General features: G+C 37.2%; 3 protein-coding genes and 1 long non-coding RNA gene across 5 annotated transcripts; 2 read left to right on the forward strand and 2 right to left on the reverse strand.

Annotated features, from left to right (window-relative positions):
- Positions 1-3,840: 3,840 nt before the first annotated feature.
- Positions 3,841-17,723, reverse strand: LOC139970382 (adenosine receptor A2b-like). The gene is made up of 2 exons (XM_071976024.1): positions 17,160-17,723; positions 3,841-8,836 (listed from the first exon to the last, which is right to left on the reverse strand). Exons 1-2 carry the CDS (start codon positions 17,531-17,533, stop codon positions 8,113-8,115), a joined length of 1,098 nt encoding a protein of 365 aa, XP_071832125.1. The 5' UTR covers positions 17,534-17,723; the 3' UTR covers positions 3,841-8,112.
- Positions 17,724-20,649: 2,926 nt separating this feature from the next.
- On the forward strand, positions 20,650-26,817 carry LOC139970383 (putative methyltransferase DDB_G0268948). 2 transcript variants are annotated; one of them, XM_071976025.1, is made up of 6 exons: positions 20,663-20,933; positions 21,425-21,585; positions 22,510-22,735; positions 23,051-23,145; positions 24,765-24,899; positions 25,503-26,817. In XM_071976025.1, exons 1-6 carry the CDS (start codon positions 20,805-20,807, stop codon positions 25,606-25,608), a joined length of 852 nt encoding a protein of 283 aa, XP_071832126.1. In that variant the 5' UTR covers positions 20,663-20,804; the 3' UTR covers positions 25,609-26,817. The 2 variants fall into 2 exon arrangements, 1 of the variants encoding a protein (XP_071832126.1); XR_011794134.1 differs by lacking the exon at positions 25,503-26,817 and having other exon boundaries at positions 20,650-20,933; positions 23,051-23,417; positions 24,765-24,892.
- A 6,052-nt stretch (positions 26,818-32,869) lies between these two features.
- Positions 32,870-37,439, forward strand: LOC139971529 (uncharacterized). The gene is made up of 2 exons (XR_011794414.1): positions 32,870-34,377; positions 34,968-37,439. It is a non-coding gene; the product is annotated as an uncharacterized lncRNA (long non-coding RNA).
- A 1,520-nt stretch (positions 37,440-38,959) lies between these two features.
- Positions 38,960-54,439, reverse strand: LOC139970384 (adenosine receptor A2b-like). Its single transcript, XM_071976026.1, has 2 exons — positions 53,676-54,439; positions 38,960-43,349 (listed from the first exon to the last, which is right to left on the reverse strand). Exons 1-2 carry the CDS (start codon positions 54,047-54,049, stop codon positions 42,641-42,643), a joined length of 1,083 nt encoding a protein of 360 aa, XP_071832127.1. The 5' UTR covers positions 54,050-54,439; the 3' UTR covers positions 38,960-42,640.
- Between the last annotated feature and the right edge of the window lie 2,945 nt (positions 54,440-57,384).

Here is a 57,384-nt window from a genome sequence, read left to right on the forward strand (position 1 = left end):
AATTCTTCCTTCTATGAAAAAGGGAAAGTAATTACTCCACAATAGGGAAAGAAGACACTAGACTTTATTGCCCTAGAAAATATTCATGGCCAGGAAAATGACACCCAGAAAGTACTGCAGATTTGCGCGGTGGCAATTGGTCCTTTACAATGGCGACACTTTATCTGCTCCTCTTCAAGCCAAAGTTTAATCTCTTCTTTGTAACTCGTGATATGCCAGGCTGCATATTCAAAATTTTGCTAATGAAGAACTTTGACACACTGAAAAGGAAAACCACCTTTGTCCCAGAGAGGTTCTAGGGTCCACAGCCTCTCGAAACAATAATTATTCGCATAGTTGTATTTCTCTTCTGTGGGGAGGATACACCCAGACTCCCTTACATGGGGCGTCAGCTGCAACGACCCCAGAGCCGCATTTATCCGTTTATTAATCATGGATCCGCCCTGATGATCACTGACGTGCCCAAGGTGGTCGGGACCATGCCCCCCACACCCCCATCGTCGGTCGGGGGAAATGGTTCACTCGTGGCATTTAAAAAGCAAATATTCAGCCAGGGAAGAATTAGACCACAACCAGGCGCGGCGGAACGGGAAAATTATTGGGGGGGGGGGGCTAATGTGTGGAGACTATCTAAGCGGAGCGCCACCATCGGTTTTTGGGTTTTTCAAACCCCCAGATGGCCGGAAACGGCACTTCCCGAGTGTTTTATGCTGCGAATACCTAGCCCTAAAATATGGGTCTCAAGCCTGCAATTTCTTAGATTTGTATATTCGATGGTGTTTTAAGAGAGTAGCTATTACTCGTAGTGTACTCGCAAAGACGTTTTTGAGTGTAGTAAATTACTACTTGCAATTAAATGCAATAATTAAATAAATGTCATAAGAAAAAACGGAAAGCATTTCTTAATGTCAACAAATGGGTGTGAAACCATTTGCAGTTGCCAACAAATTTCTATGAACCAAGCACTGTCACGAATGCATGTACCCCCAGCATTTACTAAAATTATTACACCTATATATAGTGTACACGTGTGCATCGGACAGATCGACAAGTATGCATTGAAAAATGGCAGATGCACGTTTCGGAGCCTTGGTAGATATTGGGGGGGGGGGGGGCTTATCATGCATTTGCCCCCTCAACTTTTTCATTTCAACATTTTCCCCCGTTCCGCCGCCACTGTCCACAACTACGCGTCAGAATTTTCCTATTAGACGTTTATATTGGTAGTCGCATTGAAATGTTTCCAGGACAACACCCATCCTTTACAAAATCCTTGATTCGCTCGCCTCTGGTCCTTCTATTCCATAACGGTTCAGGCCGCTTCCTAAATCAGTCGCAAGGAATTTTGAATTCGAAATCTGCGCACGCCATTGTTGCTTAAAATGAAAGGCTTAGCGCTTAGCAAGTGTTGGTGCGTTAGTTTATATTTTCAAGAAGCAAGATGATTGATAATACGAAAAGGGCCAAATTACTTACTGCAGTGTTTCCTTCTCTCCCCCCCCTTCCCCTTATATTAGAATATACAGTGCGGCATCAGAATTTTCAGAGTGGGGTGAGGGTGGGAAGCAAAGTGAGGGCAAACAATGAGTTAACTCATCCCAATTGGGATGGAGGAGGTTATGGAAGTGCAAACACGCACCTGTAGATAAAGTGCACATCGCATGCAAATTTAGGGGCACATGTCATTTCCCCTCCTATCGAATGCGCCATCGGTGAACCAACTTTTTACTTCTTAAGATTATAATTTTTGCATGAAATTCAGATGTGTGACAAAACTTTAATGTCATATAATCAGGGGGCGTACACTGACCATTTACAAGAGGGATGCTGATCGATATCGAGACTGACCAGCTCTTTTGCGATAGAATGCAATGACTAAGCTGAGTAAAGATTCGTAAAAATAAAGCAACAAACGGTAACTTTCTTTAAAATTATAGCAGACTGTATGTACTGTTATTAATAAGTCAGTGCTGAGGGTCCTCTAGAAACTGTATAATTTTAGATAGTTCTTGTTTGTCTCCTTGGCGGATTTTGGAGCCCAAATATATATCAGAAAGCCGAGCAATCATCTTACATTTCTCTAGAATGTATCCCAGGGCCCCTAGATGGATCCAGGGGCGAAACCCCGGAGGTCAAGCGTTTCCAGATATTTCTTACTCTCTCGTAGAGAGTTTGAAGCGCCATTAGAAACGTGATAGAGATCAGTTCAACTATAGAAGGTATTCTATGCTCTGGCGGGGGGTCCGCAGTCCTTTCAGATAGTTCTCTTGCAGCTATTTTAAATTAAGCGCTGGTCCATCTAAGGAGCTTCGAAGTTGGAGCAATTTGTTAGCCTGTAACCTTTACCCAAATCTGGGAAATGTAGACGTAATGGAGAATGTTTCAGTTTTATTTAACCTCTCGATGTGAGTTGGGAGGGGGGGGGGGGTACTTTGGGGAACAAGCATCTTCATGGGGGAAGCCCCCCCCCCTCATCATGAGCGCAAATATGGATATACTGGTTTGACTGTGTATGCGTTCAGTGTAATTCTTGAGGTACACTGACGCTGCTGTTAATAGGTTGACCAACTTTAAATGATGCATTGAATGTTATATATTCGCTATCCCTTTAAGAGTACACCGGAAAAATAGGAAAAAAGGTGATAATTTTCCTTTCTCCTCATATGTGTATGTGTCGTTTTGGAATAACATGCCATTATTGCCTTCTCAAATATCTTTAAGAGAATGTACCAAGTATTTTATGATTTCTTAAAAAACATAAGTCATGTTTCTCACTTCTCTGAAATGTTTACTTCCACGACGTGGGTATGTATCTCCTTTGAAATACGATCATACTGTATAATTGATATAAGTGATTCATTTGAAGCAAGACGAATTGTTGTATAAAATTTTAGATGCTAATGAATAAACAAAATTGTACATTAAATTCAAAGTTTGAATAAAAGATGGCAAAAAAAAATTGAAGTCTCTTACTATTCTAATGAATTAAAAGTGATGAATTATTAGTTTCCGTCTGACCGCGCTAATGTATGATTTCGAAATAACTTTACCACGATAAACTGCCGACACACTCGCATGTGCATATGAAACGTAAAAAAAATATATATATATAAAAAAAAGCGAACAATAACAGAGTGGAATTAGTCATGGAAATTAATTACGGCGCTGTGTGTTCAAGCAAAAATATATGTCTCCGATCATGTAATGAATAGACTTGCATAATCCTCCTACCGGAAACAATGATGTCTTCCAAAATGAAAAGCCGTCTGAGAAGAGATTCATCACAAACTTATCTATCAACCCCGTGAAGGATTAGTTAAATTAGTATATAGTTGAACAAAAGAAGAAATAGTATAGATATTAATTTTCTCCAACTAAGGCAATTTTCTAGTGTCGATGTTATTTGCAGGTGATATTCGTTGGTTCATACATTTTTCTGAAGTAACCTACATCACACACAATACTATAGAATAATACAGGTATTGCAGATTCATTAAATCCATATATATACATCTGTAAAGTTAAATTTAAGCAACGTCTTTCTGGCGACATCATTCATACTAACCTCATATAAATATGGCCACAAGAAAGAAAGAAAGAAAAAGGCAAGCTAAATTAACTTTTCGAAATTGTGTTATAGGTTTCAGATGGAAGTGACCTCTTGTAATTTCAACAGGTTGTACTTGCGATGGTCATCTGTATTAAATATAATATACCTGCACCTCTACTACTTTTTAAGACGCGTCCTTTCAAACAATGCGTGTAACGTATCAATAACAATATCCAATATCCTACACAATTTATATCTAAACGATCTTCAGTTTTTTCCTCAAACAGCGAATTATATCAGGTAGGACTTTTGATTAACCTCTCAGCCTGCCAGGCAGTGATAGTGGGAAACATACATGGATACAAGTATGGTCCCTTTGTAGATGAAATTGAGGGAAGGGGGGGGGGGCTGGAGGGGGATCATGGAGGAGAAATGATTTCCGACAACTGCAGTGCAAGAATGGATCCGCATTGCAAAGGAAGATGAACACCTTACATCAATGAAAAGAATTTCGCCCTAAGGGGTTGTGAGTAGGGTTGTCAGTAGGGTTGTAATTGGGTCTTGAGTATGGTTGTGAGTAGGGTTGCGAGGAGGGTTGTGAGGAGGGTTTCTGGATCGGTCATTATAGAGAATAGTAGAAAGGATCCATGCAAATTATGACGCAATCCCCGAAATGGATAAACTTCCCTCAGCGTTTCACTTTGCGTTATAGTGCGAAACAATGGCCGGGTGCTGTGTGTTGTATGTTTTTCCACACCCTGCAGTGTGTAGTGGCCTATATATTGATCAACATCTGATGGGAAACTATCAGAGCAATAATCTGCAGTGACTGGTCGCTAATTAGTGCTTAATTTACAATTTTATTCGATTCTGATGTAAAGGTGTCTCTCAAATGCATACGGTACTAACGACGTAATGTTAGTATAATAAAGTGGCTGTTTTCAGTTAACTGGTCTCCAATTTCCGGTGAGATTTCCAAACATAATATACCAAATATGTCTCACACTAACATTGGCTTTGGTGAAGAGAAAAGGATATCGTCCTAAATATTTTCACCAATTAAGTGAATGTTTACTGGCGCGTAAGTTACCAATTTTGTCGTTCGTTCAAAGACGCTTTTATGGGAAATATATACAATATTTGGTTTACGAAATGATCTTTGTTACTTGAGATTGACAAGGTGATTGAATGATTCAACTTAATGTGTTCACGCTGATAAAAGTGCACTTAATGAATGGAATTTGATAACGAATGGTCTATAAAACAAGAGACCACAAATCAACGATAAACTTGCCGTTTAATCATATATAGTCCAATCGACCCTTTGACCAAATATTTGCCCTAAATGAATGTAAAGTTAACGAACTGCTAATATCTATATCGAAATTATCCTCATGAAAGATAGTTAACAGAGAGTGTTTGATTAAAAGCTTCAGTTCTTGATTCAGACCAGAGATGTTACAGAACTATGATGAAGAATACCTTCAAGGAAAAAATTCAGACACGTATTTGCCAAGACCTTAATAATGCATTTATTGGAAATTTACAAACTGCGAATAGAGCCTGATGTGCAGGATTCATTTAAAAAAAAAACTTAATTGTATGCTAATGATAAGCGGAACACTGATGTTTATACTAAGAATGAAGAAGAAGAAAAACAACTTGTCTATAGTCTGTTTGAAGGGAAGTTTGAATCTTTGTGCATTCTCCCTTAGTTGAGTTTGAAACGCAATTACTGTCAACTGTTATAGGCTATAAACAAACTAACTGATAATTAATTGATGAAGTGTCAAAACAGGTATAGCACACAATGCATGTAGAAAAAAAAGGTTAAAAAACACATTTAACGTAGTTTTGGCCACATATTATAAAGTAGGAATATTGTGTCGTGAACAGAAGAATCACAATAGTCGTTAAAGCAAACAATATAGTTCGGCTTGCTGTGACCGAATTTATACTTTTTTTTTCCATTTTGAAAGCATAATTATATCTATGACAAGCCAAATGCTCAATAGCCTGAGTGAGATATTCCAGGTTTATAGGTCGAAGAATAAGGATTATCAACCAAAAAATCCATACTTTTCAACGTTACGATAAAGGAAAAAAAACCAGGAATATCGCCAATAAACTTTGATTATCAATAGAAAATATTGGATTATGAATAAAAGATCTTGGATTATGAATAGAAGATCTTGGATTATCGGTCGATATATTTGAATTTTCGACAAAAACCTGGAATATCAATAGATTTTCGAGGTATATCTATACCGAGGCACCCGGATTATTGGCGAAAAACCTGCCTTAACGGTGGGTATTCCAAGATATTCTCGAGAAAATCCAGGTTCATCGGCGATAATCGTAGATTATTGGTCGGATATCCATGTTTATCAGTCGAAAATCCAGATTTACCGAACGATAATCCATGTTAATTGATCGAAAATCCAGGTTTATCATCGATAGAAGATCCAGGTTTATCAGACGAAAATCAACGGTTTGAACCGATAATCCAGGTTTTCCAAGTGATAATCTAGGTTTATCTGTGAAAAACCTGGATTTTCCGTCGATAATCGTGGTTTTTCAAACGATAATCCAAGTTTTTCATCGATAATCCAACTTAAACGGTGATAGTCCAGGTTTTCGAGTGAGGTTCCAGGTTTATCGTTCAAAAACCTGGACTTTACGTTGATAAACCTGGATTATTGGTCAATATTCCAGGTTTATCGGTCCACATTAAGTTCCTTCGAAAACCCTGGAATCTCTATCTATTGGGCAATCAGATTGCATATGTATCTGACCCTTTGTGGGTCAATTTAAATGCGTAATCGATGACGTATAATGTCCAAGAAACGGCTACGTAATCCCATCTTAAACTCTCTTCAAAAACACTTAAGAGGACAGTGGATATATAGTCCAGAAGTGGAGTCTATATTACCATGAAAGAACTATGCTGGTATTTCAAACAGTACACACAATAGCATTACGATTCTCTGACTGATATCGTGTGCTCTACCTAACCAGCGTTATAGATTCTGTAATGATAATTATAAATCTCGGGATTGGCATGGCAACCTACAGTGCACTCAAACCATGGAACTATTCCCCTGTCGAGAGAACTATCACAAGGCTCCTTTGGAGACAAAATGTACAGCATAATAACACCAATGGATTGGACTCATACATCTTGATAATTACACAACATGAAGTTGAGAATTCAATTATACCCATGTTTACGAAAATATACAGCATAATAACACCAAAGGATTGGACTCGGGCACCTTGCTAATTACATACCACGAAGTTGAGACAGCAGTTATACCCTTGTATTACGTCGGATACATGGAAATACACGCCATTTAGTATCATGTGGAGCAGATCTGGATCTCAGTGTAAGCTGGGGTCATTTGATATCCCAAGTCTTTGCTGCTGATTGGTTAAGCAATTAAAATAAGAACAAGTTGGTAAGTTTAATATGAACACGGCTATGCATGACCAACACAGGCACAATGTTTCTTGCTGAAAAACCTGCCAGAAAGTAAACCACAAATTTTATTACTAGCTGCCCCGTTCTGTTCCAAAATGGCGGTCATCCCTACACGTGTGTTATGGTAATGGGGTGGGGGAGGTGACACTTGAAAACATAGCTTTTTAAGTTTTGGTTTGTAACTTCTTTGTTTTATTTTTCAAATTTATTTGAGCATTCCATCACCTTGGCTAAATCTGAGTCTTGAAGGAAAATATTGTTCAAATTGTCAATTCGAGGCCAATTAATTTCAAGAAATACAATGAGAAATGTTTAGCGTATTTGTCACGACATATGGAACATATTAGAATGAGAATATAATTCACACATATATACATATAATATACACATAATATAGTTCGACATATTTCTACTGATTGTGATCAGCCGTTATAAACGAATAATATACGAAATCAGTCAATCATTCTCTTAAGACCCTTACCATCACTTGTACACCATCTCAACAGAATCATCAAGCATGCCGAACTGCAGGTATATTGCAAATGTTAACCAGAATCACGTCCCAAAAATATGATAGAACTCAATAGTTGAAGTCACTCCTATATCAAACCATCATCATGCAACTACCACCTGAAATTATTTTTCACCAAATAGCCATATATATATTTATCTAACGGAAAGTAGCAAGTTTTTCGTAGCTTTACCAAGCCAACATGCATGGAGAAATGTTCAAAATAATGAGATACATATGGTGTCCTTGATCAGCGACCCCAACACAATGAAAAAAAGTTAAAAGTAATTATTAACACAACATTGAGTGTATAGCTGCTTAATGACATATCTTTTATAAAATAAGATGTTTAAAGATTTTTTCTTTCTATGCCTTATTATCATTATTTTCAGTAAAAATTATCAGCATATGAAATTCACATGTTGATGATAAAAATTCATTTAGGATTAGATCTGTGAATACAACAATACTACGGACGTAATGTGGAATGAAGTTAAAGTTGGTGCGGTGTCTTACTGCCAGAGTTGACCATATATAGGCTAACTGTACAATATATATATTATTGTCCTCTTATGTCAGCATTGGAGATGAAATATGCGACACCTTCGATACAGTCGTCCCACCAGTTCCCATATCTACCATCAGGGTACTGATTTCTTTATTCTTATTCAATGCCCCGCTTTGTCTTCTAACCTTTTTACTCCGTGTCAAGCATCTCATGGCATCCATCATACCACGGTGAAAGTCCTTGTTTCGTCTTGCGTAAATGATTGGGTTTACCAGAGAATTGACGAAAGCTATATATTCGCAAACAGTTTGCACTATTATCAAAACGACGGCACTATAAGTAAAATAAATTTCGAAAAAGAATTGAAAACTGGTCGGAAGCCAGCAAATACCAAATGCGCCTACGACGATCGTCATGGTAACCAGACCCCTAGCACGTGATCTTGCATCACTGTTATCATTGTCGCTATTAACTTTGTTCTGCGATGTCAATTGACTATGATTGCGTATATGTTGCATGGCACGCCGAAGTAAAATGGCGTACAAGAAAAGGATACCAATAAAGTACACAGGAATGAAAATCGCTATAACTAGTAGGACCGTAGCTATGTCGTTGTCGCCACCATGATCGCCATCACAAACCCATTGGTCCCCCTCACCACCGGGAACCAAGAAGGGTACAACTCCAAGTAAGATATTGTAGATCCATATGATGAAGATTGCAATCTTTGCTCGTAGAGGTGTAACAATAGTTACATAGCGAAGAGGGCAATACACCGAAATTAATCTGTAAAGAAAAGACAAAGAAATAAGAAAAAGACATCTGGCTACAAGGGTCAAGGAGCACTTATCTGACAAATCTGCAATCTATGAGCATATCACTCACTGTATAGACTGCCGAACAGCTAACATCACCAACTTTAGTGTCATAGACAGCGGCTATACAGACTTTGAAATTAAAATTAAGGAGGCACTGTACATCAAGAAACTCAAACCCGTTTTAAACAATCAACTATTTCAACATGGATCGTCATTTATACTCAACTTATTTTAGAACCTCCCATATCTTTGAACACGCATAGTCATCATTAATACTACTACAATTTTCGTATGCACTATACATAAGCGATTTTCTTATCTATTTCCTGACGAGGAAGATGTGAAATCTTCGAAAACGTTTGAATATACATTACTATGACTTTCATCAACTGTGTCGTTTTATTTGTTCGTTTATATGGTTCTACAAATGTAAAACTCTTCCTAAATTTTACTACCAATTGAGCAAGAAGAGAAGCATTCCTGTGAAGGAGTTCCGCGAATTTGAACGCACAGCCAACGGTTACGCAAAACTTCAACTAGACATACAATATTTTGAAGACTGTGAATACCTTGGATTGTTTCCGAAGTTCTTACGTGTGAAAGCTCCCAAACTGAAAATCTATGAAAATGTCAACGATACCATACGGTCATCAGTATTGCGTAAACAGGTGTCACTACTCAAGAAAGATTCATACTCCAAACGTAATGTATATGAGACACTGAAACGGACATTTGAGCAGCACCTAACATTTTTTGAGGTTCACACCCTTATCGCGAAATTGAATGCCAGCGTTAAACAAGTAACATTGAATATCAGCAGAAAACATCAGCGGAAATGATTGACACTATGGAGATCTCAACGACACCCAACACCAGACTGTCTGATCAACTGCAGCCACAGGACCCTAACTATAAAAGAGGAAGAAGCACTCCGTTATGGCCTGAAGCACCACATCCTGCCCCGTTCATTAAACGAGATCGATGTGAAAACGGCAGTGGAGAAGCAGGTATACCACCTAAAGAAGGAGACTGGAGTTCTACCCGCCCAATTCCTGGAAGTAGTCAGACACTCGACACTGAAATTTTTGAACTCTGCAAAGCAAATATGCCGCAAGAAACAAAACAGAGAGTTGCATAGGACGTTACAGTCTTTAAGCAAGGATGACAGCATCAAACTATGCAAATTTGATAAAGGAAATGTTTTGCTTATAATTAATAACCAGGAGTATTATGCTAAACTTGACACTCTGGTTTCGGATCAAGCAAAATTTAAAGAAATTAAAGTAGACGAAGGTAAAGTACACCCAATTATATCTAAAGAAAATTCGATAGTGAGATATTTGAACAGAAATGTGAAGAATTTCCTGCCTGATATTATTTTTTAAAATCTTATCACTTCTGGCAGTCAACCTGGGAAAATTTATGTGCTGGCTAAGGTTCACAAAGAAAATACGCCACTCAGACCTGTTGTCTCAATGATCAGTACTGCTGAATACAAACTTGCAAAATATCTTGTAAACATCATAAAAGTCAGTATGCCAACTACCTATATGTTGGATTCAACTGCTTCTTTCATAGAACGACTAAATTCTTTTAATTTCAAACCATCCCACCAACTTGTGAGTTATGATGTGGTTTCATTGTTCACTAATATCCCTCTAAATGAAACTATTGATATTGCTTGTGAATATGTCTACAGGCAAGATTCAAGGCCTTCTTATCCTAAAGAGGTTTTCAAAAAGTTACTACAGATTGCAACAGGTGGTTATTTCCTCCATAAAGGGAAATTATACTGTCAAATTGATGGGGTAACAATGGGTAGCCCTCTGGGTCCAGTTTTGGCTAATTTTTTCCTTGCTCATTTAGAAAACATTTTCATGACTCATAGTACTGATTATGGCCCTGTGTTGTACCTCAGGTATGTGGATGACATTTTCTGTGTGTTTAATTCTTTGGATCATGTTCACAGTTTCCTTGGTTTTCTTTCGTTTCGTTTCGTTTATTTCACTTTTTTTCTTTTTTACAATTACATTCACAATAATGTATAATACCAATGTCAAAGAAAGAAAAAAAGCATGGAAAATCTGAAAAAGCTACGCTTGTACACTCATAAAGTGCAGATTCACCATGAACAAATTAAATACAATACGCTAACTACACCCCCCCCCCTCCCCCACTTCCCAAACGGGAAGCACAAGTAGCATTATTAAATGTGATAACTTGAACGCATATATTACAAATCATTGTTTAACAAATATAGCTTCAGTTGCTTTATGAATATTGATAAGGTTGGTGATTTTTTAAGTTTGGGTTCGAGAGTATTCCAAAATGTGGCACCAGTAAATCTTACAGACTTAGTATTTAAAACTAATCGTGGGTAATCCAAATGAATGGCAGTTGAGTGTCTAGTGTTATAACTATGGAATTGATTATTTAAATTAAAAAAATACTTAAACGGAGGTGGAAATAAATCATGAAGATATTTGAAAACAAAGCTTCCAAGTTGGAGTTGATATATGTCAAAAACTGTTAAGATACTTAAGTTCTTAAAAATAGGAGTAGTATAACTAAGATAATCTGATTTGCTAATCAGTCGTATCAACTTCTTTTAAAACTAATCGTGGGTAATCCAAATGAATGGCAGTTGAGTGTCTAGTGTTATAACCATGGAATTGATTATTTAAATTAAAAAAAGACTTAAACGGAGGTGGAAATAAATCATGAAGATATTTGAAAACAAAGCTTCCAAGTTGGAGTTGATATATGTCAAAAACTGTTAAGATGCTTAAATTCTTAAAAATAGGAGTAATATGACTAAGATAATCTGATTTGCTAATCAGTCGTATCAACTTCTTTTGGAGCACAAATAATCTATTCAGGTGAACAGTATGCGCATTGCCCCAGAGAATATTACAGTACGAAAGATGAGGATAAACCAATGTATAATAAAGGGATAATAATATCTGATGAGGAACCTGAAACCTAATTTTATAAAGAATGCCAATCGTCTTAGACACTTTAGTACAAATATAATCAATGTGAGTTTTCCAGCTTAAGAGTGGGTCAAGTTGAACTCCAAGGAACTTAACGTTTTCTGTTTCATGTATAATTGTATTGTTCAAGATAAGTTTTAGTTTGGGTTTGGTGGAATGGTAAGTGTGAAAAACTATGAAGTTAGTTTTATTGACATTAAGAGACAACTTATTAGCACAAAACCAATCTGCAATAGCAGAAAGTTCATTATTTAAAATACGATTATATGCATTCAAATCATTATTCTTAAATAGTATGCTAGTGTCATCAGCAAAAAGACAAAATTTAAGAATACTTGAACAATTAGGGAGATCATTGATATAAATGAGAAAAAGGAGCGGTCCTAGAATAGATCCCTGAGGAACACCACAAGTTATATTACAATAAGCTGAAACGTGTTCACCAATAATAACACTCTGTTTACGATCTGATAGGTAATTTCGAAACAACTGTAACGCAAGTCCCCTAATCCCATAATGACTTAGTTTGTTTAATAATATATCATGATTGACCGTATCAAAAGCTTTTGATAGGTCTATAAATATTCCAAGGGTAGACTGCTTATTATTAAAACCAGTAGTAATAAAATCAATGACGTCAAGGCCAGCCATACTAGTTGAACGATTTTGACGAAAACCATACTGATTATCGGAAATTATGTTGTTGCTATTTAGAAAAGTTATAGTTCTGGAGTAAATAATTTTCTCAATTATTTTAGATAGAGAAGTGATCACTGAAATTGGTCTATAATTTGACAATTCATCAGTTTTACCTGTCTTAAATATAGGTGTTACTCTAGCAAGTTTGGCAGAATTTGGGAATATACCAGTTGATAGTGAAATATTAAAAATATGAGATAATGGCCGGGCAATAACATGTGAAATAGATTGTAGAATGCGTACTGATATACCGTCAAACCCAGATGCAGAATTCCTCATAAGTTTACTGATAATATTGATAATTTCTGAAGGATTACTAGGAGACAAAAATAAAGAATTTGTACAAGAGCCTCTTAGGAAATCATTAAACACCGCATTACAAGTAGGAATTTTCTCAGCCAGGGAAGGACCGATTAGTGTAAAGAAATCGTTAAATGCGTTTGCAATATCATTCTCATTAGTCAAAACGCTTCCATTGTGATTAATCTTTGAAATTTTGTGTAACTTAGAATTGTTTGTAATTAGTTTATTAATTATTTTCCATGTTTTATTCAAATTGTTTTTATTATTCTCAAACATATTAAGGTAATATAATTCTTTAGCCTTCCTGGTAACACTGGTTATTTAATCTCTGTAAACTGAATATTTGACTTTATTTTCAGGAGTAGGATTTTTTATATAATTCTTAAATAAATTATTCTTATGTCGAATAGATTTCAAAACACCTCTCCTTAACCAATAACATCCAAATTTGAAATTTACCCATGAAATTGGACCGAAACAGCTTGCTTTTCTTGACACAGAGGTGTGTTTACCCTCTGAAACTAACTCATCATACAGTTCAATGGTCTATCGTAAGCCAACTAATACAAATGTAATTCTCAATTTCCATGCCATTTGTCCATGGGTTTGGAAGATCGGCTTAATTAATTGTTTCCTTAATAGGGCATTTGTTGTGTGCAGCAATTGGTCCTTATTCCATACAGAGGTCTCCAAATTAAAAGAGATTTTATACCATAATGGTTATCCCAGCAGGATTTTGGATGAGTGTGTATACAAATTCCTCAATAAGAAACTTAGTTCTGAAGTGGATAATCAGGATAAGGATGATGACAGTAAGTACATGATTACCATTCCATTCATAGGTCACCCTTCACTAAATTTCAAGAGATCCTTAACTAAACATTTTAGAGGCGTTAACAAGAAGTGTATTATAGTTTTCAAAACGTTTAAAGTCAGTAATTACTTTTCCTTGAAAGATAAGACCCCCATGGCCCTTAAAGCCAATGTCATCTATTCATTTGAAGGTTCCTGTGATAAGAACCAAACTTACATCGGTAAGACTAAAAGACATCTGGCTTCAAGGGTCAAGGAGCACTTATCTGACAAATCTGCAATCTAAGAGCATATCACTCACTGTATAGACTGCCGAACAGCTAACATCACCAACTTTAGTGTCATAGACAGCGGCTATACAGACTTTGAAATTAAAATTAAGGAGGCACTGTACATCAAGAAACTCAAACCCGTTTTAAACAATCAACTATTTCAACATGGATCGTCATTTATACTCAACTTATTTTAGAACCTCCCATATCTTTGAACATGCATAGTCATCATTAATACTACTAAAATTTTCGTATGCACTATACATAAGCGATTTTCTTATCTATTTCCTGACGAGGAAGATGTGAAATCTTCGAAAACGTTTGAATATACATTACTATGACTTTCATCAACTGTGTCGTTTTATTTTGTTCGTTTATATGGTTCTACAAACTACGAAAGATTTCGTCCTACTTGTAAAACTTGTCTTTGAAAGATAATTGGGTAGCTATGTATTAACTCGCAATCATTGTAAATACTTATAATTATGACTAATTATGGCGTTATTGAAATGAAAGAAAATTGTTATTACTTTGGATCATAATAAAGCAGAATAATTGTTTTCGCTGTGATGTTTGTTCATTTGTTTGAATATTCTTGCTATTTTTGAGAGGGAGACAGATAAACATAACTTTAGTAATCTACAGATCGAGTTTAAATGGATTTACTGATATGCTTCTATAAGGATAAATTGATGATGCCGCCGGTTCCTCAGGACAGACCTTAAATGGTAATGACAATCCATTGTGAAACAAATTGAAATGTATTATGAACATGCAATTTGGAGCCACACACACACACACCCATATATATATATATATATATATATATATATATATATATATATATATAGCTATTTTATTGCTAATGTTTATACACTTGTATCCTGTTTATGCAGAGTGTACCGTACAATACAAGAAATCCGCCCCTGTAGCCCCTATAAGACGTAACGTAATATCACAGTGCCAGGAATATTTGATTCGCAGGACATGCAGTGGTACGTAAGAAAAGGGTGAATATATTAATAAACCAGAAATATTGGTTAAAGCTTACGTAACAAAGCTCAAATGAAACTTACCATGCAGTACCACTCTGAAAGCACTTTATCTCTGAATATTTGAATAATATATATCTGAATATTTGACTTTATTTTCAGGAGTAGGATTTTTTATATAATTCTTAAATAAATTATTCTTATGTCGAATAGATTTCAAAACACCTCTCCTTAACCAATTACATCCAAATTTGAAATTTACCCATGAAATTGGACCGAAACAGCTTGCTTTTCTTGACACAGAGGTGTGTTTACCCTCTGAAACTAACTCATCATACAGTTCAATGGTCTATCGTAAGCCAACTAATACAAATGTAATTCTCAATTTCCATGCCATTTGTCCATGGGTTTGGAAGATCGGCTTAATTAATTGTTTCCTTAATAGGGCATTTGTTGTGTGCAGCAATTGGTCCTTATTCCATACAGAGGTCTCCAAATTAAAAGAGATTTTATACCATAATGGTTATCCCAGCAGGATTTTGGATGAGTGTGTATACAAATTCCTCAATAAGAAACTTAGTTCTGAAGTGGATAATCAGGATAAGGATGATGACAGTAAGTACATGATTACCATTCCATTCATAGGTCACCCTTCACTAAATTTCAAGAGATCCTTAACTAAACATTTTAGAGGCGTTAACAAGAAGTGTATTATAGTTTTCAAAACGTTTAAAGTCAGTAATTACTTTTCCTTGAAAGATAAGACCCCCATGGCCCTTAAAGCCAATGTCATCTATTCATTTGAAGGTTCCTGTGATAAGAACCAAACTTACATCGGTAAGACTAAAAGACATCTGGCTACAAGGGTCAAGGAGCACTTATCTGACAAATCTGCAATCTATGAGCATATCACTCACTGTATAGACTGCCGAACAGCTAACATCACCAACTTTAGTGTCATAGACAGCGGCTATACAGACTTTGAAATTAAAATTAAGGAGGCACTGTACATCAAGAAACTCAAACCCGTTTTAAACAATCAACTATTTCAACATGGATCGTCATTTATACTCAACTTATTTTAGAACCTCCCATATCTTTGAACACGCATAGTCATCATTAATACTACTAAAATTTTCGTATGCACTATACATAAGCGATTTTCTTATCTATTTCCTGACGAGGAAGATGTGAAATCTTCGAAAACGTTTGAATATACATTACTATGACTTTCATCAACTGTGTCGTTTTATTTTGTTCGTTTATATGGTTCTACAAACTACGAAAGATTTCGTCCTACTTGTAAAACTTGTCTTTGAAAGATAATTGGGTAGCTATGTATTAACTCGCAATCATTGTAAATACTTATAATTATGACTAATTATGGCGTTATTGAAATGAAAGAAAATTGTTATTACTTTGGATCATAATAAAGCAGAATAATTGTTTTCGCTGTGATGTTTGTTCATTTGTTTGAATATTCTTGCTATTTTTGAGAGGGAGACAGATAAACATAACTTTAGTAATCTACAGATCGAGTTTAAATGGATTTACTGATATGCTTCTATAAGGATAAATTGATGATGCCGCCGGTTCCTCAGGACAGACCTTAAATGGTAATGACAATCCATTGTGAAACAAATTGAAATGTATTATGAACATGCAATTTGGAGCCACACACACACACACCCATATATATATATATATATATATATATATATATATATATATATATATATATATATATATATATATATATATATATATATATAGCTATTTTATTGCTAATGTTTATACACTTGTATCCTGTTTATGCAGAGTGTACCGTACAATACAAGAAATCCGCCCCTGTAGCCCCTATAAGACGTAACGTAATATCACAGTGCCAGGAATATTTGATTCGCAGGACATGCAGTGGTACGTAAGAAAAGGGTGAATATATTAATAAACCAGAAATATTGGTTAAAGCTTACGTAACAAAGCTCAAATGAAACTTACCATGCAGTACCACTCTGAAAGCACTTTATCTCACTGAACTAAACATATCGATGTAAGTTAATTACCTTTCTGTAAAGTCTGAACACGTTAGAAGGATCAGCACATCCATAACAATATACTTTTGGGAACTTTTAGCAACTCTTCGCAGCCTGTTAATATTTGGTAATGATTCTGATGAGCCGTCTATATAATATCTTACAATTATATACTGTTGTACTTACCTGTCCACAGCTATGGCACTAATATGATAAATGGATGACCCACTGAATACAAAACCAGGTAAAAAGAAGTTAAATCTCGTCGTCTCGAAACAGGTTGCTGGACTAATAATTAACCGTGGAGTTAGGTGTAATGGCAACGCAATTAAACCGGTGAAAAAGTCAGTCACTGCAAGGCTCAATAAGAAATAATTGGACACTTTCCGTAATCTAGCATTCCTAATAAATGCTAAGATAACCAACAGATTCCCTACTACAGTTCCAATAAATACTGGTAAATACACCAGAAGGTAGCTTACAGTGAGGAATGGGCTAAGAGCCAAACTAATCAGATTACGATCAGAAACATTGTATTCGAGAAACGAATCATTCATCATGGTCGAAGAACACTCACAAAATACAATCGGCGGAAAACTTCTTAGTTCTGCCAGACGAAAAATCTTCAAATTGATCGAGTATATGCCAGTCCGTCAGATACACTCCATAGGCCTGTGTTGTTGTATCGCTTGTACTCTGCGAACAAGGTTGCAGCTGATTCTATTCCAAGGGTCGCCGAGTTGTACTTAACAGGCCCTCAAAAATGAACATGTAGAAACCCGATATATATATATATGCGCAGTCGTGCTGCAAGGCTGTGAAGCCTGTGATCTGTCACGCATCTGGTGGGAGTGAACCTAATATGCAAAATAATATAAACCTCCATTGGTTATGGATGAATTCTTATTATTAGGAGGGCGATAGGGTAGAAGTATAGTAAACCAAGCTCCACTTTATATGAAACCATATTTGTAGATCACTTGATGAAACTTACGTTGTTTTGTAAATGGTAACATGATACACGACATATATACCGTGACAATTCCGGAAAATAAATTTGAATAAGTAATAACTTAGCAGACAATAAAATCTGTGTGACGTCAACGGAAATTGTCTGACGGAAAAAGGCAAGGGAGTATTATAGAACTTGGACGTTTAGGAATATGCGACTGCATTATCTCTGTAAGATGCCAACTGTATAATAAGTCACCAACGTGGGTCACGGTCATAGAGATAAATATAGATAATCCATATCCAAATCTATATCATATATATACATATACATATCTATATCATATATATACATATATATATACATATATATATATATATATATATATATATATATATATATATATATATATATATATATATATATATATATATATATATATATATATATATATATATATATATTTATTCAATATATATTCAATCTGAAAGCTAATTGGTTTGTTCAGAGGAGAAAATGAAATATTTAAGCTTGTTTGTCGAAACTCTCCCCACGAGGGAATTTTAGTGCATTTTCTCGGATATCGAAAGATATAAGATATATAACCGTGAACCAATGTTTAGTAATAATTGTGTTCTGAAAGCTGCCTGCCAAGTCAGATTAATAACTGCAGGCGAAGAACTATCAAAAACAAGCGAACAGAAAATTGAACCTCGTCATATAGGATGTTGTAAACCTTAACGACCATATTTGAATGTAGTGACGCAAACCGTTTCGATTAAGTGCTTTAAGTTCTTGTATATTATGTATATATGTGTGTATGTAACATGTGTGTGCGCGTATATGTATGTATGTTTATATAGACAATGTATTCATGGTCGAAAATTATGGAAGGGTGATGGGGAGTTCACCCTAAAATCGGAACCAAAGTCAGTATGATATTTTTACCCATGCATGTGTTAGTGCTAGAAATAAAGAATCAACTCGAAAGCACTTTAGTCCTACACTTATGAACATGCAGCACACAGGGATATTTTATGCTTCCCCCACTCCACTTTTTCCATCTTCGCTTTTCAAAACTTTCATTGGCCTCTCAACAATATATATTCTATAAATCTATATTCTTCGACATGTAGGTATATATATAAACGACGTTTGATTTGCATCCACACTGATCGATCTTCTTGACAAAGAGATGCCTATGTGAAAATTGGCAATGGTCAGATTATTTTTCCAATTCCATTTTTAACTCTCTGAATGTCAACTGGTTGTGCGATAACATGAAAGGCAGTATTTGAGAAAAGTAATACATCAGTGAAATCTTTGAAAATCTGTAAGGCGTATCAGGCCGACGCCCCCCCATGCATGTGTTAGTGCTAGAAATAAAGAATCAACTCGAAAGCACTTTAGTCCTACACTTATGAACATGCAGCACACAGGGATATTTTATGCTTCCCCCACTCCACTTTTTCCATCTTCGCTTTTCAAAACTTTCATTGGCCTCTCAACAATATATATTCTATAAATCTATATTCTTCGACATGTAGGTATATATATAAACGACGTTTGATTTGCATCCACACTGATCGATCTTCTTGACAAAGAGATGCCTATGTGAAAATTGGCAATGGTCAGATTATTTTTCCAATTCCATTTTTAACTCTCTGAATGTCAACTGGTTGTGCGATAACATGAAAGGCAGTATTTGAGAAAAGTAATACATCAGTGAAATCTTTGAAAATCTGTAAGGCGTATCAGGCCGACGCCCCCCCATGCATGTGTTAGTGCTAGAAATAAAGAATCAACTCGAAAGCACTTTAGTCCTACACTTATGAACATGCAGCACACAGGGATATTTTATGCTTCCCCCACTCCACTTTTTCCATCTTCGCTTTTCAAAACTTTCATTGGCCTCTCAACAATATATATTCTATAAATCTATATTCTTCGACATGTAGGTATATATATAAACGACGTTTGATTTGCATCCACACTGATCGATCTTCTTGACAAAGAGATGCCTATGTGAAAATTGGCAATGGTCAGATTATTTTTCCAATTCCATTTTTAACTCTCTGAATGTCAACTGGTTGTGCGATAACATGAAAGGCAGTATTTGAGAAAAGTAATACATCAGTGAAATCTTTGAAAATCTGTAAGGCGTATCAGGCCGACGCCCCCCCATGCATGTGTTAGTGCTAGAAATAAAGAATCAACTCGAAAGCACTTTAGTCCTACACTTATGAACATGCAGCACACAGGGATATTTTATGCTTCCCCCACTCCACTTTTTCCATCTTCGCTTTTCAAAACTTTCATTGGCCTCTCAACAATATATATTCTATAAATCTATATTCTTCGACATGTAGGTATATATATAAACGACGTTTGATTTGCATCCACACTGATCGATCTTCTTGACAAAGAGATGCCTATGTGAAAATTGGCAATGGTCAGATTATTTTTCCAATTCCATTTTTAACTCTCTGAATGTCAACTGGTTGTGCGATAACATGAAAGGCAGTATTTGAGAAAAGTAATACATCAGTGAAATCTTTGAAAATCTGTAAGGCGTATCAGGCCGACGCCCCAGGACTGCTTGCCGGCACAGCGGACGTGTATTACTCCTGCACCGGTTAACTGTATCAGTAATACCACCATTAGAATATGGTACATATCCACACCTGCTACGAAGGTTAAGGGGACTGCCTGAGACCAAGTGACCAAGAAAAACAGGAGGAGGAAATCTTTAAAATTTTGCGGGAAAATGGTTCACTTAGCTATTTTATTGCTAATGTTTATACACTTGTATCCTGTTTAAGCAGAGTTGTAGGTCAGCCTGCATCTAACACACTACAAGGACCTATCACAGTGAGGAAATGTCATCTCATCAGGAAGACACCAGATTGTTCCAAGGAAAAGACCATTCAGTTACATACCAAAGATACAGACCAAAGTATGAGGGCTACAATATTGTTGAAAAATTTATGACATTTCTACAAGAGCAGGTAAAGATAGTTGTGAATATTATATTGATTGGTGTTGTCATAGGCCTATCTTAGTCTAAAAAGTAAAAGTAAACAAAAATAATGCCTAATTATCAATCGTAATTGAGGAGGATGAAACTGCTCAGAAGGTGCATGACACTTGACAGAAGGAGATTTGCAATGTACAGGAGAATCATGGTACTCTTATTATTACCTATCTTTCTGGAACTAGACATTTTGGGACAGTTCTGATTCACTTAGTTAAATGCATGCAAGGCAGCTAATCAGATATATTAACTAGTGTGAATCAAGCTGGATCCCCCCCCCCCCCCAACAGCTAGACCATTGATCACAGCCAGGTGTTTCCCATACATTTATATTTTGATCTTATGGGATGTGTTGCCCAGCTCTGCAAGTGCCTAGTAGAACATTACATACATGGAAACATCACTCACACATGTTATCTGAGAACTTTGAGCAAATAATGCTTTAGATTCATTGTTATCTTATAGTGTCCTCCTCCATATCAACTTGCGTTGGATCTGGGCTGTGGATCAGGTCAATCAGCTCATCTTCTTGCCTCTCACTTCAAAGAAGTCATTGGCATGGACTGTAGTGAAGAACAGATTAAAGCAGCTCAGGGATCATCCACTTTAACCAATGTGTCGTTCAGGTAAGAAAGCAGCTTATGTGAATGTTCCGTTATAATTGCAACTTAAGCTACTCCAGTCTCCAAGGAAATGAAATTTAACTCTGAAATAATATTTTGGCTTATTGCGAATATATGTCAATGGGTAGGAGAGAAAGAAGACTTTTCCCCTTGGCAGTAATCAACTCATGCTGAAGGTGGAAGGACTACAGCTTAGAAGGTTATTGGACATTAACATGAAGTGTGAATTGGGGGATATATTGACAGGTTAATTGGGTTAATTGAAGAAAGGAGAAAACAGTTCCCCTGAAAATAATGGAATCATCCGTAAGAGATTCATGGACTACCACGTGGGTATTTCAAATAAGTGTGAGTGGTTGGTGATATCATACAGAGCAGTCAATTTACTTTCGTTACTAGCCTACCTGTTACTGATGCAACTCTGTTACACATACATCCCACTGGGGATGATCCACGATTTGAGAGGAGTGATTAATTCATTCATGCACACAACTGAAAGTACCCATTGCAGTTGTTCTTAGTACATGTTCACAGTAAACATAATCAACCAAAACTACGGGGGAAAATTGTTATCCGATTTTGCATCGCAAACTAGACATATTGCTATACAAGTGCAAAGATGTAAAGAGACAGTTCAAAGCTTTCAAAACTGCTCCACAAAATTTGAACACTAAATTATTCCCTAACTGACATTAATTCATTGATCTTCTTGGACAACCTTCAAAGAAATCCAGCCATTTATAGTAGTGATAATAAAACAAAATTTCTTGACTGGTCCAAGGTATATGAAAATGAAGTGAAAGTCCTGGTTAATTGAGGTTGCCTGTTCAGCTCTGTGAATTAATACACAATGTAACTTTGTTGTTATTTATATTGTTACTGTACTTTCGTCATTTCACCTTCTCGATCATTTCATTAATCGAGAAGATGTGGAGATGAGAGCAGTCTTGGTTCTATTCAAGATGGCTCCGTGGATCTCATAACATGTGCACAATCCATTCATTGGATGGACTTGGATGTCTTGTACAAAGAGTTGGACAGAATATTGAAGCCAGGCGGCTGTTTGGCGGCCTATGGCTATCATTCAAACACCGTTCACGTCACAGACGACCAATCAGAATTGGAGACTCAACTACAAGATATTGTGCAAGAGGTGAGGAATTAATGAATGGTTAATATTAAATTTTGGTGTTGGCCTCAAATTTTGACATATTAAAGGTTATTAGATTACAGTAAGACTGCTCATAGAACTTTGAGCATGATTTACCCTTGTATTAACTTTTTAACATATTAGTGATGCTATTTCCTAGAGTCTGGTGTGCAATTGTATTAGTACAACGTGTGTTGAATAAGTGTTTCAGTTGATGTCTTTTCTGAGTTATATCGTCTGTTTTATTTTGACCTCTTATACCTAGGTTATATGTCATTCCATTTTGAAAGTACTTAATCTACAATGTTTCATCCACAGATTAATGACTGGATTATGCCATACTGGTCAGAAAAGATTAATTTGATATACAGTGCCTATAAGGACTTACCGTTGCCCTTCACTGACAATAAAAGGTATAGGAGTGATGCTTTTATGTCCCCTGAACAAAGTATAGAAGGGAATAAGCTTGGTGCTGTCAGTCTACAATTCCTTTGGTTTCCTTACTACATTTTATTTCTGTCGCCATGACAACAACTTGAACGAATAATTACATGTCATAGCCTCTATCAGCATTCGTATCTTAGTTTGAAGGTATCTGAAATAAGATAAATGTGTGGAATGTAAAATGTTTTATTGTTTTGTTATTCCTGTCCAAAGGCAAAACTTGTTATGTGGATCCAAATAAGTGAGTACAATTAAACTATTCATATTTGAAAAGGTCAAAGGTCATTTGACCTCAGAAGAGGTCAAAGTCTGAAAATCTTTTAATTGGATAGATTCAAAAGTTTTCAAAAGTTTGGATGAATTTCGTACGTGACATGTAGATCTATCCGCCTTAGAAAGTGCGGCAAAGTTATTTCCCTTACAGTTCACCTAATTCAGCAAGAAGGTATGTCAGATATAACTTACTTTTTTTTTAGCACTTTTACATATTTCAATTTGTTTTGGTGTTGATAGTTACTTAATAACAAACAAGGTACATGTGATGACAGATCATGTCCTTAATCAGACCATGAAGCTTCAATTCTGCAATTCATCATCAGACGCTGAGAGATTAACCCCCGGCAAATGATCATTTGCCTCAGTTCCAGTTATGTTGTTTTCTGTCATGCCTCATCTGTTCACTGATTAAAGTAGATTATGTAAAAATAACACCTGATCTGTATATATAAATGAGGTTATGCCTGTCATAGTATACCAGTGTGATGTTTAATTGATAAGGCACATGGTATAAAGTTCGTTAATTCCTAGTCAAAAATCATTGTAAGGGAGGAATATAGTCTTTCTTTTTTAGTAAAATAGTGAAAATACTAAGGCATTGTATGTACAGACACTGTTACTGATCTCTGCAACTTTTTATAGCAACTCGGAAATATTACACAGCGTTTTATAGAAAAGTGATGTTGAAATCATAACATTTTGAAACAAAAACAGCACTTAATGTCTAAAAAGGGGAATTTTTTTGACACCATTAAAGTTACAAATTATATAGAATTTTCTCAAGTTTTTGTCATGTAAAGAGTAAACTTTCCAATGCATTTTCCGTAAAGTACCCAGACAGAATAACCTTATTCGAGACATTAGAATTTTGTAGAATTAATCCTTTTTGAGGCATTTTGCTTCCTTTTGTTTATTATTGGCTTAGCACCATCTATAAAAAAAAAGAGCAAGCAATACAAATAAAAAAGAACAAGCAATACAAAAATAGGAGAAGAAAAGAAAATTTGACTGAAGCAGCCACGTTGTATGGCAACAGAGTTCAAATAGATTCTCACCCGGTAAATATATTCACCACTGCATTCGATCTTTGACGGACCACATTACTTGAATAGTGATGATGTGCAGGTGTAAGTTAAGTATATCGACAAGATATATATTAGCATAATGATCAAATCCAACTTGAGAAACAAATCAATTATTAGTTGAGAAGATGAATTTAAATTTTTTTTTTTTTTAGGTCGAGTCCATGTCATGGTCTTTGTGCGAAATATTTGTGTTTCTCGTGTCACTTTGATTATTTTTTGGATAACAGGTACGTCGATGAGGTAAAGTACCAGGAAATGAATGCTGAAGGAGTCTTTGGACTGATTGAGTCTTTCTCCGCTTACCAAATAGCAATTAAGAAACATACAGATGGGACTAAACGGTTCAGGGATTACAGAAGGAAGGGAGTGAATGTACTGAAATAAGGGGGGGGGGGGGGGTCATGATGAGAACCGTTTGCAAATCTCCTCAGAATGTTAACTTAACTAATAATATATAAACGATTTTCTTGATAATTGAGTCACTTTGTGAGAAAGCATATATATATATATGGTCATACTGTTTTCATTTTGTGATAGGTTTGTCCAAAAGGGCATGGACACAAGCATTTTGCATATGTGCAAGAGAGCCTTCTAGGTGGGGTTAGTTTGGCTTTTCTGGGAGGGTTTGTGGGTGGGGAGGGGGAAAGGGTGGGGAGGGGGGAGGGGGGAAAGATGTAAGACTTACTTTTTATCATTGTTGAATTAAAGTTTTTTTTGAAAAGTGTAAGATTCTGTCTAAATAAACCAATCAGCTGTTAGAGGGCTTTTCAAGCGATTTTAAATTTTAGATGAAGACTCTTTTTTTAATCACAAATACTTCAAGGTTCCTATCATTTAATGAGTAATAGAAGTGGCTGTGGGTGAGCTCATTATGCTAGTGTTAGTCTTCATTGCATTCTTCATTACACTTTTACAATTTTTCATTTTTCAAATTTTCACTGGACACCTTTCTGTCTGCTTTCCAGATTTGTGGACTGCATCAGGAAATATTGTGATCAACCAGAGGAGTATAAGCTGAAGTACTCATCCAATCATTTCTTAGTTTTATCGAGGAAACCTGCAAACAAATGATTTAAATAGTATCACTCAACATATTTATTAATTATCCCAGTTAAAGGGCATTCCATGTTCTTGAACAACATAGCATTTCCTGGTTCACAACTATCGAATAATGTCTTTTAATGTGTGAGAGAGAGAGAGAGCTGGTCATTTGTTGCATTAGATGTAAGTACTGTACCATGAATAATCTACTGCTATTAAAACTCTATGATAAATGCTGCATCTAGCTATCATTATTTACATATTAAAAATAATCTGGGCTGATTATATTTTCATCTTTGCCGTATCAGGCCAATGAGGACCCCACGACACCATATTTGGGAAAGGAGAAATTCCACATATCATTTGTACTAGTAAATCAATTAAGAACTCATGGATGGGAGACCTCACTAAATAGAAGGTTCTAAAAGTGGTTGAAACGGCTGATAGAATTTGTTCAGACACTGCATAGTTCATTTGTACGCAAAACCCCAGCAGTGCTGCTGAGCTCTGAAGCAATAGATCACCAATCAAAGGACTATAATATTGATTACATTGAGACTTTAAACAAAGCATTATTTAAAAGAGCTCAAGCACTGTCGGTCTATTTTATATTCTCTTTTATATTTACTTGAGGGAACCGCTGTTGGAATTCTTGTCTTAATTACGTTTGGTATTTTCAACCTCAATGTAACTTGCTTTTGATGATATGTACATATGCATGATCTTTGTATTTGCATATAAGCACCAAGGCACAAACAGATATATTTGTTTACTGGTGTAGTGGACTACAGGTGTAATTGCATTTTTTTTCTGAGATACTAAAGAAATACTTTGTAATATATAACGACCGCATTAATTACTTGGATGAGTCCAGCCAGTTCTATCAATTTTCCTATGCTAATACCACTGTAAATTCTCTTCCCAAATCATTCGTATGCATGGACAGTATGAACAATTTCTAACCTTTATCTGATAGAAACTTGTTATTCAATCAAGTGGTTTAAAGGGGAACATGGAATATTGCAGTATAGAAAAAAAAATTGTCCCAACTGGGTGGATGAATCAGATGGGAAGTTGCATATGCCTAATTAGCTATAGAAATTAAACATTACATAATTTTTGAAATAATTAAGATCGCTATAATAGAGAAGAAAGTTTTATATTTCTTAAAACATTTTTAAGAAAGCTGCAGGGTAATCATTTCTGGGACTAACAAAAATATTCATTTCATGAAAAGGATTACTGACAGTGTGTTTTATTTTCATACTTACATTGTAATATTTAATGCAAAATACAAATATATGAAATGTTTATTTAAACATATTTCCAATAGCTGCTGTGGTTTTTCGTTTTGTGGCAATCTATACAGTGTCGCCAAGTCCCCTTCTCATGTTAAAATTTCAGAAGTCTTTGAGGAAAACAAAGCAAAAGCTAGGCCTAAGCATTATACTAAATTGTTAGAATTAGGAAACTTACTAGCGAAATTGAAGACTCGTGTAAACCTTGTCTGGGCTAGAGGAATTCAGGGGTGGTGCAGCTGGGTGTGTGTGTGTGTGTGGGGGGGGGGAGATGTGATGAGGGAGGCAAACTTTCCCCTCCTTTTGTGGAAACCTCAAAAAGTCCTTTTTTTGTCAATTAGAAGTGCTCCTTGTCAATTAGAAGAAAAGAAATTGCCCAGCTATGGAACATGAAATTAACGGTAATGAAAAAGGGGTCTTTTTTTTATAAGTCAGACCAACTTTACAATACGGAATTTGAGACATAGATGAAAGCACAGAATACCCATTTTGTTGGTGTAACTTTATGGTTTGCCACCTCAAATCAGAGTACTATGTCCCACTAGCTCTCGAAGCTTGTACCCTCTACCCCATCCCCAGATGGAACCCTCAATTTCCTTCCTTCCCTAGAGAAATTCTTCCTTCTATGAAAAAGGGAAAGTAATTACTCCACAATAGGGAAAGAAGACACTAGACTTTATTGCCCTAGAAAATATTCATGGCCAGGAAAATGACACCCAGAAAGTACTGCAGATTTGCGCGGTGGCAATTGGTCCTTTACAATGGCGACACTTTATCTGCTTCTCTTCAAGCCAAAGTTCAATCTCTTCTTTGTAACTCGTGATATGCCAGGCTGCATATTCATAATTTTACTAATAAAGAACTGACACACTGAAAAGGAAAACCACCTTTGTCCCAGAGAGGTTCTAGGGTCCACAGCCTCTCGAAACAATAATTATTCGCATAGTTGTATTTCTCTTCTGTGGGGAGGATACACCCAGACTCCCTTACATGGGGCGTCAGCTGCAACGACCCAGAGCCGCATTTATCCGTTTATTAATCATGGATCCGCCCTGATGATCACTGACGTGCCCAAGGTGGTCGGGACCATGCCCCCACACCCCCATCGTCGGTCGGGGGAAATGGTTCACTCGTGGCATTTAAAAAGCAAATATTCAACCAGGGAAGAATTAGACCACAACCAGGCGCGGCGGAACGGGAAAATTATTGGGGGGGGGGGGGCTAATGTGTGGAGACTATCTAAGCGGAGCGCCACCATCGGTTTTTGGGTTTTTCAAACCCCCAGATGGCCGGAAACGGCACTTCCCGAGTGTTTTATGCTGCGAATACCTAGCCCTAAAATATGGGTCTCAAGCCTACAATTTCTCAGATTTGTATATTCGATGGTGTTTTAAGAGAGTAGCTATTACTCGTAGTGTACTCGCAAAGACGTTTTTGAGTGTAGTAAATTACTACTTGCAATTAAATGCAATAATTAAATAAATGTCATAAGAAAAAACGGAAAGCATTTCTTAATGTCAACAAATGGGTGTGAAACCATTTGCAGTTGCAAATTTCTATGAACCAAGCACTGTCACGAATGCATGTACCCCCAGCATTTACTAAAATTATTACACCTATATATAGTGTACACGTGTGCATCGGACAGATCGACAAGTATGCATTGAAAAATGGCAGATGCACGTTTCGGAGCCTTGGTAGATATTGGGGGGGGGGGGGCTTATCATGCATTTGCCCCCTCAACTTTTTCATTTCAACATTTTCCCCCGTTCCGCCGCCACTGTCCACAACTACGCGTCAGAATATTCCTATTAGACGTTTATATTGGTAGTCGCATTGAAATGTTTCCAGGACAACACCCATCCTTTACAAAATCCTTGATTCGCTCGCCTCTGGTCCTTCTATTCCATAACGGTTCAGGCCGCTTCCTAAATCAGTCGCAAGGAATTTTGAATTCGAAATCTGCGCACGCCATTGTTGCTTAAAATGAAAGGCTTAGCGCTTAGCAAGTGTTGGTGCGTTAGTTTATATTTTCTAAAAAAAATCTGTCATTGTTTATAGAAACGCTTTAATTCAAAGCACTATACTCTTGCGGTCAAAAGAGATCGTCTCAAATTAGATGAACTATAGACATGGTAGACTTCCTAGAAGTTGCCTCATATATGTGTACTTGCATTGACCGTTCACTTGTGCGTTTATTGGTTTATGAGATAATACCATTGGGAATTGGCTTATGTCCAGCATTGATTGATGGCTTTTTATTTTGACAGTTAAAGAATTTTCAGCTGTTCGCTTTGCTTCGATAGGCATGATAGGCATATTAGTTACATATATCATAAGCGTGTAGTGTAGTTGGTCATCTCATTATATAGATGGAGTTTCATTGTCGTTTTAATATATCAAGCTGGCCAATATGAAAAACGATCGTGCTGATTGTGCTGAGATCGACAAATTCCACATTCCACAGATTATGGAAGATAATCTAGGAGATTGCGTCCTACCTGACGTGCTTTTCAAGAAGCAAGATGATTGATAATACGAAAAGGGCCAAATTACTTACTGCAGTGTTTCCTTCTCTCCCCCCCCCCCTTCCCCTTATATTAGAATATACAGTGCGGCATCAGAATTTTCAGAGTGGGGTGAGGGTGGGAAGCAAAGTGAGGGCAAGCAATGAGTTAACTCATCCCAATTGGGATGGAGGAGGTTATGGAAGTGCAAACACGCACCTGTAGATAAAGTGCACATCGCAGGCAAATTTAGGGGCACATGTCATTTCCCCTCCTATCGAATGCGCCATCGGTGAACCAACTTTTTACTTCTTAAGATTATAATTTTTGCATGAAATTCAGATGTGTGACAAAACTTTAATGTCATATAATCAGGGGGCGTACACTGACCATTTACAAGAGGGATGCTGATCGATATCGAGACTGACCAGCTCTTTTGCGATAGAATGCAATGACTAAGCTGAGTAAAGATTCGTAAAAATAAAGCAACAAACGGTAACTTTCTTTAAAATTATAGCAGACTGTATGTACTGTTATTAATAAGTCAGTGCTGAGGGTCCTCTAGAAACTGTATAATTTTAGATAGTACTTGTTTGTCTCCTTGGCGGATTTTGGAGCCCAAATATATATCAGAAAGCCGAGCAATCATCTTACATTTCTCTAGAATGTATCCCAGGGCCCCTAGATGGATCCAGGGGCGAAACCCCGGAGGTCAAGCGTTTCCAGATATTTCTTACTCTCTCGTAGAGAGTTTGAAGCGCCATTAGAAACGTGATAGAGATCAGTTCAACTATGGAAGGTATTCTATGCTCTGGCGGGGGGTCCGCAGTCCTTTCAGATAGTTCTCTTGCAGCTATTTTAAATTAAGCGCTGGTCCATCTAAGGAGCTTCGAAGTTGGAGCAATTTGTTAGCCTGTAACCTTTACCCAAATCTGGGAAATGTAGACGTAATGGAGAATGTTTCAGTTTTATTTAACCTCTCGATGTGAGTTGGGAGGGGGTACTTTGGGGAACAAGCATCTTCATGGGGGAAGCCCCCCCCCCTCATCATGAGCGCAAATATGGATATACTGGTTTGACTGTGCATGCGTTCAGTGTAATTCTTGAGGTACACTGACGCTGCTGTAAATAGGTTGACCAACTTTAAATGATGCATTGAATGTTATTTATTCGTTATCCCTTTAAGTGTGTTACACCGGAAAAATAGGAAAATAGGTGATCATATTTCCTTTCTCCCCATGTCTGTATGTGTCGTTTTGGAATAACATGCCATTATTGCCTTCTCAAATATCTTTAAGAGAATGTACCAAGTATTTTATGATTTCTTAAAAAACATAAGTCATGTTTCTCACTTCTCTGAAATGTTTACTTCCACGACGTGGGTATGTATCTCCTTTGAAATACGATCATACTGTATAATTGTTTACATCATATCTTGGGACATAAAATCCAGTGTCTCAATTTGCAATTTTTCGAAAGTTTCTTATATATTCTATATATATATATATATATATATATATATATATATATATATATACAATCATTCTTGTTCTGACAATCTTTTATTGATTGATTGAATACCACGATGATTTAGTTACCGGAATGAAACCGACTGATTTGAGACCCACTCCTGACTTTCCCCCACGTAAAACGGGGCATGTGACACGTCCAGTACCCCCCCCCCCCCTTGTATTTACGGCCCTGACTGTAAGACATATGCACGGTGACATCAAGAAAATTACATTTCCTTCAAAACGGTATGACAGTTGAAGGGCGGTTTGCTTTGGTTTTCAGACCAGCAGTAGACGTATTGTTGTGTGTGGAATATAGCAACTCAGTGAGAAAATTCTAAATTAGTTTTATCTGAAGACCACGTGATTCATTTTAAGCAAGACGAATTGTTGTATAAAATTTTAGATGTTAATGGAAAACAAAATTGTACATTAAATTCAAAGTTTGAATAAAAGATGGCCAAAAAAAAAATTGAAGTCTCTTACTATTCTAATGAATTAAAAGTGATGAATTATTAGTTTCCGTCTGACCGCGCTAATGTATGATTTCGAAATGACTTTACCACGATAAACTGCCGACACACTCGCATGTGCATATGAAACGTAAAAAAAATATATATATATAAAAAAAGCGAACAATAACAGAGTGGAATTAGTCATGGAAATTAATTACGGCGCTGTGTGTTCAAGCAAAAATATATGTCTCCGATCATGTAATGAATAGACTTGCATAATCCTCCTACCGGAAACAATGAATGAAAAGCCGTCTGAGAAGAGATTCATCACAAACTTATCTATCAACCCCGTGAAGGATTAGTCAAATTAGTATAGAATTGAACAAAAAAGAAATAGTATAGAAATTAATTTTCTCCAACTAAGGCAATTTTCTAGTGTCGATGTTATTTGCAGGTGATATTCGTTGGTTCATACATTTTTCTGAAGTAACCTACATCACACACAATACTATAGAATAATACAGGTATTGCAGATTCATTAAATCCATATATATACATCTGTAAAGTTAAATTTAAGCAACGTCTTTCTGGCGACATCATTCATACTAACCTCATATAAATATGGCCACAAGAAAGAAAGAAAAAAAAAGGCAAGCTAAATTAACTTTTCGAAATTGTGTTATAGGTTACAGATGGAAGTGACCTCTTGTAATTTCAACAGGTTGTACTTGCGATGGTCATCTGTATTAAATATAATATACCTGCACCTCTATTACTTTTCAAGACGCGTCCTTTCAAACAATGCGTGTAACGTATCAATAACAATATCCAATATCCTACACAATTTATATCTAAACGATCTTCAGTTTTTTTCCTCAAACAGCGAATTATATCAGGTAGGACTTTGATTAACCTCTCAGCCTGCCAGGCAGTGATAGTGGGAAACATACATGGATACAAGTATGGTCCCTTTGTAGATGAAATTGAGGGAAGGGGGATGGAGGGGGGGGGATCATGGAGGAGAAATGATTTCCGACAACTGCAGTGCAAGAATGGATCCGCATTGCAAAGAAGATGAACACCTTACATCAATGAAAAGAATTTCGCCCTAAGGATTTGTGAGTAGGGTTGTGAGAAGGGTTTTGAGTAGGGCTGTGAGGAGGGTTTCTGGAACGGTCATTATAGAGAATAGTAGAAAGAATCGAGGCAAATTATGACGAAATGGATAAACTTCCCCGAGCGTTTCAGTTTGCGCTAGTGCGAAACAATGACGGGTGCTGTGTGTTGTATATGTTTGCCCATACTCTGCAGTGTGTAGCCTATACATTGATCAACATCTGATGGTAAAATATCAGAGCAATATTCTGCAGTGATTGATCGCTAATTAGTGCTTAACTTACCATTGATATTCGATTCTGATAAAAGGTGTCTCTCAAACGCATACTAACGACGTTATGTTAGTATAATAAAGTGGCTGTTTTCAGTTAATTGGTCTTCAATTTCCGGTAAAAACTAAACATACCCAGCCAGCATGCCCAGTTGGGGCCCAATTGGGTTTCACTCGGTTGAATTGGGCCTGGTTGGGCCAGGGCCAGCCCACTCAGTGCCCATTCGGGCACAATACAGTTTGGCCCTTCTGGTTAACATACTTCAAAACATTATTGAGATGTTCAACACATACTTGTTTTTTTGCTTTGGAAAGCTTAGGTTCTTCCTTAGGCCACCAATCCTTGACAACAGTTAATTCATTAACGTAGTGGCCCAATTGGGACAGACTCGATTTTTGATCAGGTTGGCCCTCATGTATGGCCCGCTTCGGGCCCATTCGGGAGCAAGACGGTTTCACCAGGGGCTTTCTGTGACTGCGTCGAGTGGGGGGGGGGGGGGGGGTGTACGGACCCAAATTTACCGACCAAAATTGATTGTTAGCAATCTCGCTCGAAAAATGAGGTTAGTCTGCGAAAAATATGTTAAATTGGTAAGATTGTTAGCCGAAAAAACTGACAAGAAAAGAAAAAGAAAAGAAAGAAGGTCCTCAGTATATTTGATTTTACCGAGGAACTCACGAACACCCCCCACCCCCCCCCCCCGTACGGTACGCCCCTGGGTTTCACTCTTTCGGCTGACCTACTTCAATGTATATATCTCATTACCACACTGCACTATCGTTATGACAAAGCCAACTGGCAACACTGATTCCCGAATTAGGCGCGTTTTTTTGCCACCAATACGTATCGCGCTCCATATGCCCTCACGTGATCATTCTACGACAATAAAGCTAAAGAAATGACCGAGAACGCTTTCCGAAATCCGATATGATTCAACGAAATCCATCGAAATAATTCAATTCACAATTGATAATTCAATCATTCACTCGAAAGGAGTTGGTACTCGGTGAGTATTTTGGAACAATTTTTTTTTCTGTGAGGGTGTGACTTATTTGGGTGAATTTGTAGCAAGTTTTATTTCCTTGCACCCTCATCTCCAGAAGTGTAAACTTTCTGTGACGGGTTTCCTCGTTTGGAAAATACTCTAAGGGACTCACCAGAGGAATACATGCGTCATCTTAGCTTGGGACCTCCGCGACATATGGATTATTACTATTACGAGTACCAGCTGACCTTTATTAATATACTTAATTACAGCTCTACACGCATATCTTTACCTCGGGAACTTCAACCCTTAATATCTATATTTGTTCGGACATTGCCCGCTCGTGTAATTTACTGCTCCGCGAGCTCTTGGCCTAACGATCACCTCCTGTCCGCGTCGCAGGTGATTATTGTTTATCAGCGTAGCCTAGCGTGGTTGCTGTTCATAGGATGGTAAGCCTAGGCGCCCTATAGTCTACTACTACTTCGCGCCACCTTCTGGAAGTTCCAACCACGGCTTGGCGTAAAGATTCTCACGCCACCGATCTAAGCTTGGACTGAGCGACGGTGCACTGTGTGTATTTTCGTGTATTGGAGGACCGACCACTTTTCATTTAATTTTACTAGGCGGACTGATCCAAATTATTAGATCAGAGGTTTGTTTAACAATACCCTTAATCTAGTATAAGTTATAGCATTATCAGGCAACTAGCCTAGACCTAATGGCATGTCATTTCGTGTATTACTCGCGACAGCCTATCCTTACGGTCTACATAGACTTAGACTTTTACAGTTGCAATGCAATCGCGGTTGGTGTATTATTATAAACTTTTCATAGATAAGTCTCCTTGTTCGTTTTCAAATACACCTGTCTCGTAGTGGATCACCACGCATTAATTTTCTCTTTGTAACCGATTCAACGGCATATTCTTTCGATCACTATCATAGGCCTGAAGGACCTGTACATAGCATAGACTGTAATTAGAAGAGGAGCCACTGTTGCAGACTTGCTTCTGTATACCATAGATAAGCTACGTCACTATCCTACCAACGACTGGGTCATTCTTCGCTGTGCTGCAGGCATTTAACAACCTTACGGAATTCGCCAGCAATTCTTCAGGTCACAGAGTTCTCCGTCAATCTCCAGTTACTGCTCCTTGGCTAATCTCACATCTCCAACATTTTAAGGACGCTGTTCAACGAGAGCACCCACCCATTATTGTTGCCTGTATTACTATTCCTACAGCCTCCTTTGTTAAGTTCCGGGAAAGTAGGCAGCTGTTTTCGCCAATACTCACTACTGAACAACTCAAGGCCTGTCAACACGATCTCGACAATCAATTGGACGCAGTCAACCTATTCATCCGTTGTTTCAATCATCAACCGCAAGACAATTTCAACATTCGTAAATATGTATTTTTCATGTTCAAACTTTTTTTACATTTTTGTAGATTAAAGGGGGCATTTATTCAAACTGTAGTTCACCTATCTGATACTTAGAGCATTGAAAATCATATCGGTAGCCCTATTTCCATATTCATAGCATGTTCAGTTACCAAGATATGACTGTTTGCAGTTTGTTATTTAATAGGAGTAGAATGGCCACACCATATTTTTCATGTCAATACCTGGCTATTACTAAAAGTATTATATTTCCCTTTGAAATATATATAATATGTTTCCACACATTCCTTACATGTGAAATAAATAATTTTGTGTAAACATCATCTAAATCCCAAGTGCTGACATAACATGTTAACATTTTAGAACGGATAGGGTTATAACTTGCATGTTTATATGACTATGAATAACAATTTAAAACATAGGAATTGCTACAAACCTAAGGAACTGATGTCATCAAATATTAGTGTTGCCGTTCTATTATATTTCTTAGGAATTTTCCAAATGCTCATATTCTGTCGCACTCAATTTTTCCAACTGTCGCACTCTAATTTTCACATATTCTTGTAATTTGTGAGTGTCCTAAAATTTTCGGTCAAAATTGACCTTTAATCAGTCATATTTACCACGTTTTCCTTGTCATATTGAGAAATTGTGTCTCGCGATCCTTATACTCCACCATAACAAAACTTTGTATGATTTTGAATATTCTAAAAGAAATGCCTAGAACTACTGTACAACGTTCAGCTTCAATTTGGTTAATTTACGTATTAATTTTGCTATTAGGTGGGTTGACCCTGTTCACTAGCTTACATTGGCACTATGGTATGTACAATTGAAACACTCAATGCTAATCTATGGAAGCTTAAAAGTGCCATCAACATAAGAAAAACTTTGCCCCATAAATTGACATTTTTCAGTCTATTGTTTAGATAGCAAAATAAAATCTTATCAAATATCAGAAAATGTTGGATTGCTCAGTTGCTTTAACTGAGCAATTGAAAAATTTTCTGAAAACGTTTAATTGAAAACTAATCATATCTCGTCAATTGGACATTTTTCTGCAAAATGTTTAATTGACAACTTATCATATCTCGTCAATTGGAAATGTTGCTGCGAAATGTTCAATTGTTCACTTCATTCCATCTGAGCAATTGAAACATTTTCTGCACAATGTTTAATTAACAACTTATGGTATCTCATCAACTCAACATTTTTCTGCAAAATGTTTAATTGTTCATTTCATTCCAAATTCTCAGCTGGAATGAAGTGAACAATTGAAATTGTTTCATGTGAGTGATAAATAGCCCCCCCCCCCCCCAGGAAAATAATATTAAGCGTGTTAGTAAAAAGCACTGTATTTTTTGGTAATTCACTATGTCGTCGAATATAATTTGTTGAAAAAAAGTTTTCCCTTTCGTTACATTAACATAGCTTTTGTAGTCAGTAGTCTATGTAGCCTTCAAGCAGATAACTATACTCAGTTGCTTACTGTGTAGTGAGGGCCAGTGGTACAGATGTATCGAAAAATAATTCCGCATAATTCCACATGGTAATGTTGATGAGTAGTACGGGGGGGGGGGGGGTACAAGGCAGCAGTTGGAATTTTCTGGCTCCAAAATCCATCCAGTTGGAATTTCAGCCACTACACCCCCCCCCCCCCATCATCAGGCCTTAGCTACGTCCCTGTGTAGAGATGGGATGGATAGCTACTGGCATGATTTTTAAAGCTTGATAACATACATAAATCACATTTTGAGTACACTTGCCCTTTAATGTGAATTTTTATGCTTAGTACTAAACCATTCCATTCTTTTTCATTGTGTCGTATCTACATTAAACGATTATACACCTTAATTCTTGCTCATCAATGTTCTTTATTCTAGAGTACATCCATCCATTTATATTTTTGTGTTTTCCAGATTTACTGTAGCAATATTTTTTATTACCTATGTCATTATCTTGTCATAAAACATAGAAGATGTTTATTCTCACCTTGCCAGAAAAAGTAAAAGTTCCGCTTTCGGTCGCGATTTTAAATGAGTTCATGTTTTTATGATTCCATTTGATCTAGAGGATACATACTGTTGGCCCTGAGCAACATTCGCATTGCATTTGCAATGCAAAAGTATGTGCAATATATAGCATCTTGCCCTCATCGTTAACATTTGCAGGGTTTGCCTGGACATTCTATTCTTTCTCCAAATGCCAAAATGCTCCCTCCAATTAGGATGCATATAGTTTCAGTTCTGAGAGTTTCATATTTTTTCTTTAAATTAAAATGTAATTATGGAGTTTATGAATTATTGTTTAGTTTTCATTGTTGTCTTCTTGAAAAATACATTTCAATGAATGTAGACATGAATACATTTGTTTTTATTTGGATTTGTTTCTGAGGCAATTAATCTCTGCTGTACCACGACAGTACATGAACGGTTCAAGTGTTATTGATTCAACAACCTACTATAATATGTGGGACACAAGTGCAACCAAGCTATATCCAGCTCTTCTCTCGTCCTTTGGATGATAGGGGCGACTACACTTTCACGCTGAGACAAACTTATGACTTTTACAAACACTTCCTGCATGCTCCCAGGGCTGTTATTTTACGTCCCCATCCCATGGTCGTGATTGAAACTTGGCCTTCAGCCACTTTCCCGAATGCTGAGAGGTGGTAAACCTGTAGATAACTGAACTATTTTAAGGGACACAGTGAAACAGCTGGGCTTAAAATTTGGACCACACAGTTGGCCCAGTTGGGCCCAGTGTGGGTTTCACTTGGGTCAAGCCCAATCAACTGGGCCCGAAATGGGTCCCATTTGGGCCCCATGCAGTTAGCCTGATTGGGCACAGTATAAGTTCTGTGTGGGCCAAAACGATTGGGGCCCAGAATGGGTCCCAGGTGGGCCCCATACAGCTGGCCCGGTTGGTCCCCGTATGGGATTGGTTTGGGCCCCAATCAGTCTCGCCCAACTGGGACCAGTTTGGGCCACTCGTGGGCCCCAATCTGTTTGGCCCAATTGGGTCCTGTGTGGAACGGAATGACAAATCTGAATGGGCCCCAATTGGGAAGCCCAATTGGGGCCCACTTGGCAGCCCGAGTGAAACCCAATTGGGCCCCAACTGGGCATGCTGGCTGGGATAATATACCAAATATGTCTCAAACTAACATTGGCTTTGGTAACGAGAAAAGGATATCGTCCCAAATATTTTCACCAATTAAATGAACGTGTACTGGCGCGTAACTATATATATATGGACTCTGTTTTTATACAAATCTACCAATTTTGTCGTTCCGAGACGCTTTTATATGGGAAATATATACAAAAGTTGGTTTACGAAATAATCTTTGTTACTTGAGATTGACAAGGTGATTGAATACTTCAACTTTAAGTGTTCAGGCTGATAAATTGCCCTAAATGAATCTAATTTGATAGCGAATGATATACTTGTGAGGAAACCCCATCGGAATTGTCCTCCTCTGGGAAACAGTCCAGTCACCGGGAACTATTTTTATTTTTTATTAGCATAAGTGTACATCCTGGCAGGGTGGGTTTGCCAGGTCTGGGGAAACCTCCAATTATTTTTCCTAAGTAACTCCCTTCTCTCTTTTAAAGCTTCCAAATATTTGTACTGCTTGTCTTCCATTTCATTCGTTACTCTAAATTGCTCGATTGTCTGTTTTTCTCAATCCAAAAAAAAGTTAACCTGCATGCAGGAGCCGTGCACGGCTCGAACAGGACTTTAATTCTGACCACGCACGAATGGTATATATAAAACAAGGAACCACAAATCAACGAAAAACTTGCCGTTTAATCATATATACATATACTCCAATCGACCTTTTGACCAAATATTTGCTTAAATGAATGTAGAGTTAACGAACTGCTAATATCTATATCGAAATTATCCTCATGAAAGATAGTCAACAGAGAGTGTTTGATTAAAAGCTTCAGTTCTTGATTCAGACCAGAGATATTACAGAACTATGATGAAGAATAGCTTCAAGGAAACAATTCAGACACGTACTTGCCAAGACCTTAATAATGCATTTATTTGCCTGTGGAAAATTACAAACTGCGAATAGAGCCTGACGTGCAGGATTCAATTAAAACACTAACTAAATTTTTATGCAAATGTTGAGCGGAACACTGATGTTTATATCAGACCAGGCATACTTTTTGCTGTCCATACCAAGAGTGGAGAAGAAAGAAAGAAAAAAAAAAACAAGAAAGAAGAGGGAAAAAAAAACTTGTACATAGTCTGTTTCAAGGAAAATTTGATTCTTTGTGAAGTCTCCCTTAGTTGAGTTTGAAACGCCATTACTGTCAACTGTTATAGGCTATAAACAAAGCTAACTGATAATTGTAATTGATGAGCACATTATTGATAAAGTGTCAAAACCGTATAGCACACAATGCATGTGGAAAAAAAAAAGTTAAAAAACACATTTAACGTATTTTTTACCACAGTATAAAGGAGGAATATTGTGTCGTCAACAGAAGTATCGCAATAGTCGTTAAAGCAAGCAATAGTTCGGCTCGCTGTGACCGAATTAATACTCTCTTCTTTTTTTACTTTGAAAGCATATATCGTTGACAAGCCAAATGCTCAATAGTGAGATATTCCAGGTCTATCAGTCAAAAAATCCAGACTCTTCAACGAAACCTCAGGAATACCGCCAATCTACTTGGATTTTCGATAGAAAATCTTGGATTAACGGTGGATAAATCTGCAATATCAATATATTTTCCAGGTTTATCTATCGAGGCACCTGGATTATCGGCAAAAAACTTAGATTATCGATGGATATTCCAAGATATTTGAAAATATTACACGTATAAAGTACCGATAATCCAGGTTTTCTCGCGAAATTCTAGGTTCATCGGCGATAATCGAGGATTATCGGTCGGATATCATTGTTTATCAGTCGAAAATCCAGATTTACCGAACGATAATCCATGTTAATTGATCGAAAATCCCAGGTTTATCATCGATCGAAGATCCAGGTTTATCAGACGAAAATCAACGGTTTGAACCGATAATCCAGGTTTTCCAAGTGATAATCTAGGTTTATCTGTGAAAAACCTGGATTTTCCGTCGATATTCGTGGTTTTTCAAACGATAATCCAAGTTTTTCATCGATAATCCAACTTAAACGGTGATAGTCCAGGTTTTCGAGTGAGGTTCCATGTTTATCGTTCAAAAACCTGGACTTTACGTTGATAAACCTGGATTATTGGTCAATATTCCAGGTTTATCGGTCCATATTAAGTTCCAGATTTTTCCTTCGAAAACCCTGGAATCTCTATCTATTGGGCAATCGGGTTGCATATATATCTGACCCTTTGTGGGTCAATTTAAATGCGTGATCGATGACGTATAATGTCCAAGAAACGGCTATACGTAATCCCATCTTAAACTCTCTTCAAAAACACTTAAGAGGACAGTGGATATAGTCCAGAAGTGGAGTCTATATTACCATGAAAGAACTATGCTGGTATTTCAAACAGTACACACAATAGCATTACGATTCTCTGACTGATATCGTGTGCTATACCTAACCAGTGTTATAGATTCGGTAATAATAATTATAAATGTTGGGATTGGCATGACAACCTACAGTACACTCAAACCATGGAACTATTCCCATGTCGAGAGAACTATTACGAGGCTCCTTTGAAGAGAAAATGTACAACATAATAACTAATAACACCAAAAGGACTATAGACTCATACATCTTGCTAATTACACAACACGAAATTGAGACTGCAATTAGGCCTATACCCCTGTACTACGCCGGATACATGTAAATACACGCCATTTAGTATCATTTGGAGCAGATCTGGATCTCAGTGTTAGCTGGGACCATTTGATATCCCAAGACTTTGCTGCTGATCGATTAAGCTCGATTGCATTACATTTTTACAACATTTTGGTTTATAACGTCAAGATATGGGTGTATCGGGGAAATAATTTCAACGGGCTAATACCCCCAAATTAAATATCATCCTCGTGAAAAATAAATCGTTGATGGCACCCAATCGAAACCCACTTAACACCCATTTCTCCTTTCTAATACTGCCAGGCATTATTATACCCTTTCAATTTACTTGAAGGTCAACTGATATCGGTAATTTGACCAATATTTAAGCATGCTCAAAACTGCTAAAAGTTTTCTGAAGTACTTTTTCTAGTGGTTCTGATCCTCCATATTATACACATATATCTTCACTATGGTGTGGACAAATTCGTTGTTAAAATATTAAGCGCATCTTGTGTCCATATAGCAACACAAAAAGAAGTATGTATACAACACAGTAACAATAAAAATAAGAACAAGTTGGTAACACGGCTATGCAAGACCAACACAGGCACAATGTTCCGCACTGAAAAAAAAACCTGCAAGAATGTAAACCACAAATTTTATTACCGTACTAGCTGCCCCGTTCTGTTCCAAAATGGCGGTCATCCCTATACGTGTGTTATGGAAGTGGGGTGGGAGGGGTGACATTGAAAACATAGCTTTGTAATTTTTGTTTGTAAATTCTTTGTTTTATTTTTTAATTTATTTGAGCATTCCAGCACCGTAGCTAAATCTGAGACTTAAAGGAAAATAGTGTTCAAATTGTCAATTCGAGGCCAAATAATTTCAAGAAATACAATGAGAAATTTTTAGCGTATTTTTCACGATATATGGAACATATTAGAATTAGAATGAGAATATAGTTCACACATATTATATACACATAATATACACATAATATAGTTCGACATGTTCTACTGATTGTGATCAACCGTTAACGATGGTTCAAATTTCATTGTATTCTAATATACGAAATCAGTCAATCATTCTCTTAAGACCCTTACCATCACTTGTACACCATCTCAACAGAATCATCAAGCATGCCGAACTGCAGGTATATTGCAAATGTTAACCAGAATCACGTCCCAAAAATATGATAGAACTCAATAGTTGAAGTCACTCCTATATCAAACCATCATCATGCAACTACCACACTGAAATCATTTTTCACCAAATAGCCATGTATATACTAATCTTACTGAAAGTAACACTTTATGTTCGTTTTGTCACAGCTTTACCAAGCCAACATGCATGGAGAAATGTTCAAAATAATGAGATACATACGGTGTCCTTGATCAGCGATGTGGATTTAGTTGGTGGGGTGGGGACGTACACCCCCATTTCAACCCCAACACAAACAAAAACAGTTAAAAGTAAACAACATTGAGTGTAGCTGCTTAGTGACATATCTTTTATAAAATAAGATGTTTAAAGTTCTTTCAATTTCTATGCCTTATTATCATTTTTTTCAATATTATTATCAGCATATGAAATTCACATGTTGATGATAAAAATTCATTTAGGGCTAGATCTGTGAATACAACAATACTACGGACGTAATGTACCAGTGCAGGAATGAAGTTAAAGGTGGTGCGGTGTGTCTTATTGCCAGAGTGGACCATAGGCTAACTGTACAATATAGTATTGTCCTCTTATGTCATCATTGGAGATGAAATATGCGACACCTTCGATACAGTCGTCCCATTAGTTCCCATATCTACCATCAGGGTACTGATTTCTTTATTCTTATTCAATGCTCCGCTTTGTCTTCTAACCTTTTTACTCCGTGTCAAGCATCTCATGGCATCCATCATACCACTGTGAAAGTCCTTGTTTCGTCTTGCGTAAATGATTGGGTTTACCAGAGAATTGACGAAAGCTATATATTCGCAAACAGTTTGCACTATAATCAAAACGACGGCACTATAAGTAAAATAAATTTCGAAAAAGAATTGAAAACTGGTCGGAAGCCAGCAAATACCAAATGCGCCTACGACGATCGTCATGGTAACCAGACCCCTAGCACGTGATCTTGCATCACTGTTATCATTATTCTGTGATGTCAATTGACTGTGATTGCGTATATGTTGCATGACACGCCGGAGTAAAATGGCGTACAAGAAAAGCATACAGATAAAGTACACAGGAATGAAAATCGCTATAACTAGTAGGACCGTGGCTATGTCGTTGTCGCCACCATGATCGCCATCACAAACCCATTGGTCCCCCTCACCACCGGGAACCAAGAAGGGTACAACTCCAAATAAGATATTGTAGATCCATATGATGAAGATTGCAATCTTTGCTCGTAGAGGTGTAACGATGGTTACATAGCGAAGAGGGCAATACACCGAAATTAATCTGTAAATAAAAGACAAAGAAATAGGTCAAATGATGAACAGCTGTTCTCATAATGTCCACTACTCGTCACCGGCATATGATTTCTTCTCAATTGATTCCTAGAACGTATAATGCGAATCTGGTACATATGTATATGTTTTACGTATATACATATCGTTGAGAACCACATCGTCGCTGCTCGATGACCCCACCCACCCAAAACTCTGTACCTCACCCTTTCCTCCCCTCCTTTACCTGACCCCCCCCCCTCCCCCACCTCGATTTGTAAACCAACACTCTCAGACGTCGCAGGCGGGTTCATGCTTTATGTTGTGGGTGTATTGTACTCTTATTTTGACTAATATGCTTCATCGTCAGTGTGTGACAAACAAAATCCATGGACTAGATACCTTCCTACATGGCTGTAGATATTCCACATAACCGGTTTTGAACCAATCTACTAATTGTAACCACATAAACACTCGGCAAATCCTTGGGGGGGGGGGGGGGAATACCAGGGTATATTAAACTATACGAAAGATTTCGTTCTTTTGTAAAACTTGTCTTTGAAAGATAATTGAGTAGATATGAATTAGTTCGCAATCATTGTAAATACTTAATAATGACTAATTATGGTGTTATGAAAATGAGAGAAAATTGAGATTTGGATCATAATAAACACAATAATTGTTTTCGCTGTGATGTTTGTTCATTTGTTTGAATATTCTTGCTATTTTTTGAGAGGGAGAGAGATAAACGTTACTTTAGTAATCTACAGATCAGTCGAGTTTTAATGGATTTACTAATATGCTCCTTTAAGGATAAATTGATGATGCCGCCGGTTCCTCAGGACAGACCTTAAATGGTAATGACAATCCGTTGTGATACAAATTGAAATGTATTATGAAAATGCAATTTGGACCCACACACACACACACACCCATATATATATATATATATATATATATATATATACATATATATATATATATATATATATATATATATATATATATATATATATATATATATATTCAATATATATTCAATATATATTCAATCTGAAAGCTAATTGGTTTGTTCAGAGGAGAAAATCAAATATTTAGGCTTGTTTGTCGAAACTCTCCCCAAGAGGGAATTTTAGTGCATTTTCTCGGATATCGAAAGATATAAGATATATAACCGTGAACCAATGTTCAGTAATAATTGTGTTCTGAAAGCTGCCTGCCAAGTCAGATTAATAACTGCAGGCGAAGAACTATCAAAAACAGGCGAACAGAAAAATGGAACCTCGTTATATAGGATGGTAGAAAACATTAACGACCATATTTGAATGTAGTGACGCAAACCGTTTCGATTAAGTGCTTTAAGTTATTGTATATTATGTATATATATATATATATATATATATATATATATATATATATATATATATATATATATATATATATATATATATAAATGAAAATGTATGTATGTGTGAGTGCGCGTATGTATGTATTTATATAGACAACGTATTCATGGTGGTAAATTCTGGAAGGGTGGTGGGGAGTTCACCCCACAGTGCAAATCAGATGGTCTAAAATCGGAACCAAAGTCAGTATGATATTTTTACCCATGGATGTTATTGCTAGAAATAAAGAATCAACTCGAAAGCACTTTAGTCCTACACTTATGAACATGCAGCACACAGGGGTATTTTATGCTTCCCCCACACTCCACTTTTTCCATCTTCGCTTTTCAAAACTTTCCTTGGCCTCTCAACAATATATATTCTATAAATCTATTTTTTTTATAGACATGTAGGTATATATAAACGACGTTTGATTTTGCATCCACACTGATACACCTTTTTGACAATGAGATCAAATGTGAAAAATTGGCAATGGTAAGATTATGTTTCCAATTCCATTTTTATCTCTCTGAATGTCAACTGTTTTGTACGAAGACCTAGAGAGGACATGGTAAAAAAAAATTATTACGTACGTACGTAATATTTATTACGTACGTACGTAATATTTATTACGTACGTACGTGATCATTTTACGTTCTATACCGAAGATAGTAAGAAGTGGCGGTACGCGGTACGTATATACTGTAACACATTTGTCTACATGCAAGAAGTCAGAAGTCAAGCTTATGCAGCCTATAGACTAGTTAACTCAAAAATGCCAGAGACAGACAATTAAGGGTATGCCTGTACTTAAGCCGCCACAATTTTGTGCTGGAACTCATTCCCGGATCATTAGTCCTAGGCTCAATTAATGCATAAATAGGTCTGGCGTATGTTAGACGTAGGCCTCTGCACGTTAAGCTTGTGTTCATTGAATCTCACGTGGATAGGTCATGTGCTAGGCCAGTGATAAGGCCTGTGTAGTGTCTATTGCCGCTGTCGATCCAAGATGATGTTACGGCAACTCCCTGGTAGATCACTTAAACTCCCCAGCCTATGCACATATAGCCAGGGTAATACTAATAGATGGGCGAAGGTATTTGTTAGAACAACTCCCTGATTAAACTCACACTTTATAGGCTAGGTAAGGGTAGGACAGGACTACCCTACACTACAGATAATTGTTTGAGGTTTATTTTTAGCCTTGAAATTGATTTTAAAAGTATAAACGTGGAACTGTTGATAATCATATTGTGTAGCCCTCCTGTATCAACAGCTAGCCCATTTATTATAATAACTACCACGTCAAATTCAATTCAATTAAGGTTAGTTGCTAATCTCAAATCACTGCATTGTATCAGCTAGTATTAGTATAAGGTTAGCCTACTTTACACACAAACCTAACCTAACAGGTTACTAAATGTCAAAGGTGCCTAGGGTTAAAAACCACATAAAATGCCCTGTGGAAAACAATCCCAAACAGAAATAAGACTGACCAACTCAGAGAATTATTCCAAGATTAAATTAGGGTAAGGGTTAGGTTTTCAAAAAGCATGGCACAAACTATTAGACTGAAGAAAGCGATTAATCTTCTTTTCATTCTAGTTCGTTAACACACCATTTAATACTTTAATTGTTTCATTCCTTTCCTAGATTGGTACAAACTGGAAGAGGTGAAAATGAGAAATTGAGAGAGGCTACCAAGTAACACAGCTTTGCAATAGTAGAAGGATGTCTGTAGCTTGGATGATGCACATCAAGAATGTGATTGTCGCTGTTTTTATGAGAAACAATTTGATGTTTTGCATTTCAATTCATCTCTCTGTCCACAATTGATAATACCTGTTGGTACAACTTCAATGAAACTTGCATAGAGGTGGCCTGTGATGAAAAGACTTGTGGAAGTGCTCAGGAATTTTATGTCAAAGGTCATTTAGGGGTCGGTTTAGTTAATTGTTTGGAAACGCTTCTTCCTGAGTCCACGGACGGACATGTGGATGTATGCAAAACGTGATCATAATTATGGTCATTCGGGCTCGGAGTATCAGAAATTTCATGTTCAAGGACACTTTGGTTTATACTTTAACTACTTAACTGTTAGCTCAAAAATCTTTTCAAATTAATCTTTCTTGTGATTATAATAAGCTTAACTTACCACTTTCTATTGGAGTTAAAATAATTTGCACAAGTATGTGAGGTCCAAGGATGAGCTTATTACTAAAACATTCATGGTATCGTTGGAAGCCTAATTATTGTCTTGCAGATGTTCGGTTTGTCTGTGCAAAGTGGTAAAATATAATTGTAATTAAATTAAAAATATGAATTAATTACCAATAAGTAAATAATTAAATTAAGCAAATCAATTTGGTATTAGGTCATCCCTATCATTAACAATGTGAACAAAGATCTTCTAAGACCTTCCTATCTAGTTTAATGGTAGTCAGTATATGCCCCAAATTATAGCACGCTATAATGGCAAGAAGTTTTCAAAAAGTACCTTCCAATTGTTCTCAGACATTTTTAAGGACACACAAGATGACTGAATGGGAAAATTTCCTCAAAGGTTGTAATAAAAACAGTAGAATTCTGACCAAAGGTGACCACATTTGAATATCTAGCATATTTGGGGCTAATACAGCATACCTTTAAAGAAAAGACGCTACTGACACAGGGCTGAATTTTGTCGTAACAAAGGTTATTGGGAGAGAGGCTTTGATCAAGTATTTCAAGAGACAGGTATATGGTCCATTTCTTGTTCTGTACTGAAAACTGTTCAAGTGATTTCCAAGTTGAATCCTTGTGCAAAAGTGCTTATCAAGGTCTTGGTATCCCTGTTACATTTCACAGTTGATGTCGAGCAATCAGAGCTTCAGCATGTGACGATGGTTATGCTGTAAATATGTCCTCAAAATTTTTATTTCAGTATTGCATTTCTTATATTAATTCATTGTATTAATATTTGAGGAATTAATTAAACTAAATTGCAAAAGTTCACTTATACTCAAAATTCAAAAGTACTGGAGATGCAAATAAAGTTAGCTATCAGTAACATTGATGATGTTGTTTTATAATTTATGTTCTGCTTTTTCTCAATTTGAATGCATTGCAACTTAAATGGAGAATAAGGTGGCATATTAACAAGGAAAGGGGTGATTTAACCAGGAATGAGGTGGAAAATCAGTTTAATATTAACCAGGATAATGGTGACATCAACCAGGAAATGTTGTTTAATTTAACCAGAAAGGGGTGGAACATTCTGTGATATTAACCAGGATAGTATTAGCATCAACCAGGAAATGTTGGTTAATATCACAAGGAATGAGGTGAATACCCATTCATATTAACCAGGACAGTGTCAAAATTTCACCACGAAATTTCACCAGGCTTTCCTGGTTATATCTACCAGGATTTTGTTAAAATCTCATTAACCAGGCAACTTGCATGGTGAAAACAACCAGGATAAATAGGCAGTGGCGTCACCAGACTTTTCAGTCTGGGGGGCACAGGGGGGCACCAGCATTTAATGGGGGGCACTTAGGTGGATACGGATCGCCGTCCTGGGGAGGAATCTAAGGGGAGGGGGTGACCCCCTCCCCTTTGGAAAATTATCGCATACGGAGGATGGGCTAGATGCAAAATGGTGCCACATTTGATGCTAAATTCGATCTGAAGATATCTCCAGAAATTGCTATTTTTGAGGTAATGATTTTAACATCGCGCAGAATTTTGCAGAGGATATGAACCACATGCTGTCGATATTATGCCTAACCCTATCAATAGAACCTACATTTGTTGAATTAATGTGTGCATAACCCCCGACTCCTTTCTTGTCCTTCTCGTTTTCTCCCATTATCTATTAAGATGTAACAGGTTCCAGCATCGTTATTGGCTCCTATCAGGGATCTCACCATGCAATTCAAAGTTTGATCACACATCGAGTATGGTTCAGTATGCAGGTGTGAACATTCGCCATTTGTTCCTACAAGCATCTGACCTCAAATGACCTCTGCACCCCCTACACAACAGGGTTAATATATGGGTCCACAAATATAGGCAAGTATGGTGCCTGCGGACCCTCACATTCTCACACTGACACATTTAATGTAAACATCGACACCTGTTGTGATGGCGTGGGTTACGACTTCGATACCCGACGGTCAAGGATAAACTTTTTCATTTTTTCGCAGCTCATTTGAAGAAAATACGAATTACTGTGCTTCTTTGTCCCTATGAAAAACCAACTCAGATGATGGAGTTGAATATAACAAAATATATATATATTTTTTTACCAACCCAAATCTCAGATGGGGGGCACTCGGTTTTCCAGGGGGCACATGCCCCCTGCCCCCCCCCCTTGGCGACGCCACTGTATATAGGGTAGCATATAAACGCAACTCCTGGTGAAATTTCACCAGGTTGTTTTTAGAGTGTAGGCCTATACGTAGGCCTTCATTCGTTATAATTATCAAATACGTACGTGATAATCACTACATAAGTACGTAGTAATTATTACGTACGTACGTAATAACACTACGTACGTACGTAGTAATTATCACGTACGTACGTGATAATTATTACGTACGTACGTAGTATTATTACGTACGTACGTAATAATTTTTTTTTAACCATGTCCTCTCTAAGTCTTCGTAGTTTTGCGATAACATGAAATATATTTGAGAAAAGCAATCAGTGAAATCTTTGAAAAGCTGTAAGACGTATCAGGCCGACGCCCCAGGACTGCTTGCCCGCACAGCGGACGTGTATTACTCCTGCACCGGTTAACTGTATCAGTAATACCACCGTCAGAATATGGTACATATCCACACCTGCTACGAAGGTTAAGGGGACTGCCTGAGACCAAGTGACCAAGAAAAACAGGAGGAGGAAATCTTTGAAATCTTGCGGAAAATGGTTCACTTGGCTATTTTATTGTTAATGTTTATACACTTGTATCCTGTATACAGAGTGTACCGTATACAATACAAAAAATCCGCCCTGTAGCTTCTAAGAGGTAATGTAATATCACACTGTGCCAGGAAAAGTCGATTCGCAGGACATGCATTGCTACGTCAACGAGGTAAATGAATCTGGAGGATTCATGTCAATTGGGTGCGCGCGTACCATGTATGGAGGGTCATGTGATGTGTTCCAGGGTGGTACTATACTGATATTTCTCTGTAGCAGTTCGAGAACAGTGTTAGTGACTTCGTGAAAGATTGGTCGGTTCGGACATGGGAAATAACGGCATAAGAAGGTACTGGTACTTCAGGCCTACGAAATAGTGCTAATATGCTAACGTTCAACCTTATTCTCTTGAATGAAGGCAGGCTTTCTACATAATCTTACTTATTAATACAGCTCTAGGGCACGCTTTGTCTCATATGGCCTAACGTTTTAATACACGCTATAAGTTAATGTAGAAATGGGAAATGTTTAGTTCAGTGCAACCACGGAATTCTCCATGGAACAGAGCCTAATGCTGCTCGACGGGAATATAGCTATCACGTTAGGCTACAGGCACGGTTATTGCTAGGTAACGGGTGTCGTCTGCTGCTCTAAGCACGCAAACACATTTACGTACTAGTTGGGTGAAATAATCATGCGTAATAGGGAGAGTAGTATATTAGTACCACCCTGGAACACATCACATGACCCTCCATACATGGTACGCGCGTACGCCCGTATTTACTGTGTGATAGTTTCTCCAGATTCATTTACCTCGTTGTGCTACGTAGGAAAAGGATGAATATAATTAAACCAGAAGACTACATCCTCCCACTCGTTCGTATGATCATATGAGTTCCACTACGGTGCTACTATGATGATTTACGTCAATTATGGCAACTGCGTACGAAAGATGCCCTCCCATAAAACCCATCCAAATGTATACAATGTGCAAATTGCATTGTGTCTGTACACAGTGTATAGGTGCAGAGTACTGTTTGATACACAGTAAACACAGTAGGTAATAACGAACCAATATTAATTACATACCAAAATAAAAATTGGACCAGTGGCTATTTAAGGCCTAGCGTGGGGTATATTCTGCATTGTACAGGTGCAGAGTACTGTGTGATACAGTACACATAGTAGGTAAAATTGAACCAACATTACATACTACATACCAAATTGGACCAGTGGCTGTTTAAGGCCTAGCCTGGGCTATTTTCTGGTGAGCCTCTAACATGGGGTGATGGCAAAATCTCAATTAACCAATGTATACAGGACAGAATATGGAAAATGTAGTAGGTGGGTGGCTACCTTTATTTTCACTAATTTCTTATCCCAGGGAGAGAAATTGTTTTGCTGCTCATGAATAATTCATTGGTGTATTAACTTACAAAAAATGCAACATTCATTACTCATTAGGCTAATCCTGTAATGCGTCATTATGTTTGGGGAGTACAGCTGCTGCAAGAGAAGTTTACTTGTGAGACTGATTTCATATGCTATTACCCTTCAAGTTTAGTCTTTAGTAGTATTTTTACTACGATTAGAATCTACACGGTTGGCCTAGGCAGTTTCTGTTACTCTCGGCATCCCATACTTTCAGCTGATCACTTTCCGCACACAAATATCAGATGCGGAAATAACTTTTATTTTTCACTTGTAAGCATGTACATTGTATGTTCTTCTGCAATTTTAGGAAACCAAATCCGAGATGATGAAAATAATCTGGGAAAGTATTAGAGAAAGTCCCTTCCCAACTTTAAATGTCCCATGACTTCTTCAGTGCCACCTCAATTTTATTAGGCCTAACATAACAGGAGGTCTCTGTTGAAAGAGACCTAGGTATCTACATTGACTCATCTCTGTAACCTTCTAAACATTGCCATCTTGAAGCTGCTAAAAGAGGTAATAGGGTTTAAGGTATGATCAAGAGGAACTTCAGTTTTCTGAAAGAGGACATCGTAGTTAGCCTTTATAAGCAGTTGGTTAGGCCTCATCTGGAATATGCTGTGCAGGCTTGGAACCCATATTTTGTTAAGGATAAGGAAGTACTTGAAAAGGTCCAGAGGCGGGCTACTAGAATGATGTGTTCCTTATTTTAGGCGGTTACAATTGTTGAATCTCACCACACTGGAGCTTAGGAGGTTACGTGGGGACTTGATTCAGGTTTTCAAGATAGTGTATGGTTTTGACAATTTATCCTTTACCGACTTTTTCATGTTTGCTAATAGTAGTTGTACCAGAGGTCATTGTCTTAAACTCCAAAAGTCACACGTGGGATTAATATTCGGCATAACTTTTTTTCTAATAGGGTTGTAAATGAGTGGAACCGTTTGCCTGCAAAAGTTGTACTTGCAAGTAATTTCAATGGGTTTAAGAATGCTTTGGACAAGCACTTTAAGCATTGTAATCGGGACTGAGGGTTTGTGTCTTCAGTTTTTTTCTCTCTCCTATAGGGTCCTTGATGGGGACTTGAGTGTCCCTCCTGATCCTTTCTTTCTACCGTAAACTAAACTATATTGTTAGGCATAGTCTACATCAGGTTTACCACTGCCGTAATCAAGATTCAAATCATGCAACTAAAAAAAAGGTTATACACAGTATATATTTGTAGGCTACCTAACGTTAGGCTATTTTGCTAGGTGTACACGATGCACCCCAAACCAATCTTAGCTAGGTTTTGCGTAACTGCCACTGAGCTTATTACTTTTAATTTTTTAGAGTTAGAGCTTACTGTTCATAGCCTAGACAGTAACACTAACGGGTACAAGTAATATGCCGAGTAGGCCTATGACTAAGAATTAGTTACCGGGGTGCCTAGCATAACTTGTGACAGTTGTCCATTTATATTTATTCATAACCCAATGTTTTCAAATGGGGTGACAAACAAAGAAATACCACGAAATTTCTATAAGGAGATCCTGGTCAGAGCAATTGTCTCTGTTCCGCCCAAAACATTTTAGGTGACGAACTTGTTGCCATGTAGCTTAGCCTTTGTCACATTGCAATGTAAGGTTAACGTTATGTCCTACTACTTAACGCTACGGCTAGGCTACTTTCGTGAATCTCGCACGGTATTGAGAACAACTTGTGCCTTAAATTCCAGACCCCGAAAGGCCAAGATATCGTGATTTAAGCAAAACTGCTTTCGTCCCGCAGAGCCACTTCTTTTCTTAACCTACGCCTAACATTCAAGCGAAATACTTCAAGAATGTATAAGAAATATTAGTGAGAGTTTACATCAAGTAGTTTTACCGAATATAGAAAGGTATAGTATGTATAGTATCGTTGATGCAGTGCTATTGCTGTCTGTTGATTGTTCGTATGACATACGACATTACGTACACAACAAGGCAACTCGGCGATGAATTATACGAGATGCATACGCACAGAATCGTTTTCTGTGGCCATGGCTCCGTGCCAAACTTTTTGGTTTGACGTCATCATTTTTTCTACAACTCGTAGTCTTAGCAAAAAAATGATGTAAACTGCAGTCATTTTCTTTACATTTAGATCCAATTATGACAAATAATTAATATCTGGAGTATAATATCCACGTAAAACTGAAATTTATGTATTATTAAACTTCATTTTTTGACACTGCTCTTAGGATTCAGTAAATTCGACATTGTGACATATGTACAGATAAACGAAACGGCGTGGAATTCTGTCCCCTCCAGAGCTGAGACCCACATCTAAGCTCGAGAATATACTCTCTCGCAAAAAACAGAATACAAATATTGGTTAAAGCTTACGTAACAAAGCTCAAATGAAACTTACCATGCAGTACCACTCAGAAAGCACTATATCTTACTGAACAAAACATATCGATGTAAGTTAATTACCTTTCTATAAAGTCTGAACACCTTAGAAGGATCAGAACATCAGTCCATAAACAATATACTTTTGGGAACCTTTAGCAAATCTTCCCAGCCTGTTAAAATTTGGTAATGATTCTGATGAGCCGTCTATAATATCTTACAATTATATACTGTTGTACTAACCTGTCCACAGCTATGGCACTAAGATGATAAATGGATGACCCACTGAATACGAAAGCAGGTAAAAAGAAGTTAAATCTCGTCGTCTCGAAACAGGTTGCTGGACTAATAATTAACCGTGGAGTTAGGTTTAATGGCAACGCAAGTAAACCGGTGAAAAAGTCAGTCACTGCAAGGCTCAATAAGAAATAATTGGACACTTTCCGTAATCTAGCATTCCTAATAAATGCTAAGATAACCAACAGATTCCCTACTACAGTTCCAATAAATACTGGTAAATAGACCAGAAGGTAGCTTACAGTGAGGAATGGGCTAAGAGCCAAACTAATCAGATTACGATCAGAAACATTGTATTCGAGAAACGAATCATTCATCATGGTCGAAGAACACTCACAAAATACAATCGGCGGAAAACGTCTTAGTTCTGCCAGACGAAAAATCTTCAAATTGATCGAGTATATGCCAGTCCGTCAGATACACTCCATAGGCCTGTGTTGTTGTATCGCTTGTACTCTGCGAACAAGGTTGCAGCTGATTCTATTCCAAGGGTCGCCGAGTTGTACTTAACAGGCCCTCAAAAATGAACATGTAGAAACCCGATATATATATATATATATGTATATGCGCAGTCGTGCTGCAAGGCTGTGAAGCCTGTGATCTGTCACGCATCTGGTGGGAGTGAACCTAATATGCAAAATAATATAAACCTCCATTGGTTATGGATGAATTCTTATTATTAGGAGGGCGATAGGGTAGAAGTATAGTAAACCAAGCTATGCTTTATACTAAACCATATTTGTAGATCAATTGATGAAACTTACGTTGTTTTGTAAATGGTAACATGATACACGACATATCTACCGTGACAATTCCGGAAAATAAATTTGAATAAGTAATAACTTAGCAGACAATAAAATCTGTGTGACGTCAACGGAAATTGTCTGACGGAAAAAGGCAAGGGAGTATTATAGAACTTGGACGTTTATGAATATGCGACTGCATTATCTCTGTAAGATGCCAACTGTATAATAAGTCACCAACGTGGGTCGCGGTCATAGAGATAAATATAGATAATCCATATCCAAATCTACGGTTATGATATTACAAACTCGACTATGACGTCATGTTCACTCAACATTAGAGGTCATTTAATATGACTCTAAAAGTTTTCAAAAGCCCTTTCTAGATTTTTATTATTCTCCTAATTATTCAAAAAGTGAGTTTTCAGTTACGCAATTTATTGTCTCAGTGTCTCAAATGCTTTGATGGTTGCAATTAAGAACATCTTAAAGTTTAATAATGAGAGACATTGAAATTCAAGCAACACTGATGATGCTTAATGCTCATAGCTTTATTGGAAGATACCTTATAAGATTGGGCTACCCTGACAACCATTAAGAAGGTACTTCCGAGAAGTACTGCCAGTTCATTCCAACCCACCTGCATGTGATTGTTGATATTCTATAAGAAATCTATTGTTACCGTAGGATTGTACTATACCCTTGTGCTGCCCTCACTTGCGTTAGATATGCTTGCTAGACGGCCAGCTAATCAAAAATGAGGCAAAGACAGGTGAAGCGTTCTGTATTTACCCACTTGTATTAATGTGGTCAAACTGTGAAACAAGATAAATGATTCATAATAATACTACAATAATACTTACGTCACTGTTCACACGAAAAGCATATGTGGCTAAAAACAGTGTCATGTAGCCTAGATAAATAGAGGGCGACATATCTGATGACCAACGGCACCAAAATGTCTTTCCTTTCTCAACAATGGGATGAGAGAAGAAATAATCACGTACTAGATGACATCGACCAGGCCACACCCACATTAATTAACGGAGAACAAACACGACAGAAAGAAAAGGAATAAAAGATCACTTTTCGAAAATGGGGGTAGCATCAAGAACAACACAAAAAGCTGCTTTGTTAATTCCAACACGGTACCGACATTATCGGTTGTTGCCAATTATCTGCATCAGTTTTAGTGGCGAGAACCACATATGCGTGCTGAAATGCTTTAAGGGAAAAGCGCGCACATTATCGTGAACTTACTCGAAAGAGATGGTTTTATCGAAGAACGACCCAATTATGCGATATATTATACAGGGGCGTCGGAAGCTATTTGGGATTGGTACGGCAGATCAGAGTGTGGCCATCTATCATAATTATCGGGGGGGGGGGGGGGCCTTTGGTAGGTAAAACTAGGTAATATAGAAAATTTTGCAAAAATGCCTCCCAGATTGCAGGAAATGGCACTTCCCGAGCTTGAAAACAAGACCTGCCAGAGTAGTCACATTTAGCCTACTTGCCGTCATCATTATTGAAAATTATTGAAAAATATACCTCCCAGATTATTTTTTGCCATTTTTTTATCTTAGTCCTACTTTTTTTTTGCTCCGTGAATATTGTTAATATTGTTATATATTGTTATAACAAGAATAATGTTATATTATTTTGAAATGTCTACGAGCGTCCCCACCTTTAAAGGTAGGGGCGCTCGTAGACTTTTAGAAATAGGGGGCTTTGATTTCAGTGGTTTTGCGTGTCACCGATTACTCACATGACTTTTCTGAGTGGTCACCTAATCGTAGCTGTACCTGACTGTGAACGGTACGGTACTGTGTGGCAAGCTATGGCCGCGAGTGATGTACGTTTGTTTACTGTACGTTGGTCAGTGTTGTGCATATTCAAGTTGATTGGTAGTTAGCACAGTGTTTACGTACGTATTTTACATACAGCCCGTTTGCAGTAACACAATAACGAGATTGTAATTTGAAGTGAAGACTTCAACAAATGAAGTGGATGCCAGGTGACATCATCGTACCCCCCCCCCACCCACTGGTCTTGAGTTTGCTCTCGAATCCTCAACGTGTGTCATAGCGTAACGAATAGGTAAGTTAATTGTATCCTTTGGTTTCCTTTCCCATAGTTTCTTTGCAAAAGGACTTACATTGCAGTGAAAGCAATGCCAGTATCAGATAATGTTAAGTATATACATTTACCAATACACCTGTCATTATGCAATTATATACAACATTAATCCATAAAATAAATACATTAAAATATAAAGTACTAGTAATTTTCTGATGTCCTGTTTAGTCTCCCCCCCCCCCCCTCCACTCCCAAGACGTCAATCTAACATACATATACGACTGTATTGAAAGAACGCTGCAGTGAAAAGGATTTCTCTTAAACATAACTTTATTTTTCTTATAGCTGTTTCGGGCAAGTTTTTATCACATCGCGAGGAATAACCTAATGCAGGGGTTCCCTAACTGGGGTGCATGAACCCCCAGAGGGAAGGGTGAGTCCATCCCAAGGGGTTCGTGAGACGTTTCTGAAAGTCAAAAGTAGAGTACTTTTTGTTGAACTAAAATCTGATATATCATATAATTTAGTAATGTACAAAAGTCGTACCTATCGACAAGCTCTTTTCGCGTTCCATACGTATATGTTGATATATATGTAGTGCCGTACCGTGCATTTTTCATTACATTTTTACACTATGAACTTGATATTTTACGAAGCACTGTTATGGGTATTATAGTATAATGATGATTCAGATCGTGTCTCGAAAAGTTGGGGGTTCGTGGACAACTCTATCGCCCACAGGGGGTTCGTGGGGGGGGGGGGTTAGGGAAACTCTGACCTAATGGATGGATGCTTCGGTTATTGCTTCTCCGTTTTTAAGAAGAACAGTTGAC

This window comes from Apostichopus japonicus, chromosome 8, assembly GCF_037975245.1.
Source record: "Apostichopus japonicus isolate 1M-3 chromosome 8, ASM3797524v1, whole genome shotgun sequence".
Classification (NCBI taxonomy): Eukaryota; Metazoa; Echinodermata; class Holothuroidea; order Aspidochirotida; family Stichopodidae; genus Apostichopus; species Apostichopus japonicus.

What these genes read in the sequence shown, in the direction of transcription:
- LOC139970382 (XM_071976024.1), bottom strand. Translation starts at nt 17,533, where the DNA reads ATGATGAATGATTCGTTTCTCGAATACAATGTTTCTGATCGTAATCTG. An exon ending in AGTGCCATAGCTGTGGACAG is followed by an intron (nt 8,837 to 17,159) that starts GTAAGTACAACA and finishes TTTTCTTTACAG; the next exon opens with ATTAATTTCGGTGTATTGCC.
- LOC139970383 (XM_071976025.1), top strand. Translation starts at nt 20,805, where the DNA reads ATGTCATCTCATCAGGAAGACACCAGATTGTTCCAAGGAAAAGACCAT. An exon ending in TACAAGATATTGTGCAAGAG is followed by an intron (nt 22,736 to 23,050) that starts GTGAGGAATTAA and finishes TTTCATCCACAG; the next exon opens with ATTAATGACTGGATTATGCC. An exon ending in TTCAGGGATTACAGAAGGAA is followed by an intron (nt 24,900 to 25,502) that starts GGGAGTGAATGT and finishes TCTGCTTTCCAG; the next exon opens with ATTTGTGGACTGCATCAGGA.
- LOC139970384 (XM_071976026.1), bottom strand. Translation starts at nt 54,049, where the DNA reads ATGATGAATGATTCGTTTCTCGAATACAATGTTTCTGATCGTAATCTG. An exon ending in AGTGCCATAGCTGTGGACAG is followed by an intron (nt 43,350 to 53,675) that starts GTTAGTACAACA and finishes TTTTATTTACAG; the next exon opens with ATTAATTTCGGTGTATTGCC.